The sequence below is a fragment of the Triticum urartu genome, chromosome 5A, assembly GCF_056163025.1.
Source record: "Triticum urartu cultivar PI428250 chromosome 5A, HENAU_Tu73, whole genome shotgun sequence".
NCBI classification, from domain to species: domain Eukaryota; kingdom Viridiplantae; phylum Streptophyta; class Magnoliopsida; order Poales; family Poaceae; genus Triticum; species Triticum urartu.
In genome coordinates this window covers 106,644,586-106,716,674 of record NC_141877.1, presented here as the reverse complement: position 1 = coordinate 106,716,674, position 72,089 = coordinate 106,644,586, and the positions used below count along the sequence as shown (strand labels likewise).

Below are 72,089 nucleotides of genomic sequence, written 5' to 3'. Positions count from 1 at the left end.
CTCTTCGGGGAAAACCAACGCAGTGCTAAAAGAGGTAGCAAGCAGGATTTCTGGCGCCGTTGCCGGGGAGGTCTACTCAAAAGTCAACATACCAAGTACCCATCACATATCCTTATCTCCCACATTACATTATTTGCCATTTGCCTCTCGTTTTCCTCTCCCCCACTTCACCCTTGCCGTTTTATTCGCCCTCTCTCTCTATCCTCCCTCTCTATTTGCCTCTTTTTGCCTGCTTGCTTTTTGTTTGCTTCCGTGTTATTTTGCTTGCTTGTCGTTATGGATAGTCCCTTATCTTCTACGTTGTCTCCCGAGAATGAAATTCTAAATTTCAAGCAAAGGGAGGGTGAAAATCTAAAAGATGCTTGGCATAGAATTTGCAATGCTCAAAATAGATCTACTAGGAAGCAATCTACTACCATTCTCCTTCGCAATTTTTATGTAGGCATTACTCCTTGGCATTGTTGTGTTCTTGATACTATTACCGGAGGGAACTTTTTGGGTAGCCATACTTTTGATTCTTATAATGCTATGTTAGGTTTATTTGGCTCACCCCCCTCTCTTGGTTAATGGAACTATATTAACTCTGGAGCATGTAATGAAAAGGCTTGAGATTATTGAAAATAAGGTTGCTACCATAGAGTTAATTTAAAATTTGGATAAAAATATCCACAACCGAATCTCTCAATATGGATCTAAAGTAGGAGTTACTTTGAAAGATATTAAAGAAAAGGAACCCATAGTTAATGAGAAAATAAATCACGATTCTGTTAGGATCGATAAACTTGAGAATATTATTACCAACTTGGGAACCGCTTTTTCTTCCATAAAGAATACTCCAAATCCTTCCACCAAATTTGCCAAGCTTACGTACGTTCCTAAAAAATAAGGGTGAATCATCTAGTAAGGAAAATGCGGATCTCAAATCTATAAGTGTTCACCCCAATCTTTTTGCTATCATTAAGGAACCATTTGTTACAAATGAATTTTTCGATCTTTTGCCTAAAAGTTTGATAATCAATAAAAATAAAGAAATTCCTAAAGATGGTATATGCCTCATTGAAGAATTGCCTACCAAAGATGGCAATACCTAGATCTATTCTTGCTTGTTATTCCTATCTAGGGGCGTTAAACGATAGCGCTTGTTGGGAGGCAACCCAATTTTAGTTTTATTCCTTGCTTTTTTTTATCCTGTTTAGTAATAAATAATTTATCTAGCCTCTGTTTTGTTTGTGTTTTTTGTGTTTAATTAGTGTTTGTGCCAAGTAGAACCGTTGGGAAGACTTGGGGAATGTCTTGTTGAACTTGCTGTGAAAAACAGAAACTTTAGCACTCACGAGAACTGCTGTCATTTTTATTTGGAGAGTGATATTTAGTTAATTCTTTTTGAAGATGATTAATAGATAAATTAATCACGTCCAGAAATTTATTTTAGAATTTTTGGGGTTCCAGATCTTGCGCTAGCTACAGATTACTACAGACTGTTCTGTTTTTGACAGATTCTTTTTTCATGTGCCATTTGCTTATTTTGATGAATCTATGGCTAGTAAAATAGTTTATAAACCATATAGAAGTTTGAATACAGTAGGTATAACACCAATAAAAATAAATAATGAGTTCATTACAGTACCTTGAAGTGGTCTTTTATTTTATTTCGCTAACGGAGCTCACGAGATTTTCTACTTTAAGTTTTGTGTTGTGAAGTTTTCAAGTTTTGGGTAAAGATTTGATGGATTATGGAACAAGGAGTGGCAAGAGCCTAATCTTGGGGATTCCCATGGCACCCCCAAGATAATATAAGGACACCTACAAGCCAAAGCTTGTGGATGCCCCGGAAGGCATCCCCTCTTTCGTCTACTTCTATCGGTAACTTTACTTGGAGCTATATTTTTATTTACCACATGATATGTGTTTTGCTTGGAGCGTCTTGTATGATTTGAGTCTTTGCTTGTTAGTTTACCACAATCATCCTTGCTGTACACACCTTTTGAGAGAGCCATACATGATTTGGAATTTGTTAGAATACTCTATGTGCTTCGCTTATATCTTTTGAGTTATATAATTTTGCTCTAGTACTTCACTTATATCTTTTAGAGCACGGTGGTGGATTTGTATTATAGAAACTATTGATCTCTCATGCTTCACTTAGATTATTTTGAGAGTATTAATAGCATGGTGATTTGCTTAAAATCCTAATATACTAGGTATTCAAGATTAGTAAAATTTTCTTAAGAGTGTTTTGAATACTATGATAAGTTTGATACTTGATAATTGTTTTGAGATATGAAGATGGTGACATTAAAGTCATGCTAGTTGAGTAATTGTGAATTTGAGAAATACTTGTGTTGAAGTTTGTGATTCCCGTAGCATGCACGTATGGTAAACCGTTATGTGATGAAGTCGGAGCATGATTTATTTATTGATTGTCTTCCTTATGAGTGGCAGTCGGGGACAAGCGATGGTCTTTTCCTACCAATCTATCCCCCTAGGAGCATGCGCGTAATACTTTGCTTTGATAACTTGTAGATTTTTTCAATAAGTATATGAGTTCTTTATGACTAATGTTGAGTCCATGGATTATATGCACTCTCACCCTTCCACCTTTGCTAGCCTCTCTAATACCATGCACCTTTCGTCGGTATCATACACCCACCATATACCTTCCTCAAAACAGCCACCATACCTACCTATTATGGCATTTCCATAGCCATTCCGAGATATATTTCCATGCAACTTTCCACCGTTCCGTTTATTATGACACACTCCATAATTGTCATATTGCTTAGCATGATCATGTAGTTGACATCGTATTTGTGGCAAAGCCACCATTCATAATTCTTTCATACAAGTCAGTCATGAGTCATTGCATATCCCGGTACACCGCCGGAGGCATTCACATAGAGTCCTATTTTGTTCTAAGTATCGAGTTGTAATTGTTGAGTTGTAAGAAAAATAAAAGTGTGATGATCATCATTATTAGAGCATTATCCGAGTGAGCAAAGGATGATGGAGACTATGATTCCCCCACAAGTCGGGATGAGACTCCGGACGAAAAAAAAGGAAAGAAAAGAGGCCATAAAAAAGAGAAAAGACCCAAATAAAAAAATAATAAATAGAAAAAAATGAGAGAAAAAGAGAGAATGGACAATGTTACTATCCTTTTACCACACTTGTGCTTCAAACTAGCACCATGATCTTCATAGTAGAGAGTCTCTCATGTTATCACTTTCATATACTAGTGGGAATCTTTCATTATAGAACTTGGCTTGTATATTCCAATGATGGGCTTCCTCAAATTGCCCTAGGTCTTCATGAGCAAGCAAGTTGGATGCACACCCCTTAGTTTCTTTTTGAGCTTTCATATACTTATGGCTCTAGTGCATCCGTTGCATGGCAATCCCTACTCACTCACATTGATATCTATTGATGGGCATCTCCATAGCCCGTTGATACGCCTAGTTGATGTGAGACTATCTTCTCCCTTTTTGTCTTCTCCACAACCACCATTCTATTCCACCTATAGTGCTATATCCATGGCTCACGCTCAGGTATTGCGTGAAAATTGAAAAAGTTTTGAGAATGTCAAAAGTATGAAACAATTGCTTGGCTTGTCATCAGGGTTGTGCATGATTTAAATATTTTGTGTGGTGAAGATAGAGCATAGCCAGACTATATGATTTGGTAGGGATAACTTTCTTTAGCCATGTTATTTTGAGAAGACATAATTGCTTTGTTAGTATGCTTGAAGTATTATTATTTTTATGCCAATATGAACTTTTGTCTTGAATCTTTCGGATCTGAATATTCATACCACAATTAAGAAGAATTACATTAAAATTATGCCAAGTAGCACTCCGCATCAAAAATTCTATTTTTATCATTTACCTACTCGAGGACGAGCATGAATTAAGCTTGGGGATGCTCGATACGTCTCCAACGTATCTATAATTTTTGATTGCTCCATGCTATATTATCTATTGTTCTGGACATTATTGGGCTTTATTATCCACTTTTATATTATTTTTGGGACTAACCTATTAACCGGAGGCCCAGCCCAGAATTGCTGTTTTTCCCTGTTTTAGGGTTTCGAAGAAAAGGAATATCAAACGGAGTCCAAACGGAATGAAACCTTCGGGAACGTGATTTTCTCATCGAATACAACACAGGAGACATGGACCCTACGTCAAGGCACACAACAGGAGGCCACGAGGTAGGGTGGCGTGCTTGCCTACCCCAGGCGCGCCCTCCACCCTCATGGGCCCCCTGTTGCTCCACCGACGTACTTCTTCCTCCTATATATATCCACGTACCCCCAAACGATCAGATACGGAGCCAAAACTCTAATTCCACCGCCGCAACTTTCTGTATCCACGAGGTCCCATCCTGGGGCCTGTTCCGGAGCTCCGCCGGAGGGGGCATCGATCACGGAGGGCTTCTACATCAACACCATAGCCTCTCAGATGAAGTGTGAGTAGTTTACCTCAGACCTACAGGTCGATAGTTAGTAGCTAGATGGCTTCTTCTCTCTTTTTGGATCTCAATACAATGTTCTCCCCCTCTCTTGTGTAGAACTATTCGATGTAATCTTCTTTTTGCGGTGTGTTTGTTGAGGCCGATGAATTGTGGGTTTATGATCAAGTCTATCTATGAATAATATTTGAATCTTCTCTGAATTCTTTTATGTATGATTGGTTATCTTTGCAAGTCTCTTCGAATTATCAATTTGGTTTGGCCTACTAGATTGATCTTTCTTGCAATGGGAGAAGTGCTTATCTTTGGGTTCAATCTTGCGGTGTCCTTTCCCGGTGACAGTAAGGGCAGCAAGGCACGTATTGTATTGTTGCCATCGAGGATAACAAGATGGGGTTTTCTTCATATTGCATGAGTCTATCCCTCTACATCATGTCACCTTGCTTAAGGCGTTACTCTGTTTTTAACTTAATACTCTAGATGCATGCTGGATAGCGGTCGATGAGTGGAGTAATAGTAGTAGATGCAGGCAGGAGTCGGTCTAGTTGTCTCAGACGTGATGCCTATATACATGATCATACCTAGATATTCTCATAACTATGCTCAATTCTGTTAATTGCTCAACAGTAATTTGTTCACCCACCGTAGAATACTTATGCTCTCAAGAGAAGCCACTAGTGAAACCTATGGCCCCAGGGTCTATCTTTATCATATTGATCTCCTACTATTAGTTATTTCCTTTGCTATTTACTTTGCCTTTATTTTACTTTGCATCTTTTATCATAAAAATACCAAAAATATTATCTTATCATATCTATCAGATCTCACTCTCGTAAGTGGCCCTATAGGGATTGACAACCCTTATTTGCGTTGGTTGCTAGGATTTATTCGTTTTGTGCAGGTGCGAGGGACTCGCGCATAGCCTCCTACTGGATTGACACCTTGGTTCTCAAAACTGAGGGAAATACTTACGCTACTTTGCTACATCATCCCTTCCTCTTCGGGGAAAACCACCGCAGTGCTAAAAGAGGTAGCAGTCTGGATCACTAAAGATAGTGATAACACCATTGGGCCCGAGCGTTTTGAGCTTCATATACCCGTAATGAGGTATAGCTTGAAAGCGTGTGAATGCATCTCGCCCTAACAGGGCATGATATCCTCTGTTAAAAGGGGCCACCTGGAAGATTATCTCTTCGGACCTATAGTTTTCTGGTGTGCCGAATACCACATCCAGCTTAATTTTCCCCGAGCATCCTGCTTCCCTGCTGGGAATGATTCCCTAAAGGATGTATTTCTCTGCTCAATGCGACTCCTGTCCATTTGCATTTTATTGAGTGTGTCCTCGTAGATGAGGTTCAGTCCGCTGCCACCGTCCATTAGTACTTTGGTAAGCCGAAAACCGTCCACAATGGGGTTGAGGACGAGAGCAGTTGGTTCCCGGACTGAGCGGGATCTTGGTTCGTCATTGGCATTAAAAGTAATTGCCGTATCATTCCAAGGGTTTATTGCTGCTACATGGCAGACTTCGACAAGGTCGCGAAGCGCCCGTTTGCGCCGATTATTTGATGAGAAGGTCTCGAAGACTATGAGTACTTCAGGATCGTGTTCCGAAGAGTACTCTTCTGGTGTAGTATTGGTGAGGATACCCTCACCTCTCTTGGCCACCTGCCGGAGTACCAACATGCCCATATGAAGTGAATTGGTTTGGTATTGCCGTCATATGTATTTGACACAGCCTGTCGAGCCATTCTTGGAAGACAGTTCTGTGTCCCATAAAGGGCTCGAATTTCTTGTCCACGGGATGATGATTAGGTGCCCCGTGAGGGTGCACCCTTTTTGCCTGTCCAGGAGATGGCCTAAAGGCCTGCGGTTCCCAGCGGGCTGTCTGAGTTTTCCAGGCGCTTTCATTGCGCAGTACTTCTGTACTATGCGTGCCAAATCTGCAAAGTGCAGGACACGACGGCAATTGAGTGCATTAAGGATTCCCTCGTCCGTAGAGTTGTTGCAAAATACTGAAATTGCATCATCGTCACGGTAGTCCTTTATCTTGTTTTTAACAAGGAGGAATCGAGCCCAAAAGTGGTGGACTGTTTCTCGAGGCTGCTGCCGCACATGCATTAGGTCGCATATGTCCAGAGAGCCGGAGTTGCTTGGAGAATATTGCTTGTGGTGGGTGGGCGGGTTCGAATTTGCACCTTGGCCCACCGTGGAGTCCGGAGCTTGAAGAATTTCCGAGGATACCAGCCCAGGACCTGGAGTGTCTGGGGAATTCTCAGGCTAGACGCCCGATTTTGTGTTGTAAGGACAGGGAGTGTCCTCTGGAGGGTGGGTATCCGGTTCTCTGGGTTCGGAAATCCGAACATAGTTGGTTCTCAACGTAGGAAAGGAGTTATTGTCAGCCTGTTCCTCCACAACCAATACCTGATGGGTGACCCACGGAGATTTAATTTCTCTCCGGTTGGGTTTAAGCCCTATCCGATCATATTCAGTTGAGACTCCCAGGGCGGTGATGCGATCTAGCAATTTGTTCAAAGATGATAAACCTGTCGGGTCCATCTTGACGGAATATTCGGGGCTGATGCGAAGGGGATTTTCGGTGACTTGGGGGCTTGCCTTCGGCTTAATGGCCGGACGGGAACACACAGTTAAGTCGTGGAGCTGGAGGGTTTGCCCTGGAATTAGGGCTCCTTCGGAAGTGATACTGCCATCGATGACAAGGCGAGCCATCGATCCTTCAGTTGACGCTACAGAGGAACTCTCAATGAAAGCACCAATGTCGGTGTCAAAACTGGCAGATCCCGGGTAGGGGGTCCTGTTGGGGATATAGCTATCAGTTATGACTCGCCCAGGAGGGGCCGGGTCAGCCCCAATGGCGGGTCACAAAGGGAGCCCAGTAAACATTCAAGGCGATAGTTTATTAAATCTTATAGAAGGCCTAAAGGCCTAGAGGCGGCTTAAGGCCCAATATTGTAAACCGCCGTATGTAAGGAAAGACTTGTAAGGAAAGGCATGTAAAAGAAGTCACCGAGCCGGACACGATTTATGAGCCGGCCGGGACTCTGTAGGCCACCAGGCGTCAACCCGTGTATATAAGGGGACGACCCGGTGGCGGCTTAGGGCAAGAAACAAGAAATCTATAACCAAGCCAGCGAACTAGCCTCTTGGTGATCGAAACCCCAGCAATATCAACACAACTAGATGTAGGCTTTTACCTTCATCGTAAGGGGCAGAACTAGTATAAAATATCTCGTGTCCTTTGTCCCGATTAACCCCTTTAAGCTTCCTAGTTGTGATGGCCCTACGACTAAGTCCTTTTGCTAGGACATCTGCCGTGAAAATTCCACGACAGTTGGCGCCCATCATGGGGCCAGCGCACGGTGGATTTGAGTTCTTGAAGGGCAACTTCGAAGGGCTCAAGGGATACGCTGTGGGCTAGATGACCAAGAGTCGTCACGGCAAGCTCTACATCGACGACGAAGGCTGGGGCCTCGAGGCCGGCTCAATTGAGTACGAGTAGCGGGTCCCCTTCGGCGGAATTCATGTCTTCATCGGCCGGATCGGCGAATCGAGCCCTGAGCCGGACGTCCACACCAACCTCGTCGAAACGGCTCAGCGCGCGAGGTCCACTCGTGTTCAATCTATCGTGAAGCATGCCTTCGTAGGTTGCATCCACGGCGGTGAATACTCTGAAGGATCGGTGGATGGCGGTGAGACGGCCATCTGTTCTGATGCTGCATCATCAACGGGCGAGATGGACTCTTTGTATCAGCTGCAGGATGGCATGCTCGGGGGCTATTCCGATGGCGGCAGTATTCAGACCCCTTTGAGCCGCCGAATCGGGCCGGAGTCTTCATGGCAGGCACGCAGCCCGGGCAGAATTCCACAGCTGCAGTAGCAACAACCACCGGGTCGGCCATAGTCGGGTCAGGAGACCCCGCGCGCCCCCTGGCTCAGATTCTAATGGACCTCACAGATAAGCTGACGGCTCTGTTGACTGCCATGGTGGAGCCGGCGGATAAGGTTCGGCACGACGCGGAGGTGGCACGCGTACATGAAGAGACGGTACAAGCTAAGGAGAATTCAGCAGCAGAAGAAGTCAGGATGGCCGTGGAGCGGGCGGCTTTGGGCGCTCATGCTCAGCAGCTTCAAGTGGAGACTTTCCGGCTCTCGGTGGATCTGAACACATCAAACGAGGTCATGAGAAGAAGGCATCAGAAAACTCAGTCACGGCTACCTCTGACACTCGATCCTAGGAACCTTGTCCATACGCCCAGGGCCGGCCCAAGTAGCCCGCCAGAGGAAAATCAGATCACGACACCCGGGGCACCGGTTCAGCCACGCGCCATGGAACCACCTCGTGTACATACCGCTCCACCTCATTATGTGCCAACACCACCGGGTCACTTCTCCAATCCTTTGGAAAACCTCATTGCTGCGTCGGCTCGTTTGGCGGCTCTCCCAATGGAAGTCGACTCTCCGGCGGCAATCGAAACACGAAGCGTGAGAGAACTTCTTCAAGCAGCTCTAGCGCAGCAGGATGCGTACTCTTACAGTCGAGACAGGATCCATTCGACCCCTCGCTCGAGCCGGAGCCCAAGCTACAGTAGACATATGGATTTAGCTGATATGTCAAGCAATGCTCAACACCGCAACCGGCCGCACAGGCATGAGCCGGCACAGGCTGGAGCCCTTAACTTAGCTTATCAGGAGAGGATCCGACAAGAGGCTGAGCGAGCGGTTCAACTGGCAGCGGAGCAGGCAGCTCATCAGACTTTTCCGGCTTATCCAGCAACCTCTGTTGAGGCAGGAGTGGCCACAAGAACCGGAGGTGTCCCTTGCCTGGTGCCAGCCATATGTAATGAGAGTTTGCCAAAGGACTTCAAGGGGCCTCGTAAGGTGCCTAATTACACGGCCGACTTGTAGCCTGGGGCCTGGATTGAGAGTTATGAGATGGCAATGGAGCTGTTGGAGGTCAGCGACGCGGCAATGGCTAAGTATTTCACTATGATGTTGGATGGAACAGCTCGCACTTGGCTAAAAGGATTGCCCCCCAATTCCATCGGCTCATGGGCGGAGTTAAAAGCCTGGTTCATTCAGAACTTCAAGGACACATGCAAACAACCTATGTCAATCCTGGACCTGACTAATTGTAAACAAGAGGAAGGTGAGTCCACAACCCATTGGGTGCGCCGGGTCAAAGGGATAATTCATTTATCTGATAAGATGGATGCCGGCTCGGCAGTCTTAATGTTGGAGAAAAATTGCCATTTTGAACCTCTGAAGTAGAAGCTGGGGCGGCTTAAACGTGACTGCAATGACATGGGCCAGTTGATGGCGGCTCTCATCAAGTATGCTGATTCTGATAGTACCAAGGACCTGTGTCTGATGAAGAAAAGACAGGGAAGGGAAAGAAGAACGGCAACGGCAAGGGTCACCAGCATAACCCGGCGAATCAAGGAGGTAATAAACGTAAGGCTGACAAATTTGTGGCTAACACCAATGCGCAGGGCAACAATCAACGGTGCAAGGGTAGGCAACCCCCTCGGTCGGGCGGGTCAGGTCCCACCCTTGAGCAACTATTGAACGAACCTTGTCCAAGACACGGCACCCGGGAGAAGACAGCCACCCATCTGTGGAAGGACTGCACAATCATGAAGGCGTTTAAAAATTCAAATGCATTTGATTGAAGTCATGTCCCTAGCGGCGGTTCAGGTGGATGCGGCTTTCATGGCCCGGGCGCCGGTTCAGGTGGAGGCGGCTTTCACGGTCAGGGTCATACGGGTAACCAGGGAGGTTATAATCCACAACCCGGCCAAGGTAATCAGCAGCAACAGTCCGGATATCAGAGCAACCCAAAACAGTTGAATAGTGGGCAATATCATGTATTTACCACTAGCTTGTGCAAGAGAGGGACCAGAAGCTTCACAAGAGGGCTGTCAATGCTGTTGAGCCGGCGATTCCGCGTTACTTACGGTGGTCAGAACAGCCTATTGTGTGGAGCAGAGAGGATCATCCTCCCCGGTTTGATAATCCAAGCCACTTGGCCTTGGTAGTGGCGCCTCAGGTTGGTGGATATAAATTCACTAAAGTGCTCATGGATGGAGGCAGTAGCATCAACATCCTCTACTATGAGACGTTTCGTCAGATGGGGTTGACTGATAAAAGTCTTAAGCAATCCAACATTGTTTTTCACGGTGTGGTACCTGGCAAGTCGGCATACCCGGTTGGTAAGATTGAACTGGAAGTAGCCTTTGGGGATGAATATTATTCCAGAGCGGAGAAATTAACCTTTGAGGTGGTTAAGATCAAAAGCCCATATCATGCTTTGTTTGGGCGGCCGGCTTATGCCTAGTTCATGGCTCGGCCGTGTTATGTGTATCTGCAGCTCAAGATGCTGGGTTATAAGGGCACCATCACAGTACATGGAAGCCGGAAAATAGCCCTGGAGTGTGAAGAAGGAGATGTTGCATATGCTGAGTCTGTTTGTGCAACAGAGGAGTTAAAGTTTTATAAGGATAATGTTGACCCAGCAGACATGACGTCTTTAAAGAAGCCAACAGTGGAGCATGAGCCGGTGTTGAAATTCAAGTCAGCTGATGACACCAATATGGTTGATTTTGTGCCCGGCGACTCATCCAAGCAGTTTATCATCAGTGCCAACTTGGATCCAAAATAGGAAAGCGCGCTCACCGAGTTCATCCGTGAGAACCGGGACATCTTTGCATGGAAACCTTCTGACATGTCAGGTGTCCCGAGAGAACTCGCTAAGCACACTCTCAATATTGATCCAAAATTTAAGCCGGTCAGACAATTTCTCCGATGGTTCAACGAGGAAAGGCGTAAAGCCATTGGAGAAGAGGTGGCCCGGCTCTTGGTGGTCGGGTTCATTGTGGAAGTCTTTCACCCAGAGTGGTTGGCCAACCCGGTGCTTGTACTCAAAATGAACGGCACCTGGCGTATGTATGTGGATTACACCGATTTAAACAAGGCTTGTCCAGCTGACCCTTTTGCTCTCCCCCACATTGATCAGATCATCTATGATACGGCGGGTTGTGCACGTTTGAGTTTTCTGGAAGCTTATCCAGGTTATCATCAGATCAATATGGCAATCAAAGACCAGGAGAAGACAGCTTTCATCACTCCGTTCGGAGCCTTTTGCTATGTGTATATGCCCTTCGGGCTTAAGAGTGCCCAGGCAACTTATCAACGGTGTATGCAGAATTGCCTTCACAATCAGATTGGGCGTAACGTTCATGCTTATGTGGATGATATAGTGGTAAAGTCCGGGAAAGAGGAAACCTTAGTCACAGATCTGAAAGAGACCTTTGATAACCTCCGGGTCTACAAAATGATGCTTAACCCGGCCAAGTGTGTTTTTGGAGTCCCAGCTGGCAAGCTCTTGGGTTTTTTGGTGTCCAACCGAGGTATTGAAGCTAACGTGGAGAAAATTAAGGCAATCACATCCCTGGCCAAGCCAACATGCATCAATGACGTTCAACGGCTGGCGGGTCGTGTTGCTGCTTTGAGCCGGTTCATAAGCCGGTTTGGGGAGAAGGCGATTGATAACCCACAAGTATAGGGGATCGCAACAGTTTTCAATAAGTAAGAGTGTCGAACCCAACGAGGAGCTAAAGGTAGAACAAATATTCCCTCAAGTTCTATCGACCACCGATACAATTCTACGCACGCTTGACGTTTGCTTTACCTAGAACAAGTATGAAACTATAAGTACTTTGTAGGTGTTGTTGGATAGGTTTGCAAGATAATAAAGAGTACGTAAATAAAAAGTAGGGGCTGTTTAGATAAAGAAACAATAAAGTAAATATAGCGAGTGTGGAAAAGTGGTGGTAGGAGTTGCGAAATTGCCCCTAAGTAATTGACTACTTTACTAGATCGATAGCAATTATTATGTGGGAGAGGCCACTGCTAGCATGTCATCCCTGACTTGGAATTCTATGCACTTATGATTGGAACTATTAGAAAGCTAATGTTCATTAAGGTAAAACCCAACCATAGCATTAAGGTATATTGGTCCCCCTTCAATCCCGTATGCATCAATTTCTATGCTAGGTTGAAGCTTCTGTCACTCTTTCCCTCCAATACATAGTTCTATCAACATACAACTAACCCTAGGGTGTGATCCACGTGCGCAATCATATGATGGGCACCAAAGGACAGCAACATAACCACAAGCAAATTAAATCAATCATAGCAATTCATCAACCACCGATAGGACAACGAAAATCTACTCAGACATCATAGGATGGCAACACATCATTGGATAATAATATGGAGCATAAAGCAACATGTTCAAGTAGAGGGTACAGCGGGTTGCGGGAGAGTGGACCGCTGTAGATAGAGGGGGGAAGGTGATGGAGATGTTGGTGAAGATGGCGGAGGTGTTGGTGTAGATCGCAGTGATCATGATGACCCCCGGTGGCACTCCGGTGCCAACGGAAGCGAGGGGGGAGAGCCCCCCTCCTTCTTATTCTTCCTTTACCTCCTCCCTAGATGGGAGAAGGATTTCCCTCGGGCCCATGGCCTCCATGGCACGGGAGGGGCGAGAGCCCCTCTGAATTGGATCTGTCTCTCTGTCTCTCTCTGTTTCTGCGTTCCCAGATTCTTCCCTTTCACCATTTCTTATATTCCCGGAGATCCGTAACTCTGATTGGGCTGAAATTTTAACACGATCTCTGTCCGGATATTAGCTTTCTTGCGGCGAAAGAAGGGCATCAACCGCCTTACGGGTGGCCCATGAGGCTCAGGGGCGCGCCCAGGGGGGCAGGCGCTCCCCCCTACCTCGTGGCCACCTCAGGCACCGTCTCACGTGGATTTTTCTTCCCAAAAATCATATATATTCCAAAAAAATCTCCGTCAGTTTTTATCCCGTTTGGACTCCGTTTGATATGGATATTCTGCAAACAAAAAACATGCAACAAATAGGAACTGGCACTGGCACTAGGTCAATATGTTAGTCCCAAAAATAGTATAAAAATTTGCCAAAAGTATATGAAAGTTGTAGAATATTGGCATGGAACAATTAAAAATTATAGATACGACGGAGACGTATCAGCATCCCAAGCTTAATTCCTGCTCTCCCTCGAGTAGGTAAATGATAAAAAAGATAATTTCTGATGTGGAATGCTACCTAGCATAATCTTGATCATGTAATCTAATCATGGCATGAATATTAAGATACAAGTGATTCAAAGCAATAGTCTATCATTTGACATAAAAACAATAATACTTCAAGCCTACTAATAAAGCAATCATGTCTTTTCAAAATAACATGGCCAAAGAAAGTTATCCCTACAAAATCATATAGTCTGGCTATGCTCCATCTTCACCACACAAAATATTCACATCATGCACAACCCCGATGACAAGCCAAGCGATTATTTCATACTTTTGACGTTCTCAAACCTTTTCAACTTTCACGCAATACATGAGCGTGAGCCATGGACATAGCCCTATAGGTGGAATAGAATGGTGGTTGTGGAGAAGACAAAAAGGAGAAGATAGTCTCACATCAACTAGGCGTATCAACGGGCTATGGAGATGCCCATCAATAGATATCAATGTGATTGAGTAGGGATTGCCATGCAACGGATGCACTAGAGCTATAAGTGTATGAAAGCTCCAACTGAAACTAAGTGGGTATGCATCCAACTTGCTTGCTCATTAAGACCTCGGGCATTTGAGGAAGCCCATCATCGGAATATACAAGCCAAGTTCTATAATGAAAATTCCCACTAGTATATGAAAGTGATAACTCAAGAGACACTCTATATGAAGAACATGGTGCTACTTTGAAGCACAAGTGTGGAAAAAGGATAGTAGCACTGCCCCTTCTCTCTTTTTCTCTCATTTTTTTGTTTTTTTTGTTTTTTTGTTTTTATTTTTTTTTTTGGTGGGCTTCTTTGGCCTCTTTCTTTTATTTGGGCTTCTTTGGCCTCTTTTTTTTGTAAAGTCCGGAGTCTCATCCCGGCTTATGGGGGAATCATAGTCTCCATCATCCTTTCCTCACTGGGGCAAAGCTCTAATAATGACGACCAGCACACTTTTATTTACTTACAACTCAATATTACAACTCGATACTAGAAGAAAGATATGACTCTATATGAATGCCTCCGGCGGTGTACCGGGATGTGCAATGATCTAGCGTAGCAATGACATCAAAAAACAGAAAAGCCATGAAAACATCATGCTAGCTATCTTACGATCATGCAAAGCAATATGACAATGAATGCTCAAGTCATGTATATGATGATGATGGAAGTTTCATGGCAATATATCTCGGAATGGCTATGGAAATGCCATGATAGGTAGGTATGGTGGCTGTTTTGGGGAAGATATATGGTGGGTTTAAGGTACCGGCGAAAGTTGCATGATACTAGAGAGGCTGGCAATGGTGGAAGGGTGAGAGTGCGTATAATCCATGGACTCAACATTAGTCAGAAAGAACTCACATACTTATTGCAAAAATCTATTAGTCATCAAAACAAAGTACTACGCGCATGCTCCTAGGGGGATAGATTGGTAGGAAAAGACCATTGCTCGTCCCCAACCGCCACTCATAAGGAAGACAATAAATAAATAAATCATGCTCCGACTTTGTTACATAACGGTTCACCATACGTGCATGCTACGGGAATCACAAACCTCAACACAAGTATTTCTACAATCCACAACTACCCACTAGCATGACTCTAATATCACCATCTTTATATCGCAAAACTATTGCAAGGAATCAAACATATCATATTTAGTGATCAACAAGTTTTATGTAGGATTTTATGACTAACCATGTGAATGACCAGTTCCTGTCATCTCTCTAAATAGATATAAGTGAAGCAAGCGAGTTTAATTCTTTCTACAAAAGATATGCCCGTGCTCTAACAAATCTAAGTGAAGAAAAAGAGCATTCTACAAATGGCGGTTTTCTATGTAAAGAGAAACATGCAATCCAAACTTCAAATGATATAAGCGAAGCACATGAAGCATTCTATAAAGCCATACTCAAAAGATATAAGTGAAGTGCAATGAGAATTCTATAAATCAACCAAGGACTATCTCATACCAGCATGGTGCATAAAAGAAAAATGAAAACTAAATGCAAAAGGCGCTCCAAGATTGCACATATCGCATGAACGAAACGAAACCGGAAACATACCGATACTTGTTGAAGAAAGAGGGGGTGCCTTCCAGGGCATCCCAAAGCTTAGACGCTTGAGTCTCCTTGAATATTTACTTGGGGTGCCTCGGGCATCCCCAATATTGAGCTCTTGCCTCTCTTCCTTCTTCTCACATCGAGACCTTCTCGATCATCGAACACTTCATCCACACAAAACTTCAACAGAAAACTCGGTAAGATCCGTTAGTATAATAAAGCAAATCACTACTCTAAGTACTGTTGCAAACCAATTCATATTTTGTTTTTGCATTGTGTCTACTGTAGTATAACTTTTTCATGGCTTAATCCACTAATATAAATTGATAGTTTCATCAAAACAAGCAAACTATGCATCAAAAACAGAACCTGTCAAAACAGGACAGTCTGTAGCAATCTGAACATTCACCATACTTCTCATACTTGAAAAATTCTACCAAAATTAGGAAAAAATAAACAATTTGTATGGGAAGACATTGCAGAAATAATGAGAACCATTTGATGTTCCAGCTAAAAATGTAAAATCGCGCACTACAACCAAAGTTTCTGTCCTGCACCGTACAAACCATCAAGCAAATGTAAACATCCTAAAGGCAAACCTTGGCACATTATTTTTATAATACAATGGAATTGATCAAGGGGATAATTTATTGAAAAGTTTCTGTAATCAAGATTCACAAAGTTCCCGTGAGCATGAACAAAGTTCAAGGCTAGCTCCCACTTCAACAATGCTTGTCTTTCTCACTTTCGCTTTCCTTTTTGAAAAAGTTTTGGGTTCCCCTCTTTATTTTTGTTGTTTTTAAACTATATAAAAGCACTCAACAGAAATAAATGACTCTCTAAAACTTCTGTGTTGTCTCCCTGGCAGCGGTTTCTTTAAAGCCATTAAGCTAGGCATATAGTGCTCAAGTAATGGATCCACCCGGATCCCAAGGTATATCAAAGCCAATTTTAATTAACAATGATTTGTAATTTAGTGGTGAGCACAAGGTAACATATATCATGTAATGACGAAGTCTAACTCTCTTCCTATGCATCGGCATGTCATAAAAGAACAATTCATGCACACAAAGTAAAGGCCAATGCATAGTATAAACAGTTTCTTGCAATTTTATCATATTGGAAACATAGAGAGGTGGAGATATAGTTCCTCTCTCATAATAATTGCAAGTAGGAGCAGCAAGCACATGCATATTAAATTCATCAAAATCATCATGTGCAACGGTAAAAGGCAACCCATCAATATATTCCTTAATAAGAGCAAACTTCTCCAATATAGTGTAGTTTGGAGAATTCAAAAAGATAATAGGACTATCATGTGTGGGTGCAATAGCAACAATTTCATGTTTAACATAAGGAACTATAGCAAGTTCATCTCCATAAGCATAATTCATATTGGCATCTTGGCCACAAGCATAGCAAGCATCATCAAAAAGGGATATTTCAAAAGAATCAACGGGATCATAACAATCATCATAGCAATCATCCTTTGGTAAGCACGAAGGGAAATTAAACAATGTATGAGTTGAAGAGTTACTCCCATTAGAAGGTGGGCACGGGTAGCTAATCCGCTCTTCCTCCTTTTGTTCTTCGCTCTCCTCATCATCTTTTTCATCCAATGAGCTCACAGTTTCATCAATTTCTTCTTCCATAGACTCCTGCAAAATATTAGTCTCTTCTTGGACAGCGGAGTAGTCCTCAATATATGGTTCAACATAGTCATTAGAAGCATAATTATCATAGCAATATTTAAGTATGGAAAAAAATTTAGATTTGTAAAGAGTAGCATCATACTTCTCAAGCAATTTCATAAGCACCCTTAAAAGCAACAAATTCTTCCATTTGTTGAACATTATAGTAACTATAAACACCTTTAGCATACGAAGAAACGATTCCATTATCACTAAACTCACATTGATAGGGGAGGTGTTTCTTAGGGTTTTTAGAACAAGTAAAATCATATATTTCACATAAATTCCAAGCATAGCATTGCAAACGATGAATTTGACCCAGTAAAATTTTCCCTTTTTCAGATATTCGGTGTCGAACATAAAAAGCATGATCATCTAAGGATTTGCCCTCAACTAAGCTAGTTGGGGTTTCAGCACGAGCACATAGGGATCGAATATGATCCAAGTAATAAGCTTCAGCAGTGTGATAGATTTTGAGTGGTTCTTCAACCATTGGTTTAGTAGGTACAACTAATTTTTCTGGTATTTTGTGTTTCCTACCCATAACTAAAGATAGAAAACAACTAAGAACAGCAAATAAAAATTACTTAGTGATAAAGTAAACAAGCACACACGAGAATATTCACCCCACGCTATTGCTCCCCAGCAACGGCGCCAGAAAATGGTCTTGACAACCCACAAGTATAGGGGATCGCAACAGTTTTCGATAAGTAAGAGTGTCGAACCCAACGAGGAGCTAAAGGTAGAACAAATATTCCCTCAAGTTCTATCGACCACCGATACAACTCTATGCACGCTTGACGTTTGCTTTACCTAGAACAAGTATGAAACTAGAAGTACTTTGTAGGTGTTGTTGGATAGGTTTGCAAGATAATAAAGAGTATGTAAATAAAAAGTAGGGGCTGTTTAGATAAAGAAACAATAAAGTAAATATAGCGAGTGTGGAGAAGTGGTGGTAGGAGTTGCGAAATTGCCCCTAAGCAATTGACTACTTTACTAGACCGATAGCAATTATTATGTGGGAGAGGCCACTGCTAGCATGTCATCCCTGACTTGGAATTCTATGCACTTATGATTGGAACTATTAGCAAGCATCTGCAACTACTAATGTTCATTAAGGTAAAACCCAACCATAGCATTAAGGTATATTGGTCCCCCTTTAATCCCGTATGCATCAATTTTAATGCTAGGTTGAAGCTTCTGTCACTCTTGCCCTCCAATACATAGTCCTATCAACATACAACTAACCCTAGAGTGTGATCCACGTGCGCAATCATATGATGGGAACCAAAGGAAGCAACATAACCACAAGAAAATTAAATCAATCATAGCAATTCATCAATCACCGATAGGACAACGAAAATCTACTCAGACATCATAGGATGGCAACACATCATTGGATAATAATATGAAGCATAAAGCACCATGTTCAAGTAGAGGGTACAGCGGGTTGCGGGAGAGTGGACCGCTGTAGATAGAGGGGGGAAGGTGATGGAGATGTTGGTGAAGATGGCGGAGGTGTTGGTGTAGATCGCAGTGATCATGATGACCCCCGGTGGCACTCCGGTGCCACCGGAAGCGAGGGGGAGAGAGCCCCCCTCCTTATTATTCTTCCTTTACCTCCTCCCTAGATGGGAGAAGGATTTCCCTCGGGCCCATGGCCTCCATGGCACGGGAGGGGCGAGAGCCCCTCCGAATTGGATCTGTCTCTCTGTCTCTCTCTGTTTCTGTGTTCCCAGATTCTTCCCTTTCACCGTTTCTTATATTCCCAGAGATTCGTAACTCCGATTGGGTTGAAATTTTAACACGATCTCTATCCGGATATTAGCTTTCTTGCGGCGAAAGAAGGGCATCAACTGCCTTACGGGTGGCCCACGAGGCTCAGGGGCGCGCCCAGGGGGGCAGGTGCTCCCCCCTACCTCGTGGCCACCTCGGGCACCGTCTCGCGTGGATTTTTCTTTGCAAAAATCATATATATTCCAAAAAAAATCTCCGTCAGTTTTTATCCCTTTTGGACTTGATATGGATATTCTGTGAAACAAAAAACATGCAACAAACAGGAACTGGCACTGGGCACTGGATCAATATGTTAGTCCCAAAAATAGTATAAAAAGTTGTCAAAAGTATATGAAAGTTGTAGAATATTGGCATGGAACAATCAAAAATTATAGATATGACGGAGACGTATGAGCGATGCCTTTATATCAGATGATGAAGAAAATGGATGATTTCATTTGGAGCGATGCTGCGAACTCTGCTTTGAGGATCTGAAGAAACAGCTTGCTGAGCCGCTGGTCCTTGCTGCTCAAGTTGAGAAAGAGCCGCTATTGTTATACGTAGCCGCCAACTCATGAGCTGTTAGTGTGGCAATTGTGGTGGAGCGCAAGGAGGTTGGCAAGGAGCATCCGGTTCAACGGCCAGTTTACTACGTCAGTGAGGTGTTGATTGAATCTAAACAAAGATATCCACATTGGCAGAAGCTTGTGTATGGGGTGTTCATGGCAAGCCGGAAGCTCAAACATTACTTTCAGGGTCACCCAATCACCGTGGTTAGCTCTGCTCCTTTGGGAGACATCATTCAAAATAGAGAAGCCATTGGACGAGTCGCCAAGTGGGCCATTGAACTTGGGTCTCATGGGTTGAAGTATGTACCACGCACTGCGATCAAATCTCAAGCGTTGGTTGACTTCATTAATGACTGGACAAAGATGCAGATGCCAGAGGAGAAACCAGACAACACATATTGGACGATTCACTTTGATGGGTCTAGACAGTTGGAGGGCTTGGGGCTGGAGTTGTGTTAACTTCCCCTCGAGGTGACAAATTTTGTTATGTGTTGCGACTGATGTTTCCTTGTACTAACAATGCAGCAGAATATGAAGCCTTGCTCCATGGTCTTCGAATGGCTAAAGATATGAGCCTGAGCCGGGTCCGGTGTCTTGGCGATTCATATTTGGTGGCCCAACAGGTATCAGGCAAGTGGGATTCCAAGGACCCTCTTATGGCGGCTTATCGCCGTGAAGTTGATGCTGTTGCAGGACATTTTAAGGGTTATCAGGTGGAACACATTGACCGTAGGAAGAACGAAGCGGTGGATGCTTTATGCCGGTTGGGATCTCAGCGTAAGCCGGTGCCACCTAACACCTTTTTGGATGTTTTGCATAACCCGTCTGTTAAGTTACCTACAGAAGAAGATCTAGCCGTTCCTGACCCGGAGGCACAGTTGGTGGCGGCTCTTCACGTCATTCCAGATTGGACATTGTCGTTCTTGGCTTACATGACCCGGGGCGTCGTGCCAGTGGATGAGACCCTGGCCCGACAGATAACCCGGCGATCTAAGTCAATGACGATTTTAGACGGAGAATTATACCATCACAGCGTCTCCGGAGCGTTTCAACGGTGTGTTTCTCCTAAAGAAGGCCAAGAAATACTTCGTGAGATCCATGAAGGCGATTGTGGTCATCACGCCGGGTTAAAGTCCCTTGTGGCCAAGGCTTTTCGTCATGGTTTTTACTGGTTAAAGGCTCATGCTGATGCAGAAGATCTGGTTAGTAGGTGTGATGGATGTCAAAAATTCGCATGGCGAGCACATGTGCCGGCTCAAGAGTTGCAGATGATTCCAATCACCTGGCCGTTTGTGGTCTGGGTGCTTGACATGGTTGGACCTTTCAAAAGGTTTAAGGATAAAAAGACACATCTTTTAGTGGCAGTTGACAAATTCACAAAGTGGGTTGAGGCAAAGCCAGTGAGCAAGTGTGATGCAGCCACGGTGGTTCAGTTCATGAAAAAGGTGATTTTTCATTTTGGTTTTCCACATAGCATTATCACTGACAACGGCACTAATCTATCCCAAGGGGCTATGGAGGAGTTTTGTCAACGTGAGCATATCCGGCATGATGTTTCTTCTGTAGCTCATCCTCAATCCAATGGTCAAGCTGAGAGAGCAAATGAGGTAATCTTAAAAGGTCTCAAGCCCCGGCTTATGGTTCCCTTGCAGCGAACACTGGGTTGTTGGGTAGAGGAGTTACCCTCGGTGCTGTGGAGTATCAACACCACTCCTAATAGGTCAACAGGTTATACACCTTTCTTCATGGTTTATGGAGCGGAAGCGGTGTTGCCTAGTGACATCCGTCATGACTCGCCCCGTGTGGCGGCTCATGTTGAGGCAAATAATGAGGAAGCGAGACAGGATGCACTTGACTTGTTGGATGAGGAAAGAGACTTAGCAGCAGCTAGATCAGCAATTTATCAACAGGACCTGCGCCATTATCACAGCCGCCGGGTTAAGTCCAGGACTTTTCAAGAAGGTGACCTGGTGCTCCAGCTCATCCAGGATCTGTCAGATGCACACAAGCTATCCCCGCCTTGGGAAGGACCCTTTGTTGTTAGCGAGAACTTAAACAACGGGTCATATTACCTCATTGACGTTCGAGAGCACAAATACTCACGTAAGTCGGAGGAGGAGACCCGCCGACTGTGGAACATTGCTCGACTTCGGCCATACTACACCTGAGCCACCGGTTCTAATCATGTACATACTTTGACGTTGTATATACTATGATGAGTAATAAAGCAGGACCTCGGTCTTTTTCCCTTTCAAAGATTACATATCTTTACTATTTTTTATTTAATATGACTATTAAGGAGCTGATCATATCTGAATCAAGTCTAACCTTTTTGGTCCGGCTTATGATCGTATTCGAATCTAGTTGTAAACTATCATGGTCACTTGGGGGCTTCCTATTCAAACATAGGTCTTATTCGAACCAAAGAGAACATAACTGTCATAACCCTCTTGATCGGCTCAAAATCCAAACTCACTAGGGGGCTTCTTGATCATATTCGAATCATAGCTTAACCCCTTTTGGGTCCGACTTGTATCGTATTTGAATCAAGGTCGTTAAAAACCTCTCAAGGTCATTTGGGGGTTTCCTGTTCAAACATAGGTCATATTTGAACCAAAGAGAACATAGCTGTCGGTACCCTCTTGATCGGCGCAACGCCAAAGCCACTAGGGGTTGTATGGTCGTATTCGAATCTTAGCTTAACCCCTTTGGTCCGGTTTACTGATCGTATTCGAATCAGAAACCGCCAACCTGTAACTACAAAGTTAATTTATATTGGTTACCATCTGTTATTTGTCTTAATTGTCTTATTGGTCTTTTATTGTCTCAATTTTCAACAAATCAACACGGTCTTTTCATCGGCTTACCTATTTGACAATGAGCCGCCAAGGCATTATAGTCATCAGTCGTACCGAAGCATTGACTTCTCAAAAGGATTGGTTCATCGAACCTCATCACCCGGATCGCATAAGACGATGGTCCAGAGGTAAAAAATACAGTCATAACTGCTATTTAAGAATAGTTGTTTTCTATATTAATCAAAGGTGGTTTCAACCTTGGATTTTTTCACATTTTTTCCTGTTTTTCCTCTATTATAATAAAATATTGGTTATAAACCGGGTGTTCTGACCCGTTCGGTACTAACCGCCAAGCCAGTTTTTTACCCTTTTATCTACAGGAACAGAGCTGAAGTATCACATAGATAACCATAAATATGATGCATATACTAACATCAGAAAGCACAGAGTAACACATGTTGTATTATGCACGATGGCATAGGAAAAATATGTAGTGTTTTCAAAACTAATCTATTACAAGGCTTTTAAAAGCCCATGAAGATGGTCCTCACTCCTCCCTCGCCGGGTCACCGCCTTCTGCTGATTGGAAGCTGGGTTTTGACCAATCAAAACTGTTCACAGCAATAAATTCTGCTTCTTCATCAATCAAGCCGGCTGGATCAACATCCGGAGCAAATGTATGTTGACGAACCGGCGGGATAAGGTCGGTCACCTTGTAGGAGGGAGTCGCCATCTTCTTATTGTCCAAATCAAAATCCGGGTGGTATTTATCAATATTTTTTTCATCTCCAAGAATGGTGGCCTGAGGTCGCACCTCCCTCACGCAAGCAATGAAGTCATCCTGTTCAAACAAAGACCCGTCTTCCTTTACCGTGGGGTACCCTCTGGCTACATCCGCCGGGTCTAGATCTGGCACCCAAGCCTTGGAGCGGCTCGGGGCAGTCAAAGCTCCAGCTCTGGCACAGGATCGCTTGACTTCTTGGAACCGGGCGGGTAAGATTGACAGCTTTTTTGAGACATCACTAAGCCGGTTGGGTCCTTGATTGGCAGGAGAGATAGCGGCAAGTACCCGTTGCGCGCCAATGTACAACTGCTCCACTAAGGTATACACCGCTTTCAGTTTGGTCACGTTGTCTTCGCTCAGATTCTTGCTTCGTGGGCCTGCACAGGTTTTGTAAACAAAGGGTCAGCTAGCGGTTTGTATTCTGGGTCAAAAGAAGGTAAAAAGGTCAGTACAGATGGCTTACCAAAGATGGCGGACACCATTTGAGATACCCGGTCCTTTAAGACGGTCAGCTCCGTAGTAACCTCCTCAAGAGCCGTTTCCGCTTTTTTGGCGCGTTGTGTTAGCAGTGTTTTCTCTTCAGCCCAGGTTTTCTTCTTGGCAGTCAAGCTGTTTTTCAGTTTTTCCGTCTTAGCAAGACTTAATTGAAGCTTGGAGTCAGCAGCCTTGATTTCTGCCTCCTGATCCGCCAGCCAGGTCTTGGCGTCAGTCAATTGCGAACCCAATTCAGATAGGGCGTTCTGCAAAACATATACAGGTGTGTCAAAGCTCAAGATTCAAGATTCAAGTCTCAAGTGCCTTTGCACTGCAAAACCACTTGACACTTGGGGGCTAATGTATGCCAAAACAAATTCTCATGACTCTACTATACTTCAAGTCCCAAGTACTATACAAAGTAACAGCACTTGGCACTTGGGGCTAATGTATGATATTCAGCAAGTATCTCAAGGTTAAGTTGGACTACAATATTTGTTGAGTTCGGCACAAGACAGTTATGAAATTCAAAGTACCGGCTCATTTATGGTCAAGTGAACCTGCCCTTGGGGACTACCGATGAAGTTTATTCTATGTTATTGGACTCCAGAAATATCTAAAGGTAAAGCTTTAGCCTATATCATAAGTCTACAGATCATTCAAGGTTTTATCATAATCTGAAGACTTGGGGGTTGGCAGAATATAAGTAAGCCAGAAGAGCATACCTCATACTTCAGCTGCAACTGCTTGACCATTTCGATTTCTGAGTCACGGCTGGAGTGCACATGGCTCAGATAGCCGGACAATATGTCATTGGCGTTCGGATGGCTATAATGAGAAAGGTAAAAATGCACTTTTTGTCTCTCCAAAGCCTCTTGTTTAGCCGTGCGACGAGCCAACACGGTGGGATTCCCCGGCTCAACAAAGCGGCTTCCAATGATCAGAATGTCCTAGGAAGACAGCGATGGCGGGTTGGCTAAGCTGGATGGACCAGTAGCAGAAGGATTAACGATGGAATCGTCAACTGACAGCTCAGGAGGATCTACTTCAGCATTGACAGCCGGGTCTTCTGGTGCTTCAGTTGGAGGAGGAGAAGGTGGCATGGCCGGTTCAGGTGCAAGGACTGGCGGGTCTTCCGCCGGCCTAGTCACCTTGGCTTTCTTGGATTTGGCTTGGCCACTAAGAAAGATTTTATGAAACAGTTAGTATAAAGAAGCAGTTTGAAAGACACAGAGGAAAGATAATTTCTTACTTACCCAGGGGCAGTCTTAAAGGCTGGGAATTGAGTTTGAGATGAGTCGCCAGAAGAGTGAGACACCTCCTGCAAAGATAAAAATAAAGTTAGTAATGCAAGGGAGAAGATCCAGTAATGAAAAGTAAAAGACGAAGGAATAAACCTCATTCTGGCGCTTTTGAGGAGTTTGATGAAGAACAGCAGGCGGTTCATCAACGTTCCGGGCCTGACGGCGGCTCTCATGTTGCTGCTTTTTCAAAAGAAAATGAGGGTCCAGATAAGCCAAAGGGTGTGAAAACCTTACTTTCCAGGTTACGACTCGAAGTTTCTGTCTTCGCAAATGGGCTGAGTCGGAGGAAATAGTTACCTCTTCTTCCACAGCCTGACTGGCCCCTGTGTCGTCCTGGCAATGATCAGTGTTAATAAGATTATTAAAAAGCTGGCCAAGGGAGTCAAGGGCTACCTCCGACTCAGAAGTATCATCGTCAAGCTTCAGCAGGTCTTTAGCGGTGCTCTTCTTCTTCTTTTTAGATCTCCGGGTCGTCTTCTTAGTGTTTATGGCGGCGGCTCTCGCTTTATTGGCAGCTTCGTGGTCATATTTGGCTTTCCAGAAATCAGATTTGGCCTATAAATAAGTAAAACAAGATAAAAGGTCAGGTAAGTATTAAAAACGGCTAAGAGAAATACAAAAGAGAGAGATCAGAGGTTTCTTTACCTCTAGCGCTGGGTTAAGTTTGCAGAAGGGGTTTAACCTGACTTTACTGCAGTCTTCATATTTGTCGTTTACTAGAAGAGTTGACATTGCAACAATATCTTCTTCAGGTAACTAAACAGAGCTTTAACGAAGAGAATCATTCGAACCTCCACCATATTCATACATCAGTTTGGATCGGCGGCTTAAAGGGATAACCCACCATGAGATCCAACAACGGGTCAGATCAACCCCGGTTAAGCCGTTCCCCAATAAAGCATTAATCCTTTTGATTGATGGAATCAGCTTCTTACGTTCGGCAGCAGTAAGCTTGTCAGGGAGCGCAAATTTGGAGTCAAGACGCTCGGCGCGATAACCCGGCAGTGGCTTCTCATTTGCTGGTGAAGTGTCTTGACAATAGAACCAAGTCTGATTCCAGTCTTTGGGATGACTCGGCAAGGCTATGAGGGGGAAGACGGCGCCCTGTCGGCGTTGAATCGAGATGCCTCCAAGTTCCAAGCTAAGGCCATTGGTGCACTCGTTCTGGCGGTTCAGATAAAAATACTCTCTAAAGAGTTCTACAGTCATTTCTTCTTGAAGGTAAACCTCACAGAGCACTGGGAAGTTGCAGATATTAGATATGGAATTGGGCCCGATATCTTGAGGGTGGAGGTTGAAAAAATGGAGAACTTCTCTCACGAACTTTGAGCCGGGTGGGGAAAAACCATGGTTCATGTGGTCAGAAAAGACAATGACTTCACCATATCTTGGATTGGGCCATTCCTCGTCCGGGTCAGGTGCACGATAAGACATGACATTCTTCCCTGGCAAAAATCCTATGGAGAAGAACTCCTTCAAATTGTCCTCAGTCACGGTTGAGGGAACCCAGTTGCAGACAGTCGGTGCTTTGGACGGCATGATGTTCAAAAACGAACTGAAAGGAAAGCAACATGCCAGTTCAATTCAATGATAATGGTTAAATTAAGTGATAATGGTACAGGGAAGTAATGGCGGCTCAAGTAAGGGCTAATGTCATATAAGGAAAAGTAAGCCGGCGCCGCAAGCCTCGATGACTACAGACATTTGAGAAATACCAGCAACAGAATTGATTAAGTGTTGAGAAAAATAGATTTCTTAACTTCTGGATATTATTATGGATCAAATGGCCGTTCAAAATGAAAAAATTTCTAGACCTAAAAATATAGCACAGATGAATGCATCAGTCCTAATGCGGCCTTTATACCAGAAAAAGGGATCTACTAATGTCAAGAGTATGGCACCAAACAGCTACCGCACAAGCATATATCTCTTTTTGGATCAAGAAGAGGTGGCAATGGAAGAACTGCGAAGAACCGCGAAGAACTACGAAGAACATGCAGAAAACCTAGAAGCCCTAAATGCGGATCTGAGGAATAGGAGGGCGAATACTTACGGCCACGAATCCTCCACGGAAGGTCGCCGCCGTTCTCTGAACCGATTCTGGTTGATGCAGCGGCCAAGGTTGACGACGACGAGATGCTCTGCGATGGCGGCGGGGCTCGAGCAGCAGCGGGGGTTGCGAGAGGAAGAAGATGAAGAAGAGAGAAGAATGAGAAGACCGGGCGTGCCTATTTATAAGGGATAAGCAAACAGGCAGGCGCGAAGATTGAGGAAGACACAATAATGGCTATCTAACTAAATGGACGCATCGATTCTCGGAAGGAATTAAAGATGAAGATCCGTTGAGAGTTGACGTCATAAAAGTTTTTCATGTTTTCCATAGATGACGTCATGGCGGGTTACAAAAACTTCTGCGAGGAAAGGAAGATGGATTTTTGTTTAAGTGTTGGAGATTGACAAAGAACAAAGTTCAAAGTCAACCTGGGGCCTAATGTTGGGGATATAGCTATCAGTTATGACCCGCCCAGGAGGGGCCGGGTCAGCCCCAATGGCGGGTCACAAAGGGAGCCTAGTAAACATTCAAGGCGATAGTTTATTAAATCTTGTAGAAGGCCTAAAGGCCTAGAGGCGGCTTAAGGCCCAATATTGTAAACCGCCGTATGTAAGGAAAGACTTGTAAGGAAAGGCATGTAAAAGAAGTCACCGAGCCGGACACGATTTATGAGCCGGCCGGGACTCTGTAGGCCACCAGGCGTAAACCCGTGTATATAAGGGGACGACCCGGTGGCGGCTTAGGGCAAGAAACAAGAAATCGATAACCAAGCCGGCGAACTAGCCTCTTGGTGATCGAAACCACAACAATATCAACACAACTAGACGTAGGCTTTTACCTTCATCATAAGGGGCTAAAATAGTATAAAATCTCTTGTGTCCTTTGTCCCGATTAACCCCTTTAAGCTTCCTAGTTGCGATTGCCCTATGACTAAGTCCTTTTGCTAGGACATCTGCCGTGAAAATTCCACGACAGATCCCGAACTGTGCGTCTAAGGATCGATGGTAATAGGAGATAGGGGACACGATGTTTTACCCAGGTTCGGGCCCTCTTAATGGAGGTAATACCCTACATCCTGCTTGATTGACTTTGATGAGTATAGGGGTTACAAGAGTTGATCTACCACGAGATCATAATGGCTAAACCCTAATTGTCTAGCCTGTATGATTATGATTGTGATTGCCTCTATGGACTAAACCCTCTGGTTTATATAGACACCGGAGGGGGCTAGGTTTGTACAAAGTCGGTTTATAGAGAAAGGAATACTCATATCTGCACGCCAATCTTGTCTTCCACGCAAAGGAGAGTCCCATCTGGACACGGGGGAAAGTCTTCTATCTTGTATCTTCACAGCCCATTAGTCCGGCCCACATTGCATAGCCCAGATGACCGTGGACCCCGAAATCCTGGACTCCCTCAACAGTAGCTGTCCGTTCCGCAGCGGCGGCCTTATCCCTGATGGAGGCTGCCCACTACCATGTCGAGGTCGTTCACGCCCAGCTCGTGGCAGTCACCGCACAAATCGAATGAAGCTTCTCCGACAACGATCGGCAACCCACGGCCGAAGAGTTGGCAATCGCCGAGAGAGTTCGAGCAGCTGTCTTCCTGCGCAGCATACCTTTCCACGACAGAGCCCGCCAGAGCCCAGATCGTGGCCGCCCACGCCTAGCTCGTGGCGGCCTATTCCAAAGATATGGCGGATGTTGATGGCCAGATGCTTACCGATATGGTGCAATTGATTCCATGGAGCCCCTTCCCCAGGAGACTGTCGAGCGTGAGCTGGACATGGAGGCGGTGGAGATCGATGAGCACCAGCCGTAGTAGTACTCATTGTTTTGTTTAATTAAGAGCGCCGGTCTTTAATTTATTAGAGTAATGTTTAGGTCAGCTAGCTCTGTTTAATTGCTAAACTTACCGATTAAGAAGTTAGTCTCCTTTGTGTACCCAAATTATGCAATGACGTGGATCACCACTGTAACCAGGGAAATTCGAACCAAAATTTTTGACGTTCAAACTCAACACACACGGGATAAGCTATCTGAATCATTTGGGATGTTCACATATCGTACACAGTTCTGAATAAGGGACCGTGTCTGATGACACTTTGCGCATCAGTTTTTTCGCTGAAGCGATTCCAAATTTTCGGCTTCCGCGGAAATATCTACCTCCTCGCCCCCTCCCCCTTACCAAAAGCTACATTTCCCCTATTTCCGCCTTCCTTTCCAAGTTGAAACCTTCACTCCTTGTTTGCTGCGTCCTCGCTGGTGACCCTCCTCCACGCTGCTTGACCTCGCCTATCCAACCAGGTAATCCACACCCGACCCCCAACCTCCTTCTCCTTCCACATCCCACATTCCCCAGCAGATGTAGTCACCATCATAGGTACTCAAGATATTGTGTTTGGAGAGGTAGATAGATAGGACGTAGTCTTGCTCGATCAGGACCCTAGCTTTATTGCGAGCCAAAACTGCCTGAAAGAAGCAAAATGGAAAAGGATGCAAAATGCAATGGGATTCCCGATCCAATAAGAAATCCCAATTCGGAGTTTGTTTGGAACAAATTCCTATGTTATAATATTCCATTCTCGATGATGAATCGATTTGATAGATCAGATATTGTTATTCCAAATATTGATCCAACGACCGCCGGCGCGACACCTTCCACCCAAATCACCGACCCTCAACCAAATAAGCACCGCCCTAAGCCATAATGCGCACAGTATAGCCAGGATCCCAAGGACCATTTGGCAGCGGAGAAGAAAATCGCGGCCGCACGCGCCGATGAGGTCACGATGGCTGCCATTCGTGTCGACCCCCAGATCTTGGAGGAGCACCTCGCTGTCGAGGCCACCGTCGACGCCTCGCGCGCCGACGACGCGATCCGGTTGGCTATTTGGTTCAATTCTGCAATGCGATGTTCAATTGTAGTGGGTGCATTATGTTATTGTATACCATGTGAGAAATAAATCAAATTTGGTTGTACTAAATACATGAGAAACAAATACAATTGCTATATTTCCATGTTGTTAAGCATGCTTGGTTTGGTTAACTGTCTGATCTTCTATTAGGAGTATGTTATATTATGCAATGTGGTGCTCAGTTAATGTTTGGTTCATTTGTTGTGGTGTTTAGTTAACTGTTTTGTTTGGTTCAATTCTGCAATGCGATGTTCAATAGTTGTGGGTGCATTCTGTTATTGTATACCATGTGAGGAATAAATTGAATTTGGCTATAGTAGTAAATACATGACAAAAAATACAATTTCTACATTTCCAAGTTGTTAAGCATGCTTGGTTTGGTTAACTGCCTGATCTTCTATTAGGTGTATGTTATATTATGCAATGTGGTGCTCAGTTAATGTTTGCTTCATTTGTTGTGGTGTTTAGCTAACTGCTTGGTTCAATTCTACATTGCGATGTCCAATTGTCGTGGATAGAATTTTGTATTGTTGTGCATGTGAGGAATAAATCGAATTTGGCTGCACTTAATGCATGAGAAACATATACAAGTGCTATATTTCCTAGTTCTTAATCATGCTTGGTTTGGATAAATGGGTTTTCCATGTGTCTTGAATTAATATGATGAATCTGCAATGTGCCTATTTTTCATCAACATATTTTACTGATAGCATGTGAACCCTTACTTAACCTGATGACTAACTACCTTATATGTGTTGTAGGGAAACAATGGGAAGCACTGAGGTTTACAATCGAGGTTAGCACATGCATGGTCCATTGTCTAATAGCACATTATTGTGCAATTGTAGGAACCATTCTGATATTTAGGTTTTTAACAATTTTTCTTGCACATGTAGGTCCTGCTGTCAGAGGTTTTGACCCACTGTTCGACCCTTTTTGCATATGGGGAAATTAGTTTTCCATGAATATTAGCCAAGTCAAGAAACTCGGAAAGATTGTTAGGATAAAGAAATTGGTGACAGAAAACAACAAGATCTTTGTCTGCACAATGAAGAAGACATCAGTTCACTACAGGATGGTACTAACTATTATACCCTGCCTTTTTTATTCCTTTGCCCCATTTCCAATATAGAGAAGATATTTATGCACATCCTTGTTTTTAGGCCTTTCAAAAGCAGTTCACTGATGATTACCTCTCAAACCACATGTATGGTCAGGAGGCGAGGAAGTATTCATACAACACCCACGGTTCAATATTGAAGTGTTCCTGAAGAGGGTGAAGGATGGATGGTCAATCATCCACAGGCACTGGCCTAAAGTTACAAAGACCTTCAACATCAATGAAGGCTCAATATTCGCCTCCTGCTTCGGCAGTTTTCCAGACGAGATACATTTGTCTATGTACCGTCTGTGATACTAATGTCGAAAGGTTATAGATGTTCCATGTGAAACTTGGTCCTGTTGTAATTGTGTAATGGGGTAGCTGAGTGCTGAAGCTATATAATGTTGTACTCTTATGTATTTCAATTATGAAAATGAAATATATTGTGTGCTTAATATGAGATGTCAAATAGATTAATAAATGGATTATGAATAATCGGATAATTAGCCTGCTAATTTTGTTTTTCTATTGCAAACGGTTATTGACAAAACACCGTGTGTGATGCATTCAATAACGCACACAGTTTCTAGGAATAAACCGTGTTAGATTAATGAACAATCACACACGACATCCTCTTGAAAACTGTTTGCGTTAGGCCACCTGGCGCAAACGTTTACCACATAAAAACTGTGTCTGATGGATAGCCCTTAACACACAATTTGTTCTAGGCACCGTGTGTGATGAATTCAATAATGCAAACGATAAAATTGTTAATACCGTGTGCAATGGAAACGCTATCACAAACGATTTAACCGGGAAAATTGTGTGTGATGTACTTGCGAATATAAATGTTTTCCTTGGAGCTACTGTGTGGGATGTATATATGAATGGAAACATTTAGCGTTGGCTGACTGTGTGGGATGTACATACGACTGGAAATGGTTTCGTCTGTATAATTGTATTTTTTGCACTATTGTACGTATTTCTGTATTTGAGTGCTCGTCGGTCGCACACGACCTCATTTTGCCGAGCGTGTGTGCCAGGAGGGCATATCCCCGATGGTTTATGGGTCGTGTGGGAAGGACCCCCTATCGCCCACACTCACTTGGCGATGGTTCCAAATGTCGTCGCGGAAAGGGGTTAAAACCCTTTGTTTAGCACCTCGCTGTATTAGTGATACTTTGTTCTAGTATCGAGTTGTAATGCTTGAGTTGTAAGTAAATAAAAGTGTGATGATCATAATTATTAGAGCATTGTCCCATGTGAGGAAAGGATGATGGAAGCTATGAATCCCTCACAAGTTGGGATAGACTCTAGACTTAAAAAAAGAGGCCAAAGAGCCCAAAATACAAAAAAGAGGCCAAAGAGCCCAAATAAAAACAAAAAAGGAGAGAAGGGACAATGTTACTATCCTTTTTCCACACTCGTGCTTCAAAGTAGAACCATGTTCTTCATGATAGAGAGTCTCCTATTTTATCACCAGCACCATGTTTTTAATGATAGAGAGTTTCCTATTTTATCATTTTCATATACTAGTGGGAATTTTTCATTATAGAACTTGGCTTGTATATTCCAATGATGGGCTTCCTCAAATTTCCCTAGGTCTTCATGAGCAAGCAAGTTGGATGCACACCCACTTAGTTTTCATTTTGAGATTTCATACACTTATAGCTCTAGTGTATCTGTTGCATGGCAATCCCTACTCACTTGCATCTATATCAATTTATGGGCATCTCCATAACCCATTAATTTGCCTAGTAGATGTAAGACTTTCTCCTTTTTGTCTTCTCCTCACAACCTCCACCATATTCTATTCCACCTATAGTGTTATATCCATGGCTCACGCTCATGTATTGCGTGAAAGTTGAAAAAGCTTGAGAACATTAGAAGTATGAATCAATTGCTTGGCTTGTCATCAGGGTTGTGCATGATGAAATATTTTGTGTGATGAAGATAGAGCATAGCCAGACTATATGATTTTGCAGGGATAACTTTCTTTGGCCATGATATTTTGAGAAGACATGATTGTTTTATTAGTATGCTTGAAGTATTATTGTTTTTATGCCAATATTAAACTTTTGTTTGAATCTTATGGATGTGAACATTCATGCCACAATAAAGAAGATTACATTGATAAATATGTTAGGTAGCATTCCACATCAAAAATTCTGTTTTTATCATTTACCTACTCGAGGACGAGCAGGAATTAAGCTTGGGGATGCTTGATACGTCTCCAACGTATCTATAATTTTTTATTATTCCATGCTATTATATTATCTGTTTTGGATGTTTTATAGGAATTAATATGTTATTTAATATTATTTTTGGGACTAACCTATTAACCTAGAGCCCGGTGCCAGTTTGTGTTTTTCCTTGTTTTTGAGTTTTACAGAAAAGGAATATCAAACGGAGTCCAAACGAGCTGAAAATTTATGGTGATTTTTTATGACCAGAAGAGACCCACAGAGCATCAGAGTTGGGCTAGAAGAGTCCCAAGGCGACCACAAGCCTAGGGGCGCCCCCCTAAGGCGCGCCCCCTGGCTTGTGGGCTCCTCGGTAACCCCCCTGACTTGTTTCCAATGCCAAAAATTCCTTTAAATATAGAAACCTTCGAAAAGAAACCTAGATCGGAAGTTCCGCCGCCATAAGCCTCAATAGCCATGAAAAACCAATCGGGAGCCCGTTCCGGCACCCTGACAGAGGGGGAAACCATCACTGGTGGCCATCTTCATCATCCCGGCGGTCTCCATGACGAGGAGGGAGTAGTTCACCCTCGGGGCTGAGGGTATGTACCAGTAGCTATGTGTTTGATCTCTCTCTCTCGTGTTCTTGATTTGGCACGATCTTGATGCACCGCGAGCTTTGTTACTATAGTTGGATCATATGGTGTTTCTCCCCCTCTACCTGCTTGTGATGAATTGAGTCTTGCTCTTTGAGGTCTTGTTATGTTGGATTGAGTATTGGATTTGAGAACACTTGATCTATGTCTTGTGATGGGATATCTATGGTGACAATGGGATGTTCTATTGATTCACTTGATGTATGTTTTGGCACTCAACTCGTGGATTCCCGAGGTGACATTGGGGTAATCTATGCATAGGGGTCGATGCATGTTTTCATCCTACGTTCTTCGATAGAAACTTTGGAGTGATTCTTTGTTGCATGTTGAGGGATTGTTATGTGATCCAATTATGTTATCATTGTTGAGAGACTTTGCACTAGTGAAAGTATGAACCCTAGGCCTTGTTTTCAAGCATTGCAATACCGTTTTGCTCGCTTTTGTTACTAGTTACTTTGCTGTTTTTATATTTTCAGATTACAAAAACCTATATCTACTATCCATATTACACTTGTATCACCATCTCTTCACTGAACTAGTGCACCTATACAGAAACTCTTTGTTATTTGGTTGCAGGGTTGTTTGAGAGAGACCATCTTCATCCTATGCCTCCCACGGATTGATAAACCTTAGGTCATCCACTTGAGGGAAATTTGATACTGTCCTCAAAACTCTACGCTTGGAGGCCCAACACGAGTCTACAAGAAGAAAGGTTGCGTAGTAGACATCAACCCATAATTCATCGGATCCCAACAAACACACTGCAAAAGAATATTACATCGGATAGAACTCCAAGAAGATTGAGGAGAACATTGTATTAAAGATCACAAAGAGAGAAGGAGCCATTTGGCTACTAGCATTGGACCCATAGGTCTATGGTGAACTACTCACGCATCATCGGAAGGCAACAATGATGATGTAGAAGCTCTCCGTGACCGATTCCCCCTCCTGTAGGGTACCAAAAAAGGCCTCCAGATGGGATCGCGGACGAACAGAAGTTTGCGATGGGGAAAAAGTGTTTTGGGTAGCTCCCTGGTGGTTTGGGAATATTTGTGAATTTAAAGAGGTGGAATTAGGTCAAGCGGAACTGTGTGGGACCCACGAGCTCAGGGGCGCGCCCTACCCCGTAGGGCGCGTCCTGTGAGCTCATGGCTCTCCTGTAGGTCTTCTGGCCTCCTCCCAAACCTTCTAGGGTCCCTTCTAGTCTAGAAAAAATCGTCGTGAAGTTTCATCATGTTTGGGCTTTGTTTGGTATTAATTTTTTGAGAAGCCAAAAATAGGTAGTGGCACTGGGCACTGGGGTAATAGGTTAGTCCCAAAAATGATGTAAAATAGCATAAACATGCATATAAATCATCCAATATTGATAATATAATAGCACGAAACAATCAAAAATTATAGATATGTTGGAGATGTATCACTGAGCTATCGAAGGAGCGGTCCTAAGCGGGGAGGCAAAAGGCTGTGGCGCTACAAGGTGCTTTAGACCTTGATGAGGGCTTAAAAGCTCAACAAGTGGCTCAATCTCGGAATGCCGAGGTTGAGGAGATGTTGAAGGGCATGATTTCTAAACGCGATATGCTTAAATCCTGGTGGGAGAATGCTACCTCTTGAGCTTGCGTTGGTTTTTCCCTTGAAGGGGAAAGGGTGATGCAGCAAAGTAGAGTAAGTATTTCCCTCAGCTTTTGAGAACCAAGGTATCAATCCAGTAGGAGACAACACAACAAGCCACCGAATACCTGCACAAACAAACACCAACTTGCACCCAACGTGACAAAGGGGTTGTCAATCCCTTCACGGTTATTTGCAAAGTGAGATCTGATATAGATGGATAAACGGTAAAGTAATATTTTTGGTTTATGGAACGGAAAGTAAAAGATTGCAAAGAAAGTAAATAGGAAACTAAGATTATAGATCGGAAATTTATATGATGGAAAATAGACCTGGGGGCATAGGTTTCACTAGAGGCTTCTCTCAAGATAGAAAATATTACGGTGGGTAAACAAATTACCACCGAACAATCAAGTAGACCGAAACGATTCTACATCTACTACTATTACTCCACACATCGACCGACTCCTGCCTGCATCTAGAGTATTAAGTTCATAAGAACAGAGTAACGCATTAATTAAGTAAGATGACATGACGTAGCGGGATAAACTCAAGCAATATGATGAAAACCCCATCTTGTTATCCTCGATGGTAACAATACGATACGTGTCGGTTCCCCTTCTTTCACTAGGATCGAGCACCGCAAGATTGAACCCAAAGCTAAGCGCTTCTCCCATTGAAAGAAAAACCAATCTAGTTGGCCAAACCAAACGATAGTTCCAAAAGACTTGAAAAGATATCAAATCATGCATATAAGAATTCAGAGGAGATTCAAATAATATTCATAGATAACCTGATCATAAATCCACAATTCATCGAATCTCAGCAAACACACCGCAAAAGAGTATTACATCAAATAGATCTCCAAGAACATCGAGGAGAATATGGTGTTGAGAATCAAAGAGAGAGAAGAAGACATCTAGCTACTAGCTATGGACCCTAGGTCTGTGGTAAACTACTCACACTTCATCGGAGAGGCAAGGGTGTTGATGTAGAAGCCCTCCATGATCGAATCCCCCTCCGGCAGGATGCCGGAAAAGGCCTAGATGGGATCTCACGGGTACAAAAGGTTGCGGCGGTCGAAAAGTGGTTTCGTGGCTCCCCTGGAAGGTTTTGGGATATTTGAGAATATATAGGCGGAAAAAAATAGGTCGGTGGAGTCATGAGGGGGCCACAAGGGTGGGGGCACGCCCTACCCACTGGGCACGCCCTCCAACCTTGTCGCCGCCTCGTGGCTTTCCTGACGTGCACTCCAAGCCCTCTAGATGTCTTCTGGTCCAAGAAAAATCATCACGAAAGCTTCATTCCGTTTGGACTCCGTTTGGTATTCCTTTTCTGCAAAACTCTAAAGCAAGGAAAAAAACAGAAACTGGCACTGGGCTCTAGGTTAATAGGTTAGTCCCAAAAATCATATAAAATAGCCTATTAATGCATATAAAACATCCAAAACAGATAATATAATAGCATGGAACAATCAAAAATTATAGATACGTTGGAGACGTATCAGAGAAAGGACGCCGTTGAGCTGGAACAACTCGTCGTGGAACGACGAGAGGCCATTGCTCTGGCTGACGTTGCGAAGGTGGAAGTTCGTTAGGCGATAGATATTTCTGCCGGTAAGCCATATATAATGCACTATGTCTTTGGTCCTGACACCCTCCCCAAGCTGACATGAAATTGGCGCTTCTCAAGGGAGTTACTGGTTCTGCCATGCAGCGTAAGGGATGCATGCCAGCATTTCAACGATCGCGAAGAGACTTTCGATGAGAAGGTGTTTTGTATGCAGTTCCAGGAGTCATCGAGCTCTCCACTCCTCGATGATCAGATGAAGTAGTTGTTCGAGATTCAACAAGCAGACATCTGCACTAGAGGGTGTATGCAATGTGCTATGGCCGAACTCTCCCTTGTCGACCAGCTTTTTTGGCTTGTGTAGCGCCTTCAAACTACCATGGCTCGAACCGAGCTGTGGAGGCGGTCAACGTGTATGGAGGGCGCTTGGGAGGCATTTTCAGTTGTGCAGACTTGGTGGCTGAGGTTGGATCTAGAGCCGATCTCATGACACTGCCCGGAAGGAAAGAGACGATAGGCTGCCGACTACTATGAGCAGGTCATGCCAGCAGCTCGGATATCCGAAGGGAAATGTAGCAAACAAGTGATTTTAAAATATCAGTAGCACCTATATTTGTATTCCGCAAATATATGCCGAGATATACCCAATGTTCGTAATTGTGAAATGAGATTTACTTATTCCATTTATAACTTTTATGCTTTCATTTTGACTCAGCTGCGACTCTTAAAAGATGTAGTTGGCAAGTCGACAGCTTCTGCCCCTTCATAGAATATACTTAGGGTGTTTCATTCCTGATTTTAACTTTCAACCGAAGTCTCGGCGCCCGTGGGCAATTGTGCTGGGAGAAACAAGGCAATCAGACCATAAGGCTAAAACATCACTTAGTCGCAGGAGCATTTTAGTGGCGCAATTTAATAGCCCATGGTATATGTTGAGTCACCGGAATGTCTGCGGTGGAACCACCCACAGTTGGCTTTCTTGAGAAGAAAAGGCCCTTCATTTTACACGGACAACTGCTATTGGTCGTATATAGTTTAACACTTTCGCCGATTCGCTAACCAGTTTATGCTTGTTGTGACAGTCAGCTTTCGGCTTTCTCCAACTGAGATACTTAACCGGTTAAACCAGAAGTAACAATCGCGGTGGTTCTTCCTTTACCTCCTAGCCGAACAAAGCAGGAACGTAAGAGGTAAGCACAGGAGCCGGGCAAACCAGCTATTCACCAAAGACACAACTCGAAACTGATGCATATAATGTGAAATACGAGGACACAAGGCCGACAACTTTTCTGGGTACATCGGAAGCTGCAAGGTGTTGGCATGATTCTACAGCCCCCATAAGGTTTGGTGATGCCTTAAGGGCATGAATCCTTTGTATCGCTTAGAATCATGCTTTAATAGAAGGACAGAAAGGGGATTGACATCGGGCCCTCTCTTTATTAAAAAACGGATGGAACCAGTTTGAATTACAACATGAGGATGCGTATGATAGATGACAAATGGAACGCGACTAATCATTTAAGGGAGGGTGTGATGTCCTTCAATATCCTGCTGGTGCTTGTCCTTCGTGCTGTCAAACACCAGTTCCTCGTCGAATCCGAGGAAAGTCATCTCCGCTTGTAGAGGGACCCGTCAGCTCTTAAGTTCATTTGATATGAACATTGCTTTTTAAAGAGCGAATTTATAGCAGAGGTTTATCAATCTAGGCTTTACATGTTGTATTTAATCAACCCCGACTGAATACCCTATGTTGTAATGGCCAGGTTCGAGTTGGTCGTCGGGGGTATGTATGCACTTATCAGTTTACCTGAACTGTACTTCTATATGATCAGCTACACCACCGCCCATTGGATTGTTAACGCAAAGTTATGTACTAGGGGAATGACAACCTCGGCCATGAGAATGGGGCGGTGGAGCTCGTATCCCTATTTAGGGTTACCGGTTGCATGACCCGACGGTAAGTTCATACTTCTTGAACGTTTCATGTGACTCTGGCCGCTTGACACTGCTTGAGCCGTGGATGCTTCCTCGACCGGATGTACCTCGGCTACAAAGGCCGTCATCTGCACCTCGGTTCTAAGGGAGCGTTCCGTGTTTCCATTAACTTTAATGACATTGTTTGGCCCCGACATCTTAAGGTTTAAATAATCATAGTGGGGGACAGCATGGAATCGGGCGAAGGAAGTCCGTCCGAGGAGCGCATTGTAGCCACTTTGAATGGGTACAATGTCGAAGATTAACTCTTCGCTTCAGAAGCTATCTAGTGTGTCGAAGACCACGTCTAAGGTGACAATGCCCGAGCATTGTGTCTCAACTCCTGGTATGATACCTTTAAAGGTGGTGGTACTGGGCTTGATTCTGGCCGGATCCATGTGCATCTTCTTGATAGTATCGGCGTATAACAAGTTGAGATTGCTACCCCTGTCCATGAGGACTCAGGTTAGATGGAAGTTGTCCATGATGGAGTCTAGTACCAAAGCCGCGGTGCTGCCGTGGCGGGTGCTCGTCGGGTGGTCACTTCGGTCGAAGGTGATCGGGATTTTTGACCACGGGCTATAAGTTCGCGATGCTGGCTCTACGGCGTAAACATTTCGAAGCACGTGTTTTCTCTCCTTCCTTGTGACGTGAGTAGCATAAATCATATTCATGCCCTTGACCTCGAAAGGGAACTTTTTCTGGCCTCCATTACTTGGCCTGGGCTGGTTACCATCCTCATTACGCGGCTGGTCCATGCCCTCATTGTCGGCCTCTATGTTGCCGGCTTGCTTAATCACCCAGCAATTCTGGTTCGAGTGCATAGCGGGTTTGTCTAGGGTGCCATGAGTGACACATGGTTTATCCAATACTATATCCAACATCGACGGGTCGTCCTGATTGCCTTGAAAGGGGTTCCATTTTTTACCGCCGTGTTGGTTGCTAAATCCGGCATTTACTGCCCCTCCTCGGTGTCGTTGCCCTGTCCTCTACTGCGGCGCTTATTACTTTTATGGCGTCGGGGTTTAGCATTCCCGTCACACACCTTGGAGGTACCCGAGTTGCTGTTTTGGTTACTACGGCGGGAGAGCCATCTATCCTCACCTGCACAAAAGCGAGTCATCAGATGTGTGAGGGCGGCCATTGTGCGGGTTTTTTCCTGCCCAAGCTCTCTAGCGAGCCACTCATCACGGATGTTGTGCTTGAAAGCTGCAATGGCCTCGACATCCGGGTAGTCCGCAAATTGGTTCTTCTTTGTCAAGAACCGGTTGCAGAATTTCTGGCCGACTCCCGTGGTTCCTGTACAATATGGCCGAGGTTGTCGGCATCCGGAGGTCGGACATAGGTTCCTTGGAAGTTTGCTCAAAAAACATCATCCATGTCCTCCCAATTGCTGACCGAGTTCTCAGGTAGGCTATTAAGCCAGTGTCGAGCCGACCCTTTGAGCTTCAAGGGTAAATACTTGATGGCGTGGAGGTTGTCGCCTCGAGTCATGTGGATGTGCATGAGGAAGTCCTCTATCCATACCGCGGGATCCATTGTTCCATCGTACTGTTCGATATTGATGGGTTTAAACCCCTCAGGAAACCGGTGTTGCATCATCTCATCGGTAAAACACATGGGGTGAGCTGCTCCTCATACCTGCGTTGTGACATGCCGGGCATCGGGTGTCATCAACGTTCGATCATATGCATTTTGACGCGTACTGCCATGCTTGTTTGACCAAGCCTGGCTCTTGCCTGCTACGCAGGTGGGCGCTCCCTTGATCCGTAAATGGATCGGGATGGGGCGGCCAGCACTGATTTCCTCCATAGGTCGTATGAATTCCGGCGTGGAATTGCACCCTTGTCCTAGTGGCAAGGTACGGGGGATTGGGATACCCTCCTGTTGGCATGTCGCAGCCTCGAGGAGGTCGGTCTTGGCCCAATCGTTCTTTGATAGGGGGGTGCCGGTGACCTCCTCATCAAACTAGGGAAGTAGACTCTTCCGCGTATAGTACTGCTTATTTCCTACTTCCTCCGTTCCTAAATACTTGTTTTTCTAGACATTTCAAATGACTACTACATACGGATGTATGTAGACATATTTTAGAGTGTAGATTCACTCATTTTGCTCCGTATGTAGTCACTTGTTGAAATGCCTAGAAAGACAAGTATTTAGGAACGGAGGGAGTACAAATCTTTCCTCGAGCTCTTGCTCGGCGCCGAGGACCTCGGTCCACTTATCAGTTATCTTGTCCTGTTCAGCTCGAAGCTTCTGAGATTTTAGCTTCATGCTCTTGAGGGTGCTACGTAGCCGCCGGCGGCTGTAACCGAGGATCGTCAAGTGGCTCTTCGGGGATATCAAATTCGTCGGGTCCGAGGCTTAAATCTTCCTCGGACTCTGGATATTAGTCATTGTCCCCAGGGTCATCATCATTCCGTTGGGATGCTCTACCTAAGTGCCATTTGTAAGCAGTAGCAGTTCTATTGGAATGTCTCTGAACCAGTGAGGAAATGCCCATTTGTTCACTGGGAAGTAATTGTAAGCAGTAGCAGTTCTATTGTAAGCAGTAGCAGTTCTATTGGGATGTCTCTAAACCAATGAGCATTTTCTCGCTAGTTTAGAGACACACACTTAGGAATTAGACACATAGACACCCATTTATTCATCGTAGTCTGAGCCACCCAGCAGAAGTCAACTTGTGCATCTCATTTTCTTTTCTTTCTCCATCTGTTGTATAGATCTAGTACTATTAGTTACATCGTTGCCTCTTCTTGCTGAGGTGGAACGAACGTGACTATCGCTAGTTGTAACAAAATCAGTAAGGTTTCGTTCTTGGATCTGATACCTGCACTACAGCTGCTCCCTCCGAGAATTTTTCTGCTTCTGTCCGATTCTAAGTGGTGGTGCAGGACAGAAGGTGATGGATCCTTCCCGGATTTAGGTGCGGCTGTGCGTGTGATTAATTAATATCGGTAGAATTACTGTACTGTCTGATGACCCTATGTGTATTAGTATTTGTGGGCTCACGTGTTGTAAATTACAGGGTATGGCATTAAGCTGGGATAGTTAGGAGGATTAAGCTGGGATGGTTAGGAGGAGAGTTTTATCGATGTAAAAAAGGAAAAGGAAAAAAGAAAAAAGGGGATTATGGTATCCCCAACCCCCTCTCTCGAAACTATCTCCTACAACAAGACTATAATAGCATCAATTTTACTCCCTCCGTTTCTAAATACTTGTCTTTCTAGACATTTCAAATGACTACTACATACGGATGTATGTAGACATATTTTAGAGTGTAGATTCACTTATTTTGCTCCGTATGTAGTCATATGTTGAAATGCCTAGAAAGACAAGTATTTAGGAACGGAGGGAGTAGTACCTAGTCCCAATACTCATATCTATGAAAAGGGTCGACATTTTCAACAACAAAACTGAAACAATTTTTCTTCTTCTCAAACACGCATCCAAATGAGCGTCATCTTGTATCAAGATGACGCCAGATACAAACAAAGGCCGATGGGCCATAAACAGACAACGGAAGCCTAGAGCCTACCTTAACAAAGAAAACTCAGAGAAAGGAAATAAAAACAGCCTACAGTGGATTCCTGATGGTGATGCATCAAAATCACTTCTCTCAGCTAGCCATTATCAACATTATGGCTTAAGAGAAAACGGCGTGGTGCCATTAAATGTGACATTAGAAGTCAAGACATGCATCACTCATCAGTTCCAACTTCCAAAGACAAATACCATAAAGCCCTTCTTTCGAGTTAAGAACGTACAGAACAATTTATTTATACCATCTCTGAAGAATTTATCTGTATTTAATGTCAGAGTGACCAAGCCAAACAGCATCAAAATAGTGGCAATGAAACAAAAAAAAAAACTGGGTCCAGAGTTGGTTCTGATCGTCAGACAGAGGTTTGCATTCTGCAAAGCTATACAACAGTCTACTTGATGACCTCGAAAAATAGAACTTCAGGCTGGAGCTTGCAGTCCTTGAAACGTTCTAGCAAATGCTCCCAACTATCTTCTCTCTGCATGGAGGAAGTTCACACCAACAAATCAGCAAGTTAAGAATAAAATGGCTACAAGAAAGAATACAGGGCCTTGATCAACACCCAGGAGTCACGAGTAACTTACCTTGACAGTCTCGAAGCCATATATGACCCACTTGTCCTCGTCTCGAGCAAAGCAGACGTAGCGGTCATCAGCATAGCAGATCTGCAAGAGTTTGGATTGCAAGGTAGCATAAGATGGATGCTAAATTGCACTGCATTTGCAAAGAGTGACTATGCTTCCATATGTAAGCAGGCAAATTAAGTAACCAGAGCATTAAACCAACCTTGCAATAGGCATGTACTAATACTCAAAGCAACAGAAGAGTAAACAGAGAGAGAGAGAGAGAGAGAGAGAGAGAAGTGTGCAGATAAAAGGTTACTCCAGCAGATGTTCTGCAACCACTCCATGTGATTTGATGAGGCCATTTCCTATTCGCTATAAAGGGAAGGAAAATAATGCAAAATATACTTGTGAGAGCAGCAGACTTTAAAAGGTCTAACCAGTTTACCTACATATGATACTTCTTCAACCGTTCAATCAATGGAACGTTTATAAAAAGAACTCAGCGACATAAGGATCACACAAGCTATTGATTCTTGCTGAAATTCTTCTGTCGAGTCTTCTAAATATCTTGATATAAGTGAAGTGGGCAGGAAAAAATATGCCACAGATAGGACCATTCAAAAACTTGCAAATATCTCTCCAACTCCAAGTACGAACCAACTCAGATATGATGTATCATAGTTTAAACCTTCTATCCACTTCTTTAGAAATAGCAGCAAAATGCCTTGTCAATATAACCTAGGCAATTTGAACCAGGTGACAACGCCATTTAACCATGATCCGTTTTGTTCCACAAAAATAAGAACCTTGCTTCAGTCTTAGAACAATACCAACTTGGCCTCCAGTAACAGTCAAGGAACAGTAAATAATTAGCAACACAACTTATAAAAGGTCATGAAAACGTCAATCAATACAAATAGCTCATTGCTTTTTCTCATTTCAGGATTACCTTAACATGAGAATTACTCCCTCCTTTCCTAAATATCTGTCTTTTTAGAGATTTCAAATGGACTATAACATACGGATGTATATAGACTTATTTTAGAGTGTAGATTCACTCATTTTGCTCCGTATGTAGTCACTTGTTGAAATCTCTAGAAAGACAAATATTTAGGAATGGAGGGAGTAAATGACAAAAGTATTTGTTCAGCTCCATTAACAATTCAATTTAGGAAAATAGAATAGTTTGCTGTGCACGTACCATGGAGGTGACAGCATACATAGCTGCAGAATGAGCACTTCTGCAAAAGAACTCAGTGTCAAGGGGAGACGTGATGCCAGCCAGAACTTCAGATAGTGCGTCCTGGCTTTCACTGCCACCCAGCCAGTTCAAAACTGCCAACATGATGAATATTTGTTGGTGTAAACTACTGCAAGCTATGATGTATGAATAAAATAAAAGCCAACTTATAATTTGAGACAAGTAGCATTACCTATTGTAAAGAAGTGTGGTGTGTTTGAAAGAAAGAGATCAATATTCTGCAGACTTCCACAATGGTCGCATTTGTTGTCCTCGCGAAACTGTTCATCCAATAGAACCGGAAGCTCTGCAAAGGACTTGATCTGTACAAGGACAATTAAAACCTCTTGTCAATATTTCCTACTTTCTAGAATACTCTTGCGTCAATATCCACCTATACAATGTTTGCTAGGAAGGAAGAAAACTATTGCATATAGCATACCTTTGCTGTTTGAGGTGAACCGACATCAAGTTTATGGAAAAGTGTGGTATACAGGTATTCACCGGAAGACTTCCCACACCTACAGCTGATTTGAGCATCGAATTTGATCCCAAAAAGATAATGTGTTGGGCATATGCAATCTCCGCACGTGACTGAGTTCACTACATGTCTCTTGGTCCCCTTGTTTTCTCTAAAACGCGAACAAGTTTCTGACATATGCAATTCAATGAGAATTGTGGCCACAATCTCAGAAGCAAACGTTTTCCCAACCTGCAGAATTGATTCACCAGGAATTCAGGATTACTAATTGCGTGCATGATCATATAGGACAGACGCAGAATGCAGTTGTTTTTAGGACAATACTTTACACACAACGTAAAAGAAACACAACAGCGATGCAAAACACAACAGAGCTTATAATAACAACATACTCCCTCAGTAAAGAAATATAAGAGCGTTATCTAAACGCATTATATTTCTTTACGAAACGCTCTTATATTTCTTTAGAGAGTACCTAAATTCGCTCATTCTAGTGCATATACTTGGTATCAATATTCAGCATGCATAAATTACAGTAAATAACAAGAAAAAAGAAGTTAATTCTGGTATGAACTAGGACTGTTTCCCTATGTGGCGTGTAAGATACCACATCTATGTTTTGTTCAAAACAGTTGCAGACCTCCAAAATGACCACAAAGTAAGAAATGGACACATGCAAATAAAATAAATTGAAGGTAGCATCAGCACCGAACTGGTTTACATACTCTGCTTTCACGTTGTAATCTAACTTCAATTAATTTTTGTTTAAACGGTCTTGCAAATATAAGCAATGGTGATTAAGGTCTAACCTTTTCATAAAAAGTGCTGTAATCAACAACTCTGCAGAGAAGAGTCTTCATGCAAGTCAGTACAACATCGGTTAAGTGGTGGTCGTTTTTCTCCCAAGAAGAGAAGATTTCATAAAATTGCTGTGCAATGCAGGGATTTTCAACTGACGGGATCCATACAAGTGGACCCATCAGAAGTTTATCTCTGAAATGCCTCAGATTGCACAATGACTGCACACATACAAAGGAAATTATAGGCTGGTTTTTCAGATTGCCCAATGACAGGAAGACATACATAGGAAATTATAGGCTGGTTGTTAAAAGATCATATAACCAGATGCGAGTGTCTCTTACCTGTATGATTACACTCAAGATAGACAATTCTTTATCAGCATTGTTCTTGTTGGAAACAGTAAGACTTTGTTGACAACTGGAGGTGCTTGCCATTTCCTTGACAGATTGGCCAGAAGTTCCTGTATTATGAAATTGTAAGAAGTATTAGTGACATAACAGAGCATATTTTATATTGTAGAACTGAGAGCATGCAACAACATACTCCCTCCGTTCCTAAATATAAGTCTTTCTAGAGATTCCAATATGGACTACATACGGAGCAAAATGAGTGAATCTACACTCTAAACTACGTCTATATACATCCGTATGTGGTCCATATTGAAATCTCTAGAAAGACTTATATTTAGGAACAGAGGGAGTATTTGCTAATTCAAAAAAGTATTTTCCAAGAGGTTAGACTGAATGGAAGTTTTCCTTTGGAACTGAGTGCAAAGTGGCCTATAGGAAAAGAGGACATCCTAAGGATTCAAATCCTACATACCAGATAAGTTCTAATAGAATATTACACTGTAAAAAAACCTCTAATATAGTGCTCCATCCGTCCCAAAATAACTGTCTCAACCTTAGTACAACTTTGTATTAAAGTAAGTACAAAGTTAAGACACTTATTTTGGAACGGAGGGAGCAGTACTCAAAATTCCTAAGGATGGAAATACTAATAAACTACATAGAAATTCCTCTGAATCAAGGAGGCATAAAACAAGCAGACTAGGGTAATGCCAGGTTTAGATTGCTGAGATATAACTTAATTATTTGCTATGACAGCAGAAGAACAAAAAGCTCCTGGAAAAGTCAATGTGACATGAGTTAACACAAATTCATTGGGCAGCAGGAATTTACCACATATAATATCAATATTGGCATCAGCAAATCCAATATGCCTAGTACCAGGATGATTTAGATAAAAAGGAATCCGTTTCTTCAATTCTATCTGCAAAGATGGTTATCAGTTAGCACACAATATGGGCAGTTGAGCCAACAAATGGGCATATATAACTATAAAAACTAATCACTGCAGATGTTGACAGACCCATTGGTATGATCTTGCAAGCGGAAGAATGATTTCACGATAGTCCACAACAGTAACTTCAAGAAACTTTAGCCACAATTTCTCTATTCCAGAACAGCACTCCTGAAACTGCAATCAACAAGCAAGCCAATCATTAGTCTGATAAACATCAGCCTCATTAGCCCATACTGCTCCACAAAGAATACCTACGGTTAAAAGGGTAAATCCTAGGCTAATGACACGATAACTCCAAGAATCCAAACGCTCCATTAATTGATATTTGTAATAATTTGGAAATGAAGGGACAGAGTTTCTTTTTAAAGCACTTCTTTTTGCATAAAAATATTTAATATCACTAAAGAAAAATGTTTTATTTAAAACATTTTTTCTTTTTAGAAAAGAAATGGAAATTATTTCTAAATCTAATGATTAGAATATCAGCAGAACAGTGAACTGCTAAACCTCAGTGCTAAGTGTATCTTTAGGCAACATCCTCAGCTTCTCCCTGATGCTCCCAAGGATCTCAGATCCTTCTCTGCATTTCCTTTGTCGCATTTCAGCAAAGGGCTCTGCCTGTATTCTAACAGATGGTGAAAGCAGCAAGGATTCAAACATATCCTGCACCCTTGGTAAAAGGAAGGTGTCAGACTGGCGGCTTAGAGTTATCCCAACCAACGAGTGATCACCCTGTGATGTATTTTCCCAATATTCTGGATCTATAAGTGACTGCAGCTTCCCCCAGAGCTCATCTGGGTGCTTGCTACACGTGTGTTGCCAGAGCGAACTAGTGTCCAAAAACTTCTTGCCATCACAACGGGAATTGAGGCAAATCCAGAAACTCCATGACTCCTGATTCTTGAGAAAGCGCGTTGCATCAGATATGGTCTTTGCTGCCGACTTGTCGATTCCATCATAGTGCGCATGCAGCGTGTGAACCGTCACTGATACGACGTGTTGGCCCTGCGGTGCATTCTTCATAGAGGACCAGTATAGTGCAGCCACAACTATGATCTGCTTGAGCAAGACACGGAGCTGCTTCTTGACATAAGATACTCTGGCATCAGAATCTGCCCCAAGAGCAGCCATGGGAGGTATGTCATCCCAATTTGGGTCATTCGGCGTCTCCATGCGAAGTGCCCGGTGGCACTCTCGCTCCGCAGCATCAAAGTTATCCAGGACGAACAAGAGCTTGGCGTGGAACAAGGCAACCATGAGCGAGCGATCGAAGTTTTGTGCCGCTTGAGACACGGTGGTGAGCGCGCGGCGCAGAAGCTGCTTCTTGTCCATTGCCGGATCGAAGGCACGGACTGGTGCCAAGTCGATGTACGCGCGGAGTAGCTGGGCGCGCGGCGAGTAGGGGTAGGTCTCGGCGAGAAGCTTTGCACGCTCTTGCGCTTCATCGGCGGCAGGCCCGCCGAGATTGCTGGCGTCCAGCAACTTGGCGGCCTCCAATGGCAGAATCCTGTGGTTGATTTTTTCCGCGAAGCGCTCCATGGCGATGCTGGCGCTCTTCACGGCGTCGCGCTTTCTCCCCTTCATGCTCGAGTCCCCGCTCATGTCGTACACCACGCTGTACAGCGCCGGGTCGGCTTGGTCGTTGTTCGCGACCGTGTCGAGCATGCGGAGAAACTCCTTCTGCGCGTCCTCGAAGCGACGGCAGTGGACGAGCGCCACGGCGTGGTCGGCGTTGGTGACGACGCAGTTGGGGGCGAGACGCGCAGCGGCGGAGAAGGCGTCGAGGGCGGCGTGGCGGTGGTACTTCTCCAGCGCGGACGCGTTCTCGTCGCCGTCTTCGTCGTCGCCGTGGGCGCCCGTGTCGTTCCGCGCCACGAGGGCGGCGTGGCGGTGGATCAATCCGGCGAGGTTGAGAGCGACCGCGGAGCCCGGGTGCACGGCGGCTAGCACTACGGCGCGGGCCAGCGCAGCCTCGTGCTCGCCGTCGGAGTAGAGGCTTAGAATCTCCCGGGCCTCGTTGCGAATGGAGGCGGCCTCCGCGGCCTCGTGGTTTGCCATCGCCAGGGCGCTCGGAGAAGTTGCCCGGCTGGCCGCGGAAACGCGGGGAGACGCGCGCGAGGTGTTCGCGGAATTGCCGCAGAGCGGGAGCGGGAGGGGGAGCGTGGCGGAGGGCTTGAGGCCTAGGGTTTGGGTGGAGGAGGCAATTTGCGGGCGGAAACGGGAGGGATGGTGGAATGTGGGATCGAGGAGGCGGTGGTTTTGGGTTTGGTGAGGCGTAGAGGGGAGGACCGGTGGAGGAGGAGGTATTTATATTCAGCCTGGGGAGGAAGACGGTGGTGGAAAGGGTGGTGGACTTGACTTGGAAGACCAGACCGCCAAGAGTGCGCAACTTGTGGGGGAACGAAGCCGTAGTACGAAGCGGAAATTTGTCTGGTTCCGTGATGTAACGGTAGATCGCGAACCGTCCGCTGCGATTTCAAGATTGGTGCTAGCGATTGCTGTATAAGCTGAAAACATTTTATATTTTGCTATATATGTGAAATACTACTGACTGTTCTGACTTATACATTATCCTCTTTTCTTACGATAGTACGTGGGTCCCCTGCTTTCTTGTCAATATGAGGATGAAAAATACTGTATCTACTCCCCGCTGTTCCTATCCATTCCCCCGCGTCCTCTATTCTTTCTCTTTTCTTCTCCGTTGCTCAACTTCTTCTTCTATTTCAAGGTTTTCTTTCCTTCTTCTTTTGCTAGATTTCGGCCAGTTGCTTCCACTTCGTTCATTCTAAATGAACTATTTGATCATCGTTCATGCATGTACAATTCGTTCAACAGATTGAAAGTAGAAACGCTGAAAGTATTTCACCGCCGTTACAGATCCGTCATATCAAACAAGAACAAGTTAAGGCTAAAGCACGCAGGTATGGATCAGCTATGCATCATCGTTTTATTCTTAATAATTTTTCCTTCTTAATCATAAATAACTGGTGGTTATATGTACAGATTTAATTTATATTATGTATGAACCAGGCTTTGAAAGAATAATTTGTCGAGTGTATAGATTTCAATTACATTTTTAATCTTATTTCACTTATTTTATTTTGTGTAATATATGTTTTCACATATCTAAATGTGCTACTTGCATGATTTCACATTTCTTAACTAATTTCAGTAGAATGTATGAATATATTTGTATTTCACATTTTTGCATTGTGTACTATAACTTTCACATATCACTATGTGCTATCTGCCTCATTTGTAATTTCTAACTAATTTTGGTGTGATTTTAATTCTTTCAGTATGGATGTTGATAATGGATGTATGAATGGTAGCTTCCTGGATCTGCTAAATATGGTAGAAGACCGATAAACTTATTTCACATTAAGGTATGGTTTAGCTTAATAGATATTTGTTATTTTAATTTAATCCAACTTACAACATACTTTGTTAATCTGGATATGAATACTAAATGAATTATATGTTCTTTCAAAATGTAGCATTGTTGATACTCAGATTGCTGAAGAAAGCTCCACAAAAGAACAATCTGAAGATTTTTCAGATGCAAGAGACGTTCTTTCTCAACAAAATCTTTGGTATGGAACAAGTTTATTTATATTGATATTATCAGTCTAAGTAGAATGGCTTACATAGAAATATTATATTGAAAGGATTGATTTCGACGAATACAACGGTGAGGTTGAAGAAGTTCAATCTAAATTTGGAACAAATAATGGTACTCAAGAAAAGGTTAATGGTGAAAAAACTACTCTGGATGAAGATTACTTATTTTCAGCATATAAAGTTGATGAAGAAGAAGGCACTGTAAATCTGGAAGATAACATGTATAATTTTCTAAATATAATTATTATAAAATTTACTACCTACTAATTGATATTATTTTAGCACTTTGGTAAATGGAGCTATTAAATAAGGTATCAGATCATACTGTCAAGATAAATCTTTGGATATGTTCAAACCTTATGTTGGTATGAAGTTTGGATCTTTAGCTGAAGCATATGACTTTTACAACATATATTCTTGGGTTCTTGGTTTTAGCATCAGAAATGGAGACAATTTTGTGAATGTCAAAGATATCCAGACAATGCAAGAGTACAAGTTTCAGCGCAGTGTGAGTATTGTTAATAATTTAGTTTAATCAACAAAGAATTATATGATATGTATTATTTATATGTTGTTTTTAACAAACTTTTTATTATTTGACAGGGTATAAACAAGAATACAATTAGGTCAACAACTAGATGTGGTTGCAAAGCTGAACTAAGGGTTTATTTGAATGATTGTGGAGAATGGTATGTCAAAAGTTTCAAACAAGAACACAACCATGAGCTTGTTGAAAGTTGTGGTCAAAAGAAACACATGTATTCTCATCGGCATATTGATCCAGCAGCAAGAGATCTTATTAAGCATTTGAGACAAAATAATGTTTCACTTGCAAGGGTAAATTCTGTCATATCAGATATGTATGGTTCAACCACTAAAGTGTTGTTTAGTAAAAGGAAACTTAGAACTGTGTGTTCTCAAATAGGAAGCGAGAACATACAAAATGATATTGCCAAGACATTAGAATTTTTTAGAGAGAAAATTGCACAAGATGATAGATTTGCATTTACTGCACAAGTTGATGATGATAATAGGTTGAAGGCTATAATGTGGACTAGTAGACGAAGTAGGGCACTTTATCAGTATTTTGGAGATGCAGTCACATTTGACACTACTTATGGTACAAACATTTACAATATGCCATCGAAATGTTTGTCGGTGTCAACAATCATTTTGAGAGTGTCATTTTTACTGGAGTATTGCTTACAAATGAAAAGGTTGAAAATTTCAAATGGGCTTTCAAGGAATTTGTTGCAATGATGGGTGGTAAAGCTCTTGTTACTATTCTTACTGGTATGATATGTCTACTATTTAATTTAGTATGTGTTTATTGATTAGATTAATAATGAAAAATTCGACAATAATTTGTAGATCAGGCACTTGCAATTGCTAATGTAATCAACACAGAATTACCAAATACCACTCATAGATGGTGTAAATGGCATGTACTAAAGAGAGCTCATGAACTTCTTGGACAGACATACAAGAAATACAAGACATTTGCTGATAATTTCCACAAGTTAGTAAATCATATGCTTACGGTTGAAGAGTTTGAAAAATCTTGGCAGATTATAATTGATAAATATTGTCTCAAGGACGATGCTTTCATGACAAGAGCTTATGAAGTAAGGGAAATGTGGGCTAAAGCATACTGTCAAAAGATTTTCTATGCTAGGATGTGTAGTACGCAAAGAAGTGAATGTGTTAACCACATGCTGAAGATATATATTGTTTGCAAATATTCTATTAATGCATTTGTTACTCAATATACAAAGCTAATAGATGATAGAGAAAGTTGTGATGCCATGGCTGAGAAGAATTCAAAACAGGTAACTTTATTGAATTACTTGATAAGAATACAGATAATTATACTTTCTATTACCTATTCTTATGTTAAATGTCATAACATTAACATATTAATTATTTTCGCAGAGAAGTATTAAAATGCAGTTTGGATATCTTCTAGAGAAACATGCTTCTATAATATACACACCAAGAGTGTACTCTCTATTTGAAATGGAATTAGTTAAATCAACCAAGTATATATTGCTACCAAGTTCAGAGGATAATATGTTCGAGGTGATGCATGTTGAAGCGGAATCACGTGATGCTTGGCGCAAAGTGAAATACATAATCAAGGTTGATGAAAATATTGGATACTATAATTGTGAATGTGGTCTATATCAACATTTTGGTGTAATATGCAGCCATATAATTAGAGTAAGTTTATTATTAATTAACTAATGAGTTTCATCAGTACTATTTGATAATAGACACTTCTTAATTTAATTAATATCAAACATTAATACTATGTATGGTAAAATGCAGATACTTTTGATTAGGGGTTTATCAAAGATTCCAGATTGTCATATCATGAAAAGGTGGAATAAGAAGGCAAGAGCTGGAACCGTCCGCATAACAGGTCAAACAGATTTTACTGAAAATGAAGAAGAGGCTAGATCTGTTAGGCACAAGATGTTGTATTTTGATGTTGTTGCTCTAGTTAATCAAGAAGGAATTGATGATACAACTTGTGCAATTGCAAAATCAAATTTTATGCGCTGTAAAAAGGAATTGGTAGAACATAGACTGTCTCGTACGACAACATGCCAAATTGGACATGGAAATCCAAGTAAAGACACTCCTGAAGATATCATTGAACATGACATTCAAGCAGAATCTAGCGATGTAGGTTCATCAGGAATAGTCATTGTTGACAAGAATAGAAATTTATCTATTCTAGTGGATTCTATTATTCCACCATTAATTGTGTCAAAAAATTGTCGGCCTTCAAATAAGAGGTACAAATTAAGCATGGAGGCAAATATCACAAAAAAGAAACGTGCAACTAAAGCTAAAACAAAAAGCAATGAAGCAGGGGGGATATTTTGGTATATCAAGAACAAGATTTTGCAGCAAATGTCGTTCTCCTACTCACACGATAAAGGATTGTCCTAAGATGTGTTTGCCTTGAATTTGTAATATTAAAATTTAGTTTTTAGCATTTTTCCGGGATGGAAAAAATGCAGCTACTAACAATTTTTTAATGAGTTTGACATAAATGTCTTACTGTTTGAAAAGTGGTATGATATGAGTTATTTTGGAAAGTATAATTATATTGTATAAGTTTGTTCCATGTGGTGAATGACTTGATTAAATTATAATTAAGCTAAATACATAGGAACTTATTCTACAACATCATTGATATGTACATCATCGTCTGAATCTTAATCATCTTTGTATGAACTGAAATGTTGAATCCATTCTATGGATATTGTTTTAAATTTCATGTTTAAGTCATGACAATTTTTTTCTTTCATGATAATTATTAGTACCTCGGCATAAGCATCTAACTAATGATGTTGTAAACAAAATGAATGAACTTCTTTTATTTTCGTAGTCACCGTCTATAATGTTTTCGAACCAAAAATATCATAATTGTAAAATATGTTATTGAAATATAAAACATGGTTTTATACTAGTGTTGCATTTCTTTCATGGTTTAGCCATTTTAACCTAAGAGAACTAGAAAACACATACTACACCGTGAGATTAATAGAAATTCATATAATAGTTAGATATATTCTACCTTGAAGGACGTGCTATTCATGAAACTATGTTGAATACAGTTTGTTTCCATCTCGTATATGAAATGTGTTATTTAAATATGCCAGAAGAAAAGTTAATTCTCAATAACATATAACTCATTGCGCATGGTTCTTCTAATAATAATATAATCTTACAAACATATATTATATCAAAATGCCATAATACATACTGCATATAAACATTTCGTCTTTTAAAATACAAATTCAAATGGGTCTAAACATCAATCTCAGTTATGTAAGATGATGGCACGCATCCATCGTTGCCTTCTATGGATAGCAATTTGTAGAGCATTATATCTTTGAATCGAAGAACTGTTTCCTGTAAAATTCACAAGAAATTTAACTAGAATATATTTGTTGCCTAAATTTCTAATTTTTGTATTAGAAAAGTTACCTTATTATGATCTTCAATGAAACGATTACCGTCAAAATCAAGTATTGCAATTAATGATAAGATGCCGGAATCATCACTACAGAATTTTTTATTACTAAATTTATAACTTTACAATGACATATATAAATTTAATCATGTTGCTAATTGATATACCTTTTAGCGTCTAGAATTATTGGCTTTAGATAGTTATTTTCCCATCGGTTGAAATCTATATTCCAACCTGAGTATAGTTCACCTATCAAATCACGGAATGATGATTTTATCTTAAAGACATTAGACCCATGTAGATCCTTAAGTTCTTTCTCTTTTGATCTACTATATAATGGATCAGCCACATGTATGCACGACAACTTGGTGTCAAAGTAATACGAACACCATGTTTTAGTTCTAAAGCTTGGGATGTTATTTGCAATAATTCATTAGTTGTATAAGTGAATGAAACAGGTGTACAAAAAGGATAATTATAACTTTTATAAATGTACCATTCTGCACTCTGATATGTCATAGAATTCAGAAGAGTTTCTGAATTGATCTGTGACACCCGGATAATTAAGCTACAGTAATCCCAAGTTAATGGTGCCATGTCATCGTTTTCACTGTTGCTAAATCCCCCTTTGATTCCATCCAGTTTAAATTCAAATTTAAGTTGAAGTCAAAATTTGAAGTTTTCAAGTTTCAAAACTAAAATGTTCATCATGTGGCAAATATTCATTTGTTGATATTGGTGGTGAACCAACATTTTTGCAAAATGTTTAAATGCCATAAAGTAATTAAAACAGTGACCTAAACTATAATTTAATTGCTTTTTAAATTATAAAACTACTAAAATAATTTATTTTGGCTCCAAGCTAAATATGGCGGTGGCCTAATTTATTAATACTAGTTTAGGTGCTAACATTATATTTTGCAAAACTAAAATAAAATGAAACTGGAAAACAAAAAGAAAACAAAAGAAGTATAAAAAGATAAAACCTCCCCCTCCCCTGGGCCTTGGCCCAGCTAGCTGGCCAGGCCATCCCACCACGCCCCTGGTGTCTGCTAGACTACGTCGGTATTTCCTCAAAGAGGAAGGTATGATGTAGCACAGCGACGGTAGGTATTTCCTCGGTGATGAGAGCAAGGTTATCGAACGAGTAGGAGAATCAAGAAACACTACGTAAACAACACCTGCACACAAATAACAAATACTCGCAACCCGACGTATTAAAGGGGTTGTCAATCCATTTCGGGTAATGGCGCCAGAAATTGGCTAGTTGACGGGAGAAAGTTATAATAATTTGATAGATCGAACGCCAAATAAAATAAAGTGCAGCAAGGTATTTTTGTATTTTTTGTTTAATAGATCTGAAAATAAAAGCAAATAAAATAGATCGCAAAGGCAAATATAATAAAGAAGAGACCCGGGGGCCGTAGATTTCACTAGTGGCTTCTCTCGAGAAAAATAGCAAACGGTGGGTAAACGAATTACTGTTGGGCAATTGATAGAACTTCAAATAATCATTACGATATCCAGGCAATGATCATTATATAGGCATCACGTCCAAGATTAGTAGACCGACTCCTGCCTGCATCTACTACTATTACTCCACACATCAACCGCTATCCAGCATGCATCTAGTGTATTAAATATTCATGGAGAAACAGAGTAATGCAATAAGAACGATGACATGATGTAGACAAGATTTATTTATGTAGAAATAGACCCCATCTTGTAATCCTTAATAGCAATGATACATACGTGTGGGTTCCCCTTCTGTCACTAGGATCAAGCACCGTAAGATCGAACCCATTACAAAGCACCTCTTCCCATTGCAAGATAAATAGATCAAGTTGGCCAAACAAAACCCAAATATCGGAGAAGAAATACGAGGCTATAAGAAATCATGCATATAAGAGATCAAAGAAGACTCACATTACTTTCATAGATAAAAAGATAGATCTGGTACTAAACTCAAAGTTCACCCGATCCCAACAAACACACCGCAAAAAGGGTTACATCATATGGATATCCAAGAGACCATTGTATTGAGAATCAAAAGAGAGAGAGGAAGCCATCTAGCTAGTAACTATGGACCCGTAGGTCTAGAAAGAACTACTCATGCATCATTGGTAGGCACCAATGGACATGATGAACCCCTCTGTGATGGTGTCTAGATTGGATCTGGTGGTTCTGGAACTTGCGGTGGTTGGAATTGATTTTTGTCAACTCCCCTAGGGTTTTGGAATATTGGGGTATTTATAGAGCAAAGTGGCGGTTCGGGGGGCTCCCGAGGTGGGTACAACCCACCAGGGCGCGTCTGGGCCTCCAAGCATGCCTTGGTGGGTTGTGCTTGATAACCCACAAGTATAGGGGATCGCAACAGTTTTCGAGGGTAGAGTATTCAACCCAAATTTATTGATTCGACACAAGAGGAGCCAAATAATATTCTCAAGTATTAGCAGTTGAGTTTCAATTCAACCACGCCTGAAAGACTTAATATCTGTAGCAAAATATTTAGTAGCAAAGTAGTATGGAAGTAACGGCAACGGTGGCAAAAGTAACAATAGTAGTTTTTGTAGCAATCGTAACAGTGGTAACGGAAAAGTAACTAAGCAAAGATCAATATGTGAAAAGCTTGTAGGAAATGGATCAATGATGGATAATTATGTCAGATGCGATTCCTCATGCAACAGTTATAACATAGGGTGACACAGAACTAGCTCCAGTTCATCAATGTAATGTAGGCATGTATTTCGAATATAGTCATACATGCTTATGGAAAAGAACTTGCATGACATCTTTTGTCCTACCCTCCCGTGGCAGCAGGGTCCTATTGGAAACTAAGGGATATTAAGGCCTCCTTTTCATAGAGTAGCGGACCAAAGCATTAACAATTAGTGAATACATGAACTCCTCAAACTACGGTCATCACCAGGAGTGGTCCCGATTATTGTCACTTTGGGGTTGCCGGATCATAACACATAGTAGGTGACTATTGACTTGCAAGATAGGATCAAGAACTCACATATATTCATGAAAACATAATAGGTTCAGATCTGAAATCATGGCACTCGGGCCCTAGTGACAAGCATTAAGCATAGCAAAGTCATAGCAACATCAATTTTAGAACATAATGGATACTAGGGATCAAACCCTAGCAAAACTAACTTGATTACATGGTAAATCTCATCCAACCCATCACCGTCCAACAAGCCTATGACGATATTACTCATGCACGGTGGTGAGCATCATAAAATTGGTGATGGAGGATGGTTGATGATGACGATGGCGACAGATTCCCCTCTCCGGAGCCCCGAATGGACTCCAAATCAGCCCTCCCGAGGAAGATTAGGGCTTGGTGGCGGCTCTGTATCGTAAAACGTGATGAATCCTTCTCTCCCTTTTTTTCTCCCCAAATGTGAATATATGGAGTTGGGGTTGAGGTCGGTGGAGTCCCAGGGGGCCCACGAGGCAGGGGGCGCGCCAAGGAGGGAGGGGGGGCGCCCTGCACCCTCGCGGACAGGATCTGGGCCCCTGATGCTGATTCTTTCGCCAATATTTTTATTAATTCCAAAACGTGTCTCCGTGGATTTTCAGGTCATTCCGAGAACTTTTATTTCTGCACAAAAATAACACCATGGCAATTCTGCTGAAAACAACGTCAGTCCGGTTAGTTCCATTCAAATCATGCAAGTTAGAGTCCAAAACAAGGGCAAAAGTGTTTGGAAAAGTAGATACATTGGAGACGTATCAACTTCCCCAAGCTTAAACCTTTGCTTGTACTCAAGCAATTCAGTTGACAAACTGAAAGTGATAAAGAAAAACTTGTACAAACTTTGTGTGATCTTGTTGTTGCAAATATGTAAAGCCAGCATTCAAGTTTTCAGCAAGGATTATGAACTAACCATATTCACAATAACATTTAGGTCTCATGTTTACTCATATCAATGGCATAATCAAATAGCAAGCAATAATAATAAATCTCGGATGACAACACTTCCTCAAAACAATCATAACATGATATAACAAGATGGTATCTCGCTAGCCCTTTCTGAGACCGCAAAACATAAATGCAAAGAACCCCTGAAGATCAAGGACTGACTAGACATTGTAATTAATGGTAAAAGAGATCCAGTCACAGTCATACTCAATGTAAATTAATAGGAATGCATGCGAATGACTGCGGTGCTCTCCAACTGGTGCTTTTTAATAAGAGGATGATGACTCAACACAAAAGTAAATAGAGTGGCCCTTCGTAGAGGGAAGCAGGGATTTGTAGAGGTGCCAGAGCTCGAGTTTTGAAACAGAGATAAATAATATTTTGAGTGGCATACTTTCATTGTCAACATAACAACCAAGAGATCTCGATATCTTCCATGCTACACACATTATAGGCGGTTCCCAAACAGAATGGTAAAGTTTATACTCCCCCACCACCAACAAACATCAATCCATGGCTTGTCCGAAACAACGGGTGCCTCCAACTAACAAAAATCCTGGGGGAGTTTTGTTTGCAATTATTTTGATTTGAGCATGGGACTGGGCATCCCGGTTACCGGCCATTTTCTCATGAGTGATGAGCGAAGTCCACTCATCGGGAGAATAACCCACCTAGCATGGAAGATATAGACAACCCTAGTTGATACATGAGCTATTCGAGCATACAAAATAGAATTTCATTTGAAGGTTTAGAGTTTGGCACATACAAATTTACTTGGAACGGTAGGTAAATACCGCATATAGGGAGGTATGGTGGACTCATATGGAATAACTTTGGGGTTTATGGAAATGGATGCACAAGCAATATTCCCGCTTAGTACAAGTGAAGGCTAGAAAGAGACTGGGAATCGACCAACTAGAGAGTGACAACAATCATGAACATGCATTAAGATTAATCAACAATGAGTGCAAGCATGAGTAGGATATAAATCACCATGAACATAAATATCATGGAGGCTATGTTGATTTTGTTTCAACTGCATGCGCGAACATGTGCGAAAGTCAAGCCACTCGAATCATTCAAAGGAGGATACCACCCTATCATACCACATCACAACCATTTTATTAGCATGTTGGCACGCAAGGTAAACTATTATAAACTCCTAGCAAATTAAGCATGGAATGAGAAACTATAATCTCTAATTGTCATTGCAAACATGTTTCATTCATAATAGGATGAATCAGGAACGATGAACTAATCATATTTACAAAAACAAGATAGGTCGAGTTCATACTAGCTTCTCTCATCTCAATCAGTCCATCATATATCGTCACTATTGCCTTTCACTCGCACGACCGAATGGTGTGGATAATAATAATAGTGCATGTGCATTGGACTAAGCTGGAATATGCAAGCATTTAATACAAGGGAGAAGACAAGGTAATATGGCACTACTGTAGGATGCTGCTAACGCGACACTATGATCAGAGACCCTTTCACAAAACTATGTGCGATGCATTAATCACAAACTGGGATGTAAAAAACCCGTAAAAAAGGTGCAAAACGTTTGCAATGGAGGATGCATCAAACAGGGTTCAGATATTAGTTGTATGTGCGATCCAGGGCATACGGTTCAGTCCAATGAACTGTTTGCGATGAGGTGGAACAAAAGAAACGGGCAGCCTGATGAAGGCATGTGCCATATAGAGCATACGGTTCACTCGGATGAACTGTTTGTGATTAGGCAACACAAAAGAAACGGGCAGCCAGATGAAGGTGTGTGCGATATACATCATACGACTCACTCGGATGAACTGTTTGTGATTAGGCAACACAAAAGAAACGGTTAGCCAGATCAAGGTGTGTGTGATTGAGGGCATACAATTCAAAAGGATTAACTGTTCACGATTAGGCAACATAACAAAAACGGGTAAGCCAGATTAAAGTGTCTGCGATTGATGGCATACACTTCACATGGATGAACTGTTTGCGATTAGCCACAACAAACTGAAACAGTTAGATAGATCAACGGGTGTGCGCTAGACGGGCACACCCATTCTAATTAAAAGAAGCATGCGCGATGGTAATAACGAGTGCACATGGATAAAATGTAAATACAAGGATAGCCTTCTAACTTGGATCTCTGGCCTTCCTTAGGTAGTGTTTTCTTTGCCCTGCTTGGGTTGTAACTTTGTAAGTAATTCTGTATTCCTCTTTTCTCTTCTTGTATGTACTTGTAATAGGACTTTGTTCTTTGTTGTTTTCAATAAAGAGCTGTGAGGTTGTTGCCTTGCAGTACATATTCAAAAAAACGAGTGCACATGGTTGTTGGAACAAGACGTGTGCTGACATTGCCTATTGCGGTGCACCCTATGGTGCAAACTCCACGTACGCGACCGAGAAGGCGTACGTGCCCACGTTACGCGTTCCGGGAATAGTGCCGCACTTATAACCGTCAGTAATTTTTGAGCATGCGTCCCGTCACATTCCAAATTGCAAACCTGTTCACACCAATCAAAACCTATACGGTTTCCCACTTAGGAGCGTATTACTACTTGGTTATAAATACTACTACTCCAAGATGACTGCACATTCCTCCTCAACTCCTCATCCACAAAAAGTCAAAAACAAACAAGTCATTCATCATCGTTCCCTTGCGTCCGCCATGGCCAGCGTGAGTTCTGGGTTGAGAGATTGCCACCAGGGAGAGGCGAGCCTGAAAGCGGAAGCACGAGAGATGTCCCGCCTCGCCGTGAAAGCAGCCAACATGTCCCGCCGCACGGCCGTAGCAGTAGAGAGGTCCCGCCGCGCCGCTGAAGCAGCACGGAGGACCCGCCGCGCCGTCGATGCAGCAGACTGATCCGGCTGCGCTGCGGAAGCGGAAGAGATGTCCCGCCTCGCCGAGAATGCAGCAGAGATGTCCTCCCACGCCGCGACGACTTGGGAAAATGTCTCGCTGGCAGGCGATGACTCTTATAGGCGCATGCGTGCCCTCGTCCTTAGGCAGATGGATCAGATCTGCAGGTGGGTGACATTGCAGGATGACTTGAAAGCCTCATTTGAGCAGTCTACCTACGTCATCCGGCAACTAAATGAGAGCAATGCGAAGCTCCGGGCCAAGCGCGACCTGCTGAGGGCGAAGATCGTCGGAAGTGCGGAGCAGCAAGAGCAGACCACTGCCTTGTTGAAGAGGACCGGCGTCATCGTCGAGAAACTTATGGACGAGAATGCCATGCTGCGCATCGAGCGTAGAAGGCTGGTGGAGGAATCCGTGGATGCTCTCAACCAGCATCTTGAGGACAAGAAAGAGCTCGTCACCGCCCGCCGCGAAGACTAGTTCCCGCGGCCTGCAGCAACGCATCAAGAAAGTAGAGATCAACGAGCCAGATCGTTGCCTTGCTTCTTCTTTTGCCCTCGTGTATATCTGGCATTGCCGCATGTGGCTTTTTTAATTATGTTTATAAAAATGTAAGACAATTATTATACAATGTCATCGTCCTTATATTCATCATGCTTGCTATAAGTCGTAGTCGATGCTATATAGGTCCGTCGGATCTTACATCAAGATCCGTGCAAAACTTTCTTTTCAGATTTTTATTTTTCTCTCTTAAATCTCAGTCCAGTGAGACATATAGCTACACCGTAGAACAGGTGCTCAAGCGCCATTAATGGAGACGTTGGGAGGGAGGTGCGTGGCGGGTAGCGATCAAAGGTGTAACGCCCTCGATGCGGCTATATCTCCCACGTGTCGAAGCACAACTTAGAGGCATAACCGCATTGAAAGCAATGTCGCAAGTGAGGTAATCTTCACAACAACCCATGTAAATAAGTAAAGGGAAAGGTACATAGTTGGCTTACACTCTCCACGTCACACAAATACATAAATAAGTCATTACATTCATCCAATACACTCAAGGTCCGACTACGGAACCAAAATAAAGATCAACCCCCAAATGCGACAAAGTCCCCGATCGCCCCAACTGGGCACCACTACTGATCATCTGGGAAAGAAACGCAGTATCGTCCTGAGTCCTCATCAAACAGCCACTTGAGCTCAGTTGAATCACCTGGAGCGGTATCATCGATCCCTACATATGGTTTTGGAAGGAATCTGTGAGTCACGGGGACTCAGCAGCTCACACCCTCGCGATCAAGACTATTTAAGCTTATAGGAAGGGTAAAAGGTATGATGTGGAGCTGCAGCAAGCGAATAACATATATGGTGGCTAGCATATGCAAAAGAGAGCGAGAAGAGAAGGCAAAGGCATGAGCAACAAACTATGATCAAGAAGTGATCCTAGAACAACCTACGTCAAGCATTACTCCAACACCGTGTTCACTTCCCGGACTCTGTCGAGAAGAGACCATCACGGTTACACACGCGGTTGGTGCATTTTAATTAAGTTAAGTTCAAGTCTTCAACAACCGGACATTAACAAATTCCCATCTGCCCATAACCGCGGGCACGGCTTTCGAAAGTTCAAATCCCTGTAGGGGAGTCCCAACTTAGCCCGTCACAAGCTCTCACGGTCAACGAAGGATATTCCTTCTCCCAAGACAATCCGATCAGACTCGGCATCCCAGTTACAAGACATTTCGACAATGGTAAAACTAAACCAGCAAAGCCGCCCGAATGTGCCGACAAATCCCGATAGGAGATGCGCATATCTCGTTCTCAGGGCACACTCAGATGAGCCAGACGTCAGGTAGGCCAGCCCAGAGTTGCCCCTGGTAGCCCCGGACATCGCTCAGTTGGACCAACACTTTGAGAAGCACTGGCCTAGGGGGGGGTTATAATAAATATGACCCTTGAGTCCGCGAAACCCAAGGGAAAAGGCTAGGTGGCGAATGGTAAAACCAATGTTGGGCATTGCTGGAAGAGTTTTATTCAAGGCGAACTGTCAAGGGGTTCCCATTATAACCCAACCGTGTAAGGAACGCAAAATCCGGGAACATAACACCGATATGACGGAAACTAGGGCGCCAAGAGTGGAACAAAACACCTGGCATAAGTCCAAGCCTTCCACCCTTTACCAAGTATATAGGTGCATTAAGATAAACAAGATAATATGGTGATATCCCAACAATAAACATGTTCCAACAAGGAATGATCTCCAATCTTCACCTGCAACTAGCAACACTATAAGAGGGGCTGAGCAAAGCGGTAACATAGCCAAACAACGGTTTGCTAGGACAAGGTGGGTTAGAGGTTTGACATGGCAATTTGGGAGGCATGATAAGCAAGTGGTAGGTAATGTAGCACAGGCATATCAAAAGAGCGAGCATCTAGCAAGCAAAGATAGAAGTGATTTCGAGGGTATGGTCATCTTGCTTGCAAAGTTCTCAGAGTTGTCTTGAACCTCGTAAGAGTACTCAACAGGATCCTCGATAATGTATTCGTCTCCCGGCTCTACCCAAGCAAGAACAACAAGCAAAAAAGAACACAATCAACCATGTTCAATGCTCAAGCAACATGATGCAAAACATGGTATGATATGCGGGATGCGATAAGTGATGCATAGGCACGATTTGGAAAGGAATGATTGAACCTAGCCTAAACTTGGAAAACCAAGAGTGCCACTGGAAAGGTGAGTTGATTTCGGTCGAAATCGATATGAAGATCACCGGAATCGGATGCAGGGTTTGGAAATGGCAAGCAAAACAAATATGGCACCAGTCTGCGATTAACAACAAGTAGCCTTCTAAATGCATTAAGATAAATAAGCTACTGCACTCAAACATAGCAACAAAATACATGGCAGGGATCTACTCATGATGCTTGACAAAAGATGAACACTGAGCTATGGCTAATTCACTCAATAGCAAGCTCAAACAAGCATGGCAAAAATGCAAAAGATTACTGGTTTCAGACTTAGTGAAATTGACAGCATGTCAGGAATTTATCATCAGGAAGCAATGTTTAGAGCATGAAAACTACATGCTACATGTACATATCATGGCGAAGCAAGGCTGGCATGAAGCTACTCAAAGCATATAACAAAAGTCCCTTAGTGACCATGAGCCAAAAGGGATCAGAAAATACAATTGCAAGCATGTGAACATAGCAAAAACATAAACAGATTCAGACTTAGTGAAAATCTGGAGCATGGCAAAACAGATAACGAGTAGGCATGTTTATGAGCTCGATGCACTCACTACGAGGCATTGCATGACAAACTAAGCATACACCCAGCAAATAGACATGGCATAAAAGCTAGACATGGCAAGACCAACAACATAGCATGCACGGATCAACAACAACAAGCTTGGCAAAATTGCTAAACATGTTAACAATCTGCCAGGAGCATTTTATAACAAAAGTAGAGCTCGACTGACTCAAGCTAGGGTGCTCCATAACTGCAAACAAAGACATGTATGGATAGAGCACAACATTATCTACAAAACATCCTTACTGATCATGCTCAAAAGAGGCACGAATCACTAGGAAACAACATGAACATATGACATAAAAATAATGACAGGGCAAGGACTTAGTGAAATTCTAAGTCCCCGAAATCACCACAGAGATCACAAAAATACATGGCATACACCCTTGTAAATATGGCATGGCATACATCACAACACATATATAGCTCAGGATCATAGCATGCACACATTAATCATGGCAAAAATGACAAAAGGGCATTTGCTGAAACAGATCTGAAACTATCATCACATAGCCCTCTTCCAACAGCATTTCTGGCATCAAGATGAGCTCAAATGAAAATTATGCAATGAGATAAAATGATGTACTCGTCGAGACGAACATTTTGATATGCTACACGCATGAATCGGAGCTACGATGAGGAAGTTATGATGCGCCAAAGTATGCAAAACATTAGGTTTTAGGGACAAAAAAGTCAACCCCGAGATTTCAGATCTGAGATCCAGATCATCGGTTACTGTAGCGGCGAAGGATTCGAGGATGGCCGGCCGGAGTTGAGGTCGCCGGACTGAGGGGAGGTCGCCGGGGTGCTTGGCCGGCCGGAGTCGTCGCCTGACTCGGGCGGCGCGATGAGGCACGGCGGAGGAGATGGCCTCGGGCGGCGTGGAAAGGCGATGGCGGTGCGGCGGCGTCGGAGGAGAGCGGCGGCGCGTCGGCGTCGAGGTGCTGGAGTTCGTCGCCGGCTCAGGGACGCGGCGGCCGGCTCGGGCAGCCCGGGCGGCGCGCGGGAGGAGACAGGCGCGGGGAGGCGGCGGCCCGGTCGGGCGCGGGGAGGGCTGGCGCTGGGCCGCGCGGGCCTGGCATCAGCGGGGACAGACCGGGACACGTGGCGCCCGGCGATTGGCGGGGAGCAGCGGCGCTGGGTGTGTCCGGCGCTGGCGGACACGTCCGGCGCGCGGAGGGGAAGATGGACTAGGGTTAGGGGGTTTTGGATCCGGAATTTTCAGGGGAGGCCTATTTATAGAGGTAGAGGGAGCTAGGAAGCTCCAAATGAGGTGCGGTTTTTGGCCACGCGATCATGATCGAACGATCTAGATGATGGAACAGGTTTAGGTGGGTTTTGGGCCACTTTGTAGGTGTGTTGGGCTGCAACACAGACGAGGCCTTTTTGGTCCCTCGGTTAACCGTTGGAGTATCAAACGAAGTCCAAATGGCACGAAACTTGACAGGCAGTCTACCGGTAGTAAACCAAGGCCGCATGACAAGTCTCGGTCCAATCCGAAAACGTTTAACACCCGCACACGAAAAGAGGTAGAAAGGACCACCGGAGGGCATAGGAGCGCCGGAATGCAAAACGGACAACGGGGAAAATGCTTAGATGCATGAGACGAACACGTATGCAAACGAAATGCAATGCACATGATGACATGATATGAGATGCAAGACAAAGACAAAACACATAGAGACAAAAACTCGACAACGATGAAATAAAATAACTTAGTGCCGGAAACGGCAAGAGTTGGAGTACAAATAAGCTAGGTTACATCCGGGGTGTTACAACACTCCACCACTACGAAAGGATCTCGTCCCGAGATCTAGGACTGGAAAAACTCCGGGTATTTAGAACGGAGGTGATCCTCGTGTTCCCAGGTGGCTTCACGGTCGGAATGATGTGACCACTTAACTTTGAGGAATTTGATAGACTTGTTGCGAGTCTTGCACTCAGTTTCTTCAAGAATAGCGACTGGGTGCTCATGATAAGACAGGTCTTCTTGGAGATCAATGTCTTCGAAGTTGACGGTGCAGTCAGGAGTCTTCAAACACTTGCGGAGTTGAGACACGTGAAACACATCGTGCACGTTTGCAAAGTTGGAGGGAAGCTCAAGTTGATAGGCGAGATCGCCTCTCTTGCTGATGATCTTGAAAGGGCCCACGTATCTAGGGGCAAGCTTCCCTTTGATACCGAAACGACGAGTACCTTTCATTGGAGAGACGCGGAGGTAGACATGGTCTCTGATCTTGAAAGCCAAGTCACGATGCTTTCTATCATAGTAACTCTTCTGGCGTGATTGCGCGGCTTTGAGATTCTTGCGAATGAATTTGCACATTTCTTCTGCCTCTGTGATCAAGTCATTACCGAGAAGTTGACGTTCACCAGTCTCTGACCAGTTAAGAGGAGTATGGCACTTCCTGCCATAGAGAATTTCGAATGGGGCTTTGCCCGAACTCGCTTGGAAGCTGTTGTTGTAGGAGAACTCGGCATATGGAAGACAATCTTCCCACTTCATACCAAAAGAGATGACGCAAGCCCTGAGCATATCTTCAAGAATCTGATTTACTCGCTCGACTTGGCCATTGGTTTGAGGATGAAAAGCTGTGCTGAAGCTTATTTGGTGCCCATGCCTTCTGAAAACAATCCCAGAACTTAGAGGTGAAGATGCTGCCACGATCTGAAGATATCAACTGCGGAATGCAGTGCAAGGAGAAAATCCTAGAGGTATATAGCTCTGCCAACTGAGCTGCTGTGATAGATTCTTTGATAGGAAGAAAATGAGCCACTTTAGTGAGTTTGTCGATGACAACGAAGATAGCATCATTGCCACGCTTGGACTTTGGAAATCCATTCACGAAGTCCATCTCAATGTGGACAAACTTCCATTCTGGAATGGCAAGAGGTTGGAGGAGACCCGCTGGTCATTGGTGTTCTGCTTTCACTCTTCTGCAGACATCACATTCATTCACGAACTGAGCAATCTCGCGCTTCATTCGAGTCCACCAATACGACTGCTTGAGGTCATGGTACATCTTTGTACTTCCAGGGTGAATGGAGAGGAGTGAATTGTGAGCCTCGTTCATAATGACTTTACGAAGGTCACCTTTAGGCACAACAATGCAATCCTCAAAGAATAGAGTATCCTTGTCATCAAGACGATAGCACTTGTACTTGGGTTGACTCTTGGCAATCCCAATCTTGACCTTCTTCACCATAGCATCAAGAAGTTGAGCTTCGTGAATCCGATCTTCCAAAGTAGGGGAGACTTGGAGGTTGGCTAGAAATCCTTGAGGAACAACTTGCAGATTGAGTTTGCGGAAAGCTTCACAAAGCTCGGGTTGATAAGGCTTGAGAATCAAGCTATTGCAGTAAGCCTTCCTGCTCAATGTGTCAGCAATTACATTGGCCTTGCCTGGAGTATATTCGATACTCGGATTATACTCTTGAATCATTTCGACCCAACGAGTCTGTCTGAGGTTGAGGTTTGGCTGAGTGAAGATGTACTTGAGACTCTTGTGGTCAGTGAAGATGTCCACTTTTCTTCCCAATAAGAGATGTCTCCAAGTTAAAAGAGCATGGACAACTGCCGCCAACTCAAGGTCATGAGTGGGGTAGTTCTTTTCATTGGGCTTCAACTGGCGAGAGGTATAAGCCACAACTTTCTTCTCTTGCATCAACACTGCACCAAGACCTTGAAGGGAAGCATCATAGAAGACCTCGAACAGTTTGGATTCATCAGGAGGAGTCAGAACTGGAGCAGTGACTAACTTCTCTTTTAGGGTGTTGAAAGTGATGTCACATTCAGGAGACCAAACGTACTTCACATGCTTCTGGAGAAGGATGGAAAGAGGCTTCACGATCTTAGAGAAGTTCTCAACGAACCTTCTACAATAGCTTGCGAGCCCAAGGAAGTTGCGGAGTTGCTTCACATTCTGAGGTGGTTCCCAATTCACAATTGCAGACACCTTCTCAGGATTAACCGCTATGCCCTTGGCAGAGATGATATGCCCAAGGTAGAGAACCTCATCGAGCCAAAACTTGCACTTTGAAAACTTGGCATAGAACTGATGTTCTCTGAGCTTATCGAGCACCAAACGCAAGTGCTTGGCATGATCCTCCTTGTTCTTGGAAAAGACCAAAATGTCATCGAGGTAGACCAAGACGAAGTCATTTGTGTAGGCGTTGAAGATGAAGTTCATCATGCGAGAGAAAGTTGGCGGAGCGTTGACGAGGCCAAAAGACATGATAGTGTATTCATATGAACCATAGCTTGTTCTGAATGCTGTCTTGGGGATATCTTCTTCACGAATGCGAATCTGATGATAGCCCATACGAAGATCAAGCTTGGAGAATACTTGAGCACCTTTGAGTTGTTGAAACAGCTCATTGATGTTGGGAAGTGGGTACTTGTTCTTTATGGTCTTCTTGTTCAATGGATGGTAGTCGACAATAAGTCGGTCCGTTCCATCCTTCTTCTTCACAAAAAGAACTCGACAACCCCATGGAGAAGAACTAGGTCGGATGAGACCCATTCGGTCTTGAATATCGAGTTGCTTCTTCAGCTCCTTCAACTCTTCAGGTCCAAGCTTGTATGGACGTTTGCAAATAGGTTCCGTGCCAGGCTCAAGATCGATGACAAATTCAACTGGCCGGTGCGGAGGCATTCCTGGAAGCTCTTCTGGAAATATGTCTTGATATTCGCAAACGACTGGAATCTGAGAAATGGCATCCAGCTTGCCCTTCTCATTGAGAGAAAACAGTCGGATGGTATCATCACGAGCGCCAAAGACAATAAAATCCTCAGACGAATGAGTCAATTGAATCTGTCTGGCAGCACAATCAAGCTGAGCCTTGTGCTTAGAAAGCCAGTCCATTTCGAGAATAAGGTCAATATCCGAGTTACCAAGGACCACTAGAGAGGATAGAAACTTATAGTCGCCCAACATGATAGTAACATCCGGGATCATAGTGCTTGCATTCATGAATTTACCTGGAGAAACAACTGATAACTGCCTAGGCAAATCTTGTAAAGGCAACTCATGCTTAGATACAAATGGTCTTGAAATGAAACAATGCGATGTACCAGTGTCAAAAAGAACTTTTGCAGGAATATCATTAACAGGAAGATTACCCATGATGACATCTGACGAGTCCTCTGCCTGAGTTTCATTCATCAAGTTGACCTTTGCAGACTTGGGGTTATGCTTGACCACTGCGGTACTGGCAGATCTCACAGGAGGAGGAGGAAGACGCCTCTGATTGAAGCATTTGTTGGCATAGTGACCCTTCTGCTGACACTTGTTGCATGTGACCTCCGAGAGCGGACGGTGATACGGAGCACTTGATCTTGGAGCTTGAGATGAAGTCTTGTTCTGAAAGCCTGGGTTGGGTGGGTGGGAAGACCCATTGCCACCTTTGCCCTTTTGCTGATAAGGCTGACGGAACGGAGGAGGAGGCAGCCAATACTTTTGCTGCTTAGAAGCCACTTGAGTTGAGGAAGAAGGAGTCGCATCTCCGACTCGCTTCTTGGAAGCATCACACTTCAGTTGGGCAACCTCTTGTTTCATTGCCATATTGTAGAACTCATCGTACTTCTTCGGCTCAAAAAGGATGAGAGCTAGTTGGAGATCTTCTCTGAGGCCACCCCTGAACTAATAAATCATGCTCTTCTCGTCAGGGACGTCCTGCTTGGCGAAACGAGCGATCCTATGGAACAAAATGTTATACTGGTAAACAAACAAGCTGCCTTGCTTCAGGTTGCAGAATTCCTCACGCTTGCTTTCAACAACACTCCGAGGAATGTGATGAGCTAAGTCTTGACGGAATTCATCCCAGGTAATCACACGGCCTCCTCTAGAATCTTTGTATTGCTGAAACCACTCTGCAGCTTGGTCTTTAAGTTGGAAGGAGGCAAACTTGACAAAGTCCTCAGGCCTGACGTTGCTGCACTCGAAATGCTTGCAGATATCCACGAGCCAATCATCAGCATCTGAGGCCTCGACACAGTTGCTGAAGGTCTTTGGCTGGTTAGCGAGGAACTGGTTGAGTGTAGCAAACTGATTCTGATTGTTGCCATGGCCATGAATCCCTTGGTTGCGCTCTTGCAAGACCTGCATGATCAGTTGCGTGTTTGCATTGGTAGCGGCCATCATAGCTTGCCATGCCTCCGGAGGTGGAGATGGTGGTGGCGGATCAGGATTCGGAGTCGTGCGTGTTGGAGGAGCCATCCTGGAGAGGGTGACATCCGTTAGCATCTTGACAGACAAATATTCAAGCTGAATCCAAAGGATAGAAATTGCAACATATAGTCTTCACATCCGAACAAAATGAACGAATGAATTCCAATAGAAATGGTCACATTTCCATAAATTGATAAGCCACTTAGATAGAGGTAGAAGAATAAAACAACAAGGTACGGACAAGAACAAATACTTGGTAAGGATTACCCAATCACAAACCAAATATCCATGGAAGAAGAACTAGAGCTACATGAATTCCCACCTATGAAACTCCCGAACCTTTCCGGTTATGCAATCAGGTGTTGGGGATACAGGGGAAGCATAATATCTCACCCAAAGCTAGCAAATCCTACATCCAGCTGTATCCATCCTTCAACACATAATCAAAAAAACTTCAGAAATCATTTACCTCAACCTTCGAAAAGCATCCGCTATACGAGTTACGGCAATACTCCCGAACTCCCGCCCCAGTACTGGGTGGCATCGAGGTTATCTCACCAACAACTGCATAAAAAAGATTTTCGATGTCGGCGAAACTCAGGTATTCCAGAATCTCAATGATAAAATTGTGACGACAACACCTCGGAGCTCAACTCCCCGGGACACTGCCACAACCCCTAAATGCCAGGAGGCACCAAGAACAATGTTCTCGTCACAAAACCGTCGAAACGATTCCAAGATACCCGCGTGACCCTAAATTTTTTTTAGTGAAATTTGAGAAGAGAAGAGTCAAAACTCTACATCAAGATGCCTCACCAGAGCGACGAAGGGACTGAGGAGTAAAAAGAAGTCCTACTCTCCAATATATATAATCCTAAATGACTCAAAACATTTTTCTAGACTCAACAAAGCCAACAATTCGATCAAGCAGGGGGCTCCTAAGGTCGGGGAAGGCTCTGATTACCAACTTGTAACGCCCTCGATGCGGCTATATCTCCCACGTGTCGAAGCATGACTTAGAGGCATAACCACATTGAAAGCAATGTCGCAAGTGAGGTAATCTTCACAACAACCCATGTAAATAAGTAAAGGGAAAGGTACATAGTTGGCTTACACTCGCCACGTCACACAAATACATAAATAAGTCATTACATTCATCCAATACACTCAAGGT

The 72,089-nt window shown here is 43.2% G+C and overlaps 1 protein-coding gene and 1 pseudogene across 4 annotated transcripts; one reads left to right on the top strand and one right to left on the bottom strand.

The window, feature by feature from the left end:
- Positions 1–42,828: 42,828 nt before the first annotated feature.
- Positions 42,829–49,405, bottom strand: LOC125508075 (uncharacterized). Of its 4 annotated transcripts, XR_007283217.2 has the most exons (11): positions 47,543–49,404; positions 47,102–47,209; positions 46,912–47,002; positions 46,072–46,190; positions 45,739–45,948; positions 44,891–45,160; positions 44,642–44,771; positions 44,410–44,543; positions 43,654–44,047; positions 43,227–43,307; positions 43,080–43,120 (listed from the first exon to the last, which is right to left on the bottom strand). XR_007283217.2 is itself a non-coding variant. In XM_048672656.2 (10 exons), the coding sequence occupies exons 1-10, from the start codon at positions 49,091–49,093 to the stop codon at positions 43,034–43,036; spliced, it is 2,781 nt and encodes a 926-aa protein (XP_048528613.2). In that variant the 5' UTR covers positions 49,094–49,405; the 3' UTR covers positions 42,829–43,033. The 4 variants fall into 4 exon arrangements, 1 of the variants encoding a protein (XP_048528613.2); XM_048672656.2 differs by lacking the exon at positions 43,654–44,047 and having other exon boundaries at positions 42,829–43,120; positions 47,543–49,405; XR_015604056.1 differs by having other exon boundaries at positions 43,072–43,120; positions 43,654–44,543; positions 47,543–49,405.
- Positions 49,262–53,614, top strand: LOC147970489 (protein FAR1-RELATED SEQUENCE 5-like; annotated as a pseudogene).
- The last annotated feature ends 18,475 nt before the right edge of the window (positions 53,615–72,089 follow it).

Coding starts and splice junctions, on each gene's coding strand:
- LOC125508075 (XM_048672656.2), bottom strand. CDS start 49,093: ATGGCAAACCACGAGGCCGCGGAGGCCGCCTCCATTCGCAACGAGGCC. Junction 45,949..46,071: donor TCTTGAGTGTAATCATACAG/GTAAGAGACACT, acceptor GTATGTGTGCAG/TCATTGTGCAATCTGAGGCA. Junction 43,121..43,226: donor ATGGCTTCGAGACTGTCAAG/GTAAGTTACTCG, acceptor TCCTCCATGCAG/AGAGAAGATAGTTGGGAGCA.